Genomic DNA, 72,089 nt, shown 5'->3' on the forward strand with positions numbered 1-72,089 from the left:
CGCCTATCCTGCTTTTGCTAATAAAAATTTAACTCCAACTTGCTCTGTGTTTCATGTACTGCTAGCTTGCTCCTGTCGATTTATTTGTAGCATTTTGAACAGCCATTTTAAAAGCCTAACTAAGATTGCTTACTCATAACAAGGAATGACTACTTTGTTGGTCTTCAGGCTTAATGGCTGTGTGGTCAGGCGACGTGCCTTCTTTCTGTGTTGTTGTCTATTCATTTGCTCCAAAGCTAAATAATACTTTGCATAGCTTCCATGACTCAGTGGTTTTCAAATGCTTCACCTCTCCACCCTGCCTTGGAAAAGACTGTACTCCATTGCACCACCATGACAAATATTCTGGGCCCCTGAATGTCCCTGGATTCTATAACACTTAGACATAAAGCAACAACTAGTGTGCAGTAGCCTGACTGCTAGCAATGGAGAGCATTATCCATCACGGTCACCTACAGATCATATTAAAATATTGCGCAACGATACTGACTGCAGTTAAAGAAAAGATAAATGTCGCTTTCATTTTTAAACTCACTATCATTTGTCCAGCAAAAATATCAGCCTCCCAAAGCAATAGTACAATACAAGAGCACAACACATTCATCTAATTTCATCAGATATCACCCTGATCATTCACAATACAGATTTATAAGGGGTAACTTGCAAGTAAGATTCTGCCCAGTTGTTTAATTACTCTTCACCAACTCCACCCCATTGCATCTTCCAGTTTCCTTGCATCAGGTTGGCAGACAGGCAATGTCTCGATGGCCCTTGTGGTCTCTTCCAACTCTATGATTCTACTTTTATTTATAATGTTATATCCAATAGCTATCCAGTATTAGTCATACCCAAAGTACAGCCAGTGAAATCAATGGACTTAAATCACTTGTTTTCATTGATTTCAATGGGTCTACTCTGAGTATGATTTAGGTATCACCCAACATGTATTATCTATTGATCATGGATGCGGAACACTCCTGGCACATTGCTGGAAATGAAAAGTGGGATACATATATTTGGAGATGGGGAAAGTAAATATATATCATAGATAATTCAAAGATTTTCTTTTATCTATTTAGACCCATTGACTCTCTTGGCAAGTTTTGTTCTCTCGTCTTGTTATCTGTTCCTCCATTTGGTATTGAGCAACAGCAAATCCTTAAAAGCCGGGGGGGGGGGGGGAATTCTCTAGCAATGCCTAACAATTGGCAGCAGCAACGAAACAAAGCCCTCTAGTCTTTCTAAATATTTATTTAAAAGCAGGCTGAAAGCAAACACTTCATTTTTCAAAGGCTAGCAGATTCTCCTGTATTGGAGTGGCAATAAGGGAACATTTGCTTTCAGACTTCCGAGTTAAAAGCCACACGCTCTGAGACCTCACGCATCTCTCCTCGGTCCCATGCCAGCCGCAATAGTTTAAACATCTCACTTAATCCATATGTATGTACTAAGACATCTTACACATCTCCCAACCACATGCAGATTTGCATAACTTGCATCCAGACATGCATTAATTTTCCAAAACATGAAATTAATAGCTGTCTTTGAGCAAAAAAAAAAAATTAAAAAAAAATGGCTGATTGAATGATTGACAAGGTGAGGGTCTTTTCCTTTTTCCATTTTTTTTTTTTTACCTTGACATATCTGTTAGTATATCAAGCAGAAGTGAATGCCATTCTGTACTCTGCATGGATATGGTTTTTCCTACTGTGAACCAAACTCTTCACATCTCTCTATTTTCCAGGCAAAGTCAAACAGAGGCTACAGGCTTCCAAACTTCCTTAAATATTAGCTATTAATAGTGCTGGTTTCAGTATATTGCAAACTTCTTGAGCCATTTCTTCAACGTTCAAATAGCATAAGCTTTTTTTAAAATAATAAAACCAAAAACTTTCAGCACATTAGGCCTAGGAACCAGATGGTGCAATTGTTGAGGAGGAGGCGGCACAATCGCAATGCTTGTTACCGTAGGTGGGTAAGATGGCGAGGCATCTGAATGAAGCATGAGTGCGAACAAGTTTGTATGTGAAAAGTATAAATTGGAAACAGCCGCAGAAGATTCTACAAACAACAAAATGCATCTATGTATTCTTGTTGGCCTCTCCTTGTATTTACATAAATGCAATAGCCATATATTTGATGCTTTCACAAAACCACAAATTATTGTATGGGAATACCAGACCGTGGTGACAGCAGACCACCCACGTCAGACAATGGAATATTTTGTTCCTGGAGAACATTTAGCCTGATGTCACTCCAATGTAATGTATTCTCAACTTCAAGGATAAATTAGTCATCTGAGTCACCTTTCCCTGCCCCGCTCCAATCTTTTTCAGGCAAAAAATTCTACTCAGGAGAACTGGTGCTCCTTAAGTGTTGGTCTAGTTTCTACCTGCTCAAGTGGTTTCCAGTGTTGACCACAAACTTGTCCTTGGAAGAGAAATACTTACCTTTCCCAAGCAATGCCTGGGTCTTCCTAGTTCTGCAATATACCATGAACAGGGAGTGTGTAAGGCCACCGTTTGGATGAGCTCTGAGCATGGCTGGCACATCACTGAGGTGACCTGAAGCAGCCTGCCTTAGGTAGCATGCTCTGCAGGGGGCAGGAGATTCCAGTTGAACCCGTGCTGCCACTTCCACTTATTTTCTTCCAGCTGCTGCCCCTCTATGGTCTTGGCAACAACAACTTCCAATTCAGATTCAGGTAAGCTGAAGATGCACCCAAAAGCCAAAGTCAGGAAGAGCAACAGCAATGCCTCGTGGAACACCTCCCCCTTTTCGCCAAGACTCTCAGACAAAAGGGGCATTCCCGCAGAGCAGCTGCATTGCCACCGGTCTTCCACCTATAGAGGATCAGGGAAATTAGCAGCAATGCATGACAGAATGCCTCCTTTTCAGCAAGTAGGAACATCTTAATAGATGGTCCTGGTTGCAGGCACGCCCTCAACCTGATCCCCCCACCACCACCCTCATGCCAGGGTGGCACAGATCACCCAGGGCTATTGCCCAATCAATTTGAATGGGTGATCGTGGGGGAATGTATAAAAGCGGCAGCACGACATGTGCCAAGCACCTGCTTCACGCTGCTGAACACCCGCCCACCCTCCCTTTAATTTAAGTGTCCTTTGGCCTTGCTTTGGACTTTGGTTGGTTGCCCGTCTTGGGTCAGGGACCAGGTAGGAATTTTTCCATTTGGCGAATTGGCATGGGCCACTTGGTTTTCGCCTACCTCTTAGCAATCGTCACAACTTTGTAAGGTTTGGTGGTTAGGCATTGGCTTATTGTTGAGTGGAGGAGGGGAGATCGGCCATTGCCTGCCCCTCTATTGTTCAAGGGTATTCCGTTAAAGGAAACCAGGGCCTGGGTCTGGTCTGAAGTCCACTTGAAGGGCTAGGGCCATGTCAAGCCTCTGGGAACAGCAGGGGAGATGCAGGCAGGCTCCCGCAAAGCAGTTTCCCTTTGGGTGGTTTACCCTTACAGACTTCCTGCGAGGGGGGCAGGAGTCAGATATAGTCTTTTGCCAATGCCTAAGCCAATACCGTTCTCATTTCCTGTAATCAATAAAGTTGTGGCCAAAAAAATTTGCCCAATAACCTTAAACAAAAATTCTGTGTCTGTATGAAATTCTTTATGCTAATGGGGGGTTGGCTTGAGGGTCTTGCCATGCAAGACAGCAATGCTGTTGTTCTCCTCTCACCCCAACAAGGTTTGGGCCTGGATTTGTGAGGGAGCATTGGCCGGGTATATTGACTCAGGAGCCATTATTATTACTGTATCATCATCATCATCATCATCATCATCATCATCATCAATAACAACAACATTTCTTTACCACCCTTCACCCAAAGATCACAGGATGTTTTACAATATAAAAACACAAACAAATACAGCATAATAACAAACAAAAACAATTCCCCCATAGGCCATAGATTGTTTAACTAGCCAAAGGCCTGGAAGAAAATGAATGTTTTTGTCTGGCGCCTAAAGATATGTAACAAAGGCGACAGGTGAGCCTCCCTGGAGAGAGCATTCCACAAGCAGGGAGCCACCACAGAAAAGCCCCGTTCTCATGTTGCCGCCCTCCGAACCTCTCTCGGAGGAGGCACATGGAGAAGGACCTCAAATGATGAACACAGAGTCTGGGGCAGTTTATAAGGAGAGAGGCAGCCCTTGAGGTATTGCAATCTTGAGCCATTTAAGGCTTTATAAGTCAAAACCAGCACTTTGAATTGGACCTGGAAACTAACTGGCAGCCAGTACAGTTGGGCCAGAATTGGCGTTATAATCCCAGTGAGCAGCCAGGCTGAATTCTGCACCAGCTGAAGTTCCTGAACCATCTTCAGAGGCAGCTTCTAGATGTCACCAAAGCATAGATTAACAGGTGCTGGACTACCCCAGTCCAGATATGGCAAAAGTGGGCCACCAGCCGGAGTGGGTGGAAGGTACTCCATCCCACTGAGGCCACCTGAGCCTCAAGTGACAGCAATGTAGCCTGACTGTATCATGTTCAAACTGTTGGGTTTCTATCAGAGCTGGGAGAGCTGTAACCTTCCACGCACTGTTGGACTCCATCTCCCATCTGCCCCAGCCACCATGGCCAAGGGGCAGGGATGCTGGGAGATGGAGTCCAACAATACCTGGAGGCCCACAGCTTCGTCACCCCTAGTTTAAACTTCAAAGGGACAATGCATTTGTGGTAAAATACATTTTTTACACTTTAAAAATGTGAAGTATGAATGTGACAAAGAAGTGTTTTTAAACACAGATAAACATACTGGTATACTTGGCCAGAGAGCTGAAACTTGGGTATCGGTCCCTGATCAGTGTGCGCTTGGTGAAAATCTGGGTGTTGCTATCGGAAATGCAGAAAATAGGCATTACTGCCTTCGTGCCTACACTGGTCGCACTATTACCTCTGCAGCAGGCTTTTGGTATTATTTAATAAACCAGAGTGAACAGTGGGACAAAAGGTGCCCTTATCATGCCACACCCAATACTCGTCATCTGTTCTACTTGAGATTGCAACTTCATTTCCAGAATGTTATCTCTAAACGGTTGAGACTTCTTAGTCCTTGCCAATATTATAATTATCCTGCCCCCAGCAGGATATTCTCTGGTAAATGGCAAAACACTTCTTTTAGCTCTCAAGAACAAAAGGTATAGTAATTAAAGCTTATTATACAGATTGGGTGGGTGGGTGCGCGCGCATGTGTAAAAATCTGGGTCAAATTCCAACTGGGCAACATACGATCTTAGCCAGAGGAGGAGTGTAAAAAGTTCCTAGCAATGCAGAGAAGCACTGCAGAATCTAGATCAGAAACATATGTGCTTCGAAAAGATCCCAACAACAGTAGAAAAAAAACCACTGGATGCACGTTACAAATATTCCCACTGCCAAAAGGTGGGGGAGGAAGAACGGAATAAACAGGACAGGGGATTTTTTTAAAAAAAAAAATTAAAAATCGAGAGAATAAATGTGTTCAATCCTTTTGCATTATATGAAGTGCTGCATCTATTTTCTCAGACGTTTCTATGTGGCCTGATCCTATAACTTCTTCCTTGTAAGTAAATCCCAGTGAGATCCACAGGAGTTATTCCCAAATAACCAGGAACAGGATTGCAGCCATTTAGCATGATCCTAAAGATCTTGGTGAATTACTGAAAAATCCATGAGATGTTGGGTGCATATACACTAACCTGTTTGTCACAATAAAATGCAGCTCTTCTCAATCCAGGATAGTTCATCCTCAGCTTGCTTCTTTGAGTCTAAATTGAAAGTGTTGTTCTTAAAATTATTAGGATCTTGCAAATAGTGATCCTACTGAAATTAGACTCTTTTTCGACCAGTGCAAGCTGCTGGGAAAGAAAGCAGTAACAGCTGGATAGAAATATCAGCTAGAGAGGATGAAAATTGGACTCTTTTATCTAGATGCTTTTATAGTATGCTTTGAAGCACTCTGTAAATAAAACGTGATATGTATGCTTTTTTGTTTTGTGTTTTGGCTGTACTGTTGTAGTACTTGTAACATTGTAGTCATCCCCATAGTAGACTTTTGCTCTTTTTTTGTTATTTAATTCATTCATTCGTTAACTTTTAGGATGTTTTACTGGGCGAAGTATACTTTTCAGTACAACATATCATGATTTACAATCCATCATATTTCAGCTTAATATAGTGGCCATTCCCATAATACAGGTGTGGGATTGAACATGAGTAGTCCACCCAGTGAGACTTAAGTAACATTTGAAGTGGCGACTTCATCACCACCTGGTGGGGTTTTGACTTGCTGTGACTTAGAACCTCTGCAGGGATGGGGGACCAATTAGGATGAACCACCCCAGGAGGTTGATGGATCCAGATGGTTTCCTGGTGCCTCTCAGGGACTTTGCTGTCACCTTGGCAGGTGATTCTGATGAAGCTCTGGTCAGTTTCCGGAATGGAGAAATGATTAGGACAGTTCACACAAATCCCAAGCATCCCCTCCCATGGAACAAAGCCAAAATGAGTTATCTGGTTTTCCAGGGAACTGTGACCAATAAAATGACTGGACTGAAGACTAGAGTGAAGCTGGTGGAAAACTCTGAGCAAACCCAACCAAACATGGGCTAGAGCTCAATTAAAGAATTATTTGGTGGTTTTTTGTTGCAAACCACCCTGTGATCTTCGAATAAAGGGTGGTATATAAATTTAATAATAATAATAATAATAATAATAATAATATCCCCACCTTTGGGGCTGGTCAATGGCGTACTGTGATCCACCTTATAAGAAGACAATTTGGACCACTTGATAGCCCTTTGTGAAGAATTTGCACAACTCTTTGCAGACAAAAAATCACTTGGGTTATTTCTGACTTGGATGCCTTTCTTGATATAGGTCCAGTGAATGTAACTTCATTCCCTGCTTGTTGAGTCGCAATGGAAACCTTTCAGCTTGTAGAACCCTAGGATGTAGACAGGATTGGAGAGGTGAGGCCTACATACCATACGTGTTCTTCACTATTGCCTGTCCAAACCATTTTGTAGAATTTATTGACTGGCTTAAAAGTTTTCCAAGCTGTGTTTCAGCATAGCCCTCCCAAGGAACTTCACAATTTTTAAAAATAAAATCACATAAGATCACCTCCCCCTACCACAATAAAATCCAACAATCCTCTGATTAATGGGCAGCTACAGATAAAATTCAAACGACAGCACTCCAACCAAATGTAGATTTATTGAATTTTTTATGAAGCCCTGAAGGTTCTTTCTAGAGCCACTCACACATATTTCCCTGGGAAAGGAATTTGTTAGGTGTGGGGCCACCACAGATAAGGCTCTGTGTCTGGTACCCACAAGATTAATAGGCTGTAATAGGCCATGGAACCATTGTGTCCAGTATTCTGAGATTCTAAATATGAGGTTTATTGACGATGTCGGCACAAGATAATGCAAGATTTGCCACCTTATGATGCAAGCCTATACTAAAAATAATAGTAATTCCCTTTAAACTCAATAGGGTTAGGTTCCCAGTTAAGTATGTTTACATTACAGTTTATGGCACAATATCATGTAAATTTACTTAGAAATAAGTCGCATTGTTTTCAGTTGAACTTACACTAGAAAATACACTTAGGATTGCCAACTTGGTCTAGAAACAAATATGTTTCTGTCTAGTTGAGACTAACACTATCATAATAAATATTACATTTTTTTGCACTGCCAGATTAGGATATGTGGATTGTCAGGTTGAGCTATGTGTAATCACTGTTAAATTATGCAAGTGATAGTAGTTACTCCATCACACCCTTCAAAGAATCTCATAGAAGCATTACACTTAGTTGATTGTACAAGGCATCATTGTATAACATTCCTGCAGCATATCCATTTATAACTACAACCACATAGCTACTTCTTAAGATAATGGAATTATATATAAAAATGTGTGTTAGGATTCTCATGCATAATTGTTTGTTTTTTTAAATGCAGCATCAACATACATGATGTTACAGAATAACATAATCACATCATTTTCCCAAATTCAAATTCTGTCTTCCCTGCTTTGTGGCATCCAGGGTTGTCATTGTTTGATGTAGTCCCCGAGGAATGTGGATTGGTTAACCTATTTGCCTATTGAACCATTTCTTTGACGACATCATGGAACCTCTGACACAAGCCAGTTTGGCAGCTTGTGCCACTCTCTTACGATCAGGGCTGGGGAATCTGTGACCGTCCAGATGTTGTTGGATTCTATCTCCCATTATCTATTGCCATTGGCCATGCTGCCAATGGGAGCAATTTCTGTGTGGCCACAGGTTCCCCACTTCTGGTTTATAGAGCTTTAGCTGTTTCATGGCAGGCAGGAAATCCAAAAGGAGCAATGGCTGGTAGTGTTCATAGAGATACGGTAAAGACATGGGAACAGTACAACTCTTCATGCCTTTCTTAAAATTTGGACATAAAGCCAGTTGAAATCAATAGGGCTTGATTCCAAGTCAATAGGTTTAGGATCAAGCCTTTAATGTGAAACATAACTTTGTTTCTGTTGGGGGAAGATAATAATATATGAGACAGAGCTCAGTCCATAGCAAATCTAATTTGCTTCTTGGTTGCCTTGGTTTTGGAGGTAGGTTGTTGTGCTTTTTTGTTTTGCCCTGGAGTTGCCTCTGTCTCACAGGGTGGCCAGAAGGAAGTATTTACTTTTTCTTGTTTATGTCATATAGTGTTGCTGTTTTTTATATATGTATAAAACTTCCATTCCATAATTGCTTGCTGTGCTGTTGTTCCTTCATGGGTATAATGCAAGTCATGAGACCTGAAATGACTGTATACATACAAAATATGCCCCTTTAGAGAAGCCAAAGAACATAAGAACCATCCCTTCCTTTGGTGGAGTTGTGAATAGGTTTTTCACCTGCTCTCTTAACTCCTCTTCCAGTTATTAAATAACTGGATAGCAGCCACCACATGGATCAGATGGAATTATTATGATTGAAGGCAACGTGTGTGTGTGTGTGTGTGTGTGTGTGTGTGTGTAAAACTAGGCCTTGGCTTCTTTGGCAAAGACTTTAACACAAGTATTAGGGATAAACAGCCCACCCATCTTTGATGGTGGTATCAGGGCAACATAAAATCATAATATTACATTCTACACACAACATCTCCAGGGGAAATTGTAGGGTTGATTTAACCACCCAACCACCCAACCAAAAAAGGAAGAATGGAAGAAATGGGGGGGGGGGGAAGAGAGACAAATAATACAGTTCCTTTCAAGACCATGTTCAATAGAAGGTATTTTCTCTTCCACGCAGTCAATAGCGTGGAAACCTGAAATTACAATCACTATTGTTTGTGTTGGGTTAAACTCTGCTGAAATCAAGCTTCATTTATAGAAAGTGAATAAGCAAGCTAAAGTTGCAATTTGCTGAAACTGTGGTGGGAAGAGGGGAGAATTAGATTTCACAAACTTCACACCAAATGAAGTTGGTTCAATACAAGCTGGAGACCACTGATTTGTCAAGTTCCCCCAGGGCCAACTTCTGGTTTTGCTGTTCTCTGCATGCACAAGCTTCCCACCTCCAATCACTAGCATCTCCAGGTAAAGCTGTCCCCTGCCTAAAATCCTAGACAGCTGCTGCCTGTAGAAAACCCTGAGCTAGCGAAGCAATGGTCTGGCACCTTCCTCTATTCCTAGCCAGTGATTTTTAGAGCAGCAGTCGAGGGTGCTGTGGCCATGTGGATGTCTTTGGACTCCAACCTCCATCAGCCCCTGCCAGCCAGGTCAGTGGGCAGGATCCGTGGGAGCTGCAGAATTCAACCACATCTGGAGGCCCAGTTTGCAAAGAACCTAAAAAGTCCATCTTTGGATTCTGCGCAAGGAAAAAAAAACTTTTAAAAGGAGATCCCAGGGCCTGGCTGCTTTTCTCTTGCCTGCCCCATATCCAGACGCAGGAAAGCCTCAGAGTTCCATCCCCCACCAAGAAGCTGAAGATGAGCAGTTTGGGGAAGCAGCGGCGGGGATTGCTTTGAATAGCGGCGCAGCCCAATTCCAAGCGGCTCCGGGAGAGCAGCTGAGCAAGAGTCCTTCGGCCTCCGTTGCCGATTTTTTTCTGGCTCCGGCTGCAGCCGGAGGGCGGAGGGGGGGGGAGCGCAGGGTGTCCTGCGGGAAGAGCCCCGCTGCCATGGAGGTTTTTGTGGGTGTGAGTGAAAAGATACAGCGTACCTCTCACGGCCTTTATCCGGGAGGAGAGATGGAGGCGTTCCAATTCTTTCTTCCCTGGAGGGCTGCCGGGGAGGCGAAGCAGGGAAGACGGAAGGAAGGATGGATGGACAGCCGGAACCGCACTCGGAGCCCTCTTGTCCAAGCAGGACGAAGCGAAGCGCGCACCAGACTGTGCAGGAGACCCGGCCAGGGCAAACCCCAAGAGATCGGTGAATCCTGTGAGCAGGAGGGGAAAAAGAGGAGGAAGAAAGCGAGAATTGTTTTTTTCCAGAGACCCCAGAGGATCCACTACAACTGACTGGTTCCCCAGCAACACACAGCTCTTTCAAGAGGCTGGTTTTCCGCCGCGTTTCCGAGCGTGCATTATCCTTAAATGTGGAGCTTCGCTTGTAAATCTGTGTGAGTGCGTGATCGTGATGGAGCAACCACTGTGGAAACCCAAACCCAAGGTTGCAGTCAGCTAAGTGTTGTTCAGAGCAGATCCATTTGACGTCAGTGGACAGCATCGTGCCCATCGATTTCAGTGTGGAACGCCTCTGAGTGGGATTGGATTGGGTTCAACTTTCAAGTTGCCATCCTATGCCTACTTACCTGGGAGCAGGGGCCACTGAGCACTGGGCGAACAACTCTTAGCATCGCCACGCTTTGCACAAGCCGAGGAAGAGTTCGGTGTAACAAGGGTGCCTTGCTTGTTGCAATTTTGATACTGGCTGCCCTTGGTTAAAGACATTTCTTCATTTCTAGCCTTGCCTTTTAGGTGTGCCGGACCTTTCATTCTGTAATTGTTTGACTCCCGCACGATCGAGATTTAGACTAGAATTCAATATACACGCTTACCTGGCAGGAAATGCCACTGAACTCAATTGGATTTAACAGATTGCGCTGTTCCACTGTAAACTCTTCGGGGCGGCGTTCTTTCTATTCAGTAGCTCATTTCACTTTCGAAAGGACCATGCGCACTGCTAATCTCTCTGGGTGCGCGCAGATATAGACATGGATAGAGCGATACTTTCTGACATTTAAATCCTAGTTCTGGAAGGGACCATTTCCCTCTCCGGCTGCTATATGTCTGTCAGGATGCTTTAGGCATGATATAATTTTAAACGGGGAGGGGGCAGATTGTCTCCACCTCTCTCTTTCCAACTCGGCATGGTGCGGTGCGCACCTTTGCTCAGGGCTCCATCCGGCAGGATGGCAGAAAGAGCGTCTCCCCGTCCCCCTCTGTATAGCCGTCTGCCCCTTGCAAAAGCAAGAATCGAAGACAAAACAGATACGAATCGTTTCCTTCAGTAGAATTAGCTTTGGAGTAAGCAGACGCAGGATCGCACCGCACCAAGGCCTGACAGGAGGCGCTTTTCACTGGCGTGGAAAGGAAGACATGGGGGAAGGGAGGTCTGGCTGGGTTTCTTTTTTAAAAAAGCATATCCTTCTTTATGCTACTATTCAAAGTTTATGCTAGGTTGTTGTTGTTTTTAAGGTGCCTGCAACATTGCCAGTAAGAAGCTGCATCCCTTGTTATTTGGATAGTTTTTTCACTGAGCAGGCGTGATGGCAGAATTTAATACACAGGAAAAGGGGGAAGAAAACAGAAAAATGGGGAGAAAAGAGAGAGAGATTAGGCTTTAAGAAAAGACGCATGCATTATCCCTCCACCCGGTCCGAAAGACCAATCTTAATACTTTGGAGAATTTTCTTTATGTCTGTCTGTCTTTCTACCGCACCCCCCCCACCCCCCCCAATGCTGGTTACTTGCGAATAAGCCCCACTGAACTCCGTGGAGCTTCTATTTCCTCCTAAACGTGGGTCGTTGGAGCGAGCCGAGCGCCCTGCTGGCTGCTTGGGTGGGAGATGAAGTAATTGCTTGGATCGCCCGGTGAGCCAGCACAAAAAAAAGGAAAGGAAAGGGAAAAGTGGGAGGGGGAAAAGGAGCCTACAGAAACGCAAACGCTTGTCTAAAGAAAGCGACTTTGCATTTTGAGAAGGCCCCAAAGCGTCATTCACAAGATCCGTGCTCCTTCGCCCCAAGGGGACTGGACCTCCCTCGGTCAGGCCAGCGAAAATCCAAACAAAAACCTGTCTTGTTTATTTATCTGATAAACGGCAGGGAATCGAATTGAAGCCACAGGCAAAATCTGCCTGAGTCCTCTGTTGTGGCCTGGCTAGGGGTCCTGCTTCACGCCCATTCCAGCCCTCACTTTCTCTATGGCTACCGTTACTTCACAGCTATATGTTTACCTGGAAATTAAACCGATTACTCTTGTCCATCCCGCTCCCTCTGAATAAAATTTTGACGGTCTTCTCTTTACCAACTTCTCTTTCCTCCAGTAAAACAAAATTCAGCAAACTAGCACGCATACTGCATTTCATTATCCAACGTCACTGCAAATAAATACTGGTTACGACACGTAATAACATAAGACAATAATATATTGTTAGTATGTCAAAAGGCACATTATACTGATAGGGTAATAAGGCATGCATGCAACAAATCCTTCCACCTTTCTTCTTTTGAAACTGAAAATTAAATAGGACTTCCCCTGTGCACATGTTCCCAAGTAAGACACATCAGTTGTGAAATGTTCTTTTCTGTAGAATGGAACAAGAATTTTGCTTTCTGCTTAGGAAATTGGCAGCCATCTTTACTTTGTAAAATGACGCCTCAGGAAGAAGCCAAAGACCCATCTAGTCCAGTGTTCTCCTATCACAGGGGCCAGCCAGATGTCTATGGGAAGCTCACAAGCAGAGCCTGAGTGCAATAGCCCCCTTCCTTCCTGCCGTTTCCAGCAACCAGAATTCATAAGCATACTGCCTCCAACAATGGAGATAAAACATAGCCATCATGGATAGAATCTGCCAAGAACTATATCCTCCATGAATCTGTCTATAACAGGGTTTCCCAAACTTAGGTCTCCAGCTCCCATCATTCCTGACCACTGGTCCTGATAGCTAGGGGTGATGGGATTTGTAGTCCAAAAGCAGCTGAAGACCCAAGTTTGGGAAACCCTGGTCTATAAGAACATATGAACAAGGTTGACCCTATGGAGCTGTCAACCATATACCCTATCCCACACATAGGAGAGTAGAGAGTGTTCTGATTACAGTGGTACCTCAGGTTACATATGCTTCAGGTTACAGACGCTTCAGGTTACAGACTCTGCTAACCCAGAAATAGTACCTCGGGTTAAGAACTTTGCTTCAGGATGAGAACAGAATTCATGCTCCGGTGGCGCAGCGACAGCGGGAGGCCCCATTAGCTAAAGTGGTGCTTCAGGTTAAGAACAGTTTCAGGTTAAGACCGGACCTCCGGAATGAATTAAGTTCTTAACCCGAGGTACCATTGTACTTGAATATTTTTTGGGAGGAAGGCTCACTCTGCATGCTTAGATGCTTTTTAGTTCTTGCTAAATTTAATATTGAACATCCCCTAATAAGTGTGTTTAGAACTGGAGCCGTAAAAGAGCAAGTAGTATTATGCTGAAAGCAAGCTTAAAAAGAGAAAGTGGAGTGGAGGCCCCAAGATGATTAGATGGTACTAGTATGCCTCCAATTCTGGCAACCAAGCTTGTGCCAAATGTATTGCTCTGCTTTCCTTTGGACCACATCAGTGAGGCTGAGAGGGGAGTCTTGTTGTCTGGGCAGCCCAAGGCCTTCATGCACAATGCCCAGGCTTGTGCCTTGGGGACGTCACTTTGGTGCTGCTGACACAGTGGTTTGACTTCACTCTGCCCCCCCAGAGGCACACTCCATTGTGTCTTGAGACACAGATGAATACCAACATACAACATACATCTTAACACACTTCCTGATTAGGAAATCCTACTGAAGACAGCAAGGCTTGCTTCTGAGTAATTGTGCCCAGACTTGTGCTGTTAGTCTCTTCATCAGAATCTAGCATAACCAAGACATGGAACCAATTTAGAAAGCTGTTAACTGTCCAGACTAATGTGAACTTGAGAAAGTGGTACTGACTGTTATTTCAAACAAATGAGCAGGATGTTTTAAAGAGGAACTAACTAGCATTGTTGGAAATATCAGATCATGCAATTTGATGTGAGCTAATGAACATTTTAACAAGATGGTGGAACAAAGTTCCAAAAGGAAGTAAACAAACAATATCAGTATTATCTAGGCCTGGGAAGGCAAGTTGCAAAATGAAAGAGCCCAAAATGCACACAGATGCACAAAATTTCCCAACCTTTGAAATTATTCAGCTTCCCATGTGTGGTGAAGAGGGGTGTGTGGAAGTATCCCTGCACAGCTTTGCAGTGCTGGGGGAATCTCGGCTCTCCATTGCATTTCATACAGTAGAGTTTACTTCCTCTGCGTAAGTCAATATGAATCCTTTCTGTAGCAGCCATTGTCTTCCTTTCAGCTGGGTGGCAAATAGGTGATGAAAGGGGAGGAATGAAATCTCCACTGGGAGATTCCATTTTCCTTTTTTCTTCTTTGAGATGTGGCAGACACTAGAAAGTGCACAGAGGGACAACATACTGACATCCCAACTTGATAAACTTTTCCTGTGTCTCAAATCCTCTTATTCGCTTTACCTGATTGTGGCTCAGTTGCTCACACAGCCTGATGTAGGCATGGATAGTGGCTCCCATTAATGAAGTTCAGCATGGATATTTGAAACCTGTCCTCTGAGAATAGTTCCCTCCCCCAGTGAGGACAGAACAACAGCAACATTTTGTATGCTACATTTTGTATGCAACACTTTGTTGCATTTTTGTACTTTTTAGTAGTTAGTACTGATTAATTTATTGTGCATTTTTGTCATATTAGTGCTATTTTAGTTTTGTTGTGTGCTGCTTAGCTATGTTTTTAATATATTAAGGGTATAGAAATTGTCTTAACTAATTAAATAAATGATTTCATGGAGGGGGAAATCACCACAGAGGCCACATGGAACTCAGTGATGCCACTGTTATTGGGTTAGGCAACAAACGCTGTTCAAATTTTAAGTACCATTAGTGGCATAACTTCAGTGGTCAAGAAACTCCAAACTACTCTCTTCCTTTGCTGCTGCTGGGGCTATTGAGTTACCCACTGTCAAGTGCGGCTGGATCTGTCAGCATGGTGAATCACTGAGCTGCAGGTGGCAGCTTGTCAGTGACATACGTATCTTCAGGACTGAACTGACTCTGCCAACCCATGGGAGAGGAATAATTGGTGCTGTTCTGTGCTGGAATACAGGGTTCTGTTCCAGCTGTATTTTGCATGAAAATATGGACTACCTGATCTCATGCATGGTCTTTGCTGTATTATTATTTTGTAGAAAGACAGGATAAAAATTATTCACAGTGTGGCACAATGTGCAACATCACCTCTCTCATATGCAAGTATCCTTTGACCATGCTGTGTCCCTAGCCTCAATACTCTACACCAGCACAAGCAAACCTCCAAATTCCCATTCCTGATTATTAGCAGGGCCATCCACATCATTAGGTGGGGTGAGGATACTGGCGGTGGGGAACTGCCAACAAAACCTTGGAGGACATAAGTGCATTGTCGAACATTCTGCCCTACACCCCCTAAGCTTGCCTGCTGCCTCAAATGCAATGGAATTCAAATGCAATTCAAATGCAATTCAGTGCTGAAGTAAGATTCAACTGCCAGTTGCTTCTATATGTGGAATTTTGGAAAGTGGTGCCACCTTGGTTTTAGGCACCAAAACATATTGGACTGGTCCTGAGTGTCAGGCCTCTGTGGCTGAAGCAGCTTCAAGATTTGGTGTAGCTGTAATAGGCCTCAGCCAGTCTTGATTTTACTACATTTTACTACACTGGTTGCTGCAAGTCAGAGTGTACATTTCAAACTCAGAGTGCATGACAATGGTTAGAATAGGAACACCACCTCTGTGGAGTATAGGGCAGTCCAAAGTTAACCAACTCACTTCAGTTCCCCATCCACATTAACTATATTGATAGCAGCAGCAGCAGCAGCAGCAATATTCTCATCCTGCATTTCTTCCAAGGAGCTTAAGGTGGTGTACATTGTTCTCCTCTCCTGCATTTTACCCTCACAACAACCCTATGAGGTAAATTAGACTGAGAGACAGTGAATGGCCCAAGATCACCCAGTCAAGTTTATGACTGAGTGGGAATTTGACCCCTAGTTTCCCAGGTCCCAGGCCAGCATTCTAACCCTGGAATAGGCCCTCCAGATGTTTTAGACTACAACTCCCATCAGCACCAGCAAGCACAACCAAATGGTTAGGGACAATTTCCGTCACATCACATTTCTTACCTGAGCCAACCACTACATCACAGTGACTTTCTAACTACACAATGCTTCGAGCCAATTTGTAATGAATCAAAACAGTCTGAGATTATTAGTGTGGTGGCAGGGAAATAATACACACCTAGACTACTGCTAGTAAGACTCTGGTTGTGTACCATACATTTAAAGCACATTTAAGTTCCTGGGAACTGTAGTTTACAGAGCAACAATTCCCAGCATCCTTAACAAATGACATTTGCTGCCTCATAGGTAGCTGGTTTTTTGTCCGTTCTTAATGCCTGTCCATTATTACAACTCTTGCTTCCCAAGACTCATTTTATCCAACTCCAGTAGAGCAACCACGTTAAAAATAATTTAAATAAAGATGACAGGAATCTTCCACTTGAATAGTTGTCCAGAAGAAGGAATTCTTTCAAGAGACTCAACTCCCCACTACTACTAAAGATGCAAGAGACCTCTTTTCCTTTTCATCTATCCTAAATTGCAGGTTCAGGGCTGTATCCATCCCTCAATTGGCTAAAGCCCCAGAGGTCTCTTCATTCTCTGGTGTGGTGTTTTTCCACTGCCTGCTTCACTGAATCATTGTAAGCTAATCCCCACCCCACACATAGACATATACCTTTGCCAGGAGAAGTATCATTTGGGCCCATCCATCAAATATGGTTTAGTTTAGACAATGGCTACATTCCTGTCTTTTCATATGTTAACTTATTACACAACTTGGTTGGCAGGAGAAATTTATCTGGCATAGGGATGACAAATTTCATCTGCCTTGAAGAACTGGGGGTGAGTTCCTGGCATATTTGGGTTGAAGGAAATGGGAAATCTAGACACCCCATAGCGTGCTCACAAAAGGGGGCCAAACAAGTTGTCATTGCCATTATGCATATGTATACATACACACACACACAAACACACACACTGCAAACACATCTTCATCACTCACCACCCCCGCCCCCCGTACCACTGATTAACAAATATTTTTATATAAGCAATATGCCTTTCATGTTGTTAACATTTTGCTTTTTATATAATTCTTGTTGCTGGTGAAAAATAACTTTAAAAAGTTGTGACGTACTGTGAAAACTTTGAAAATCACTCTACAATTTGGGAATAATAAACACGGTTGCCCCAGTAAACAATCTGGTGAAAGTTCATCAGCCACAATTCTATTAACTCAATAGGATATATGATGGAGCCTTATGTACATGTACCTACCAGCTGAAATGAGTAGGACCGATTCTGAGTAAATACACGTAGGGCTGTGATTTAAGCACACTAATTTAATCTAGATTGGGTGCTTTATGCAGATATACTTCTCTCCTTCACCTGTTTACTTTCCATCATTTTTCTTGAGCTTGCAATTACACCAATTAGTACCAATTAGAAGGGTGGCTTGACTCTGTAAGGCAGGGAGGCTGTGGTTGCTCAGTGGTAAGTGAAAAGTTGCCTGCGTATCCTTAAAGAATCTATCTTATTATTTTATCTATTATGGGATAGAACCTATGACACTACAGACTGGTTTCAAATCTGAGCACCACCTGCTCCCTCCAGCAAATCTAGACTCAGGGCACTTCCACACAGCAGTTTATTATGGACTCTGTAGTTAAACCACAGAGCCTAGGACTTGCCAATCAGAAGGTTGGCAGTTTGAATCCCCGCAATGGGGTGAGCTCCCATTCCTCGGTCCCTGCTCCTGCCAACCTAGCAGTTTGAAAGCACATCAAAGTGCAAGTAGATAAATAGGTACAGCTCTGGCAGGAAGGTAAACGGCATTTCCGTGCGCTGCTCTGGTTCACCAGAAGTGGCTTAGTCATGCTGGCCACATGACCCAGAAGCTGTACGCCGGCTCCCTCGCAGTGGCGTAGCGTGGGGGGTGCAGGGGGGCCCAGCCGCACCTGACGCAACATCTGGGGGTTAGAGTTAGGGGGCGCAAATCCACGGGTTAGGGGGTGCAAATCCATGGGTTAGGGGGCGCAAATTACTTGCCTTGCCCCGGGTGCTGACAACCCACGCTACGCCACTGCTCCCTCGGCCAATAAAGCAAGATAAGCGTCGCAACCCCAGAGTCGGTCATGACTGGACCTGGTCAGGGGTCCCTTTACCTTTACTTAGTGCTCGTGCATGCAAGCATTTCCACCGCCACCACCCCAGAATCCACATGAAGTCATCCTCATCCAACTGCCACTCCATATTTTCTTCCCCGCTACACATTGCCACTACCCTTTCATCCAGAATTTCTGTTAGGGGGGTGGGTAGTTAACCTTATCAGTAGTTAACCCCACCCCCAGAAAAGGTAAATCTAAAATAAATGGGGAGGAATATATAAGGTGGTATTTTAATGAGGGCAACATCATGTGGCTTCTGCACAAAACCTGCATGCATGATCAGCCCTGAGTCCTCAATAAACTGCCATGTGGAAGAATAATCCTGGTTTCCCACAAGTTCAGCTAAATGGCAATGCATGTTTATTTGTTGTTTAGTTGTTTAGTCGTGTCCGACTCTTCGCGAACCCATGGACCAGAGAACGCCAGCCACCTCTGTCCTCCACTGCCTCCTGCAGTTTAGTCAAACTCATGCTGGTAGCTTCGAGAACACTGTCCAACCATCTCGTCCTCTGTTGCCCCCTTCTCCTTGTGCCCTCCATCTTTCCCAACATCCGGGTCTTTTCCAGGCAGTCTTCTCTTCTCATGAGGTGGCCAAAGTACTGGAGGCTCAGCTTCACAATCTGTCCTTCCAGTGAGCACTCAGGGCTGATTTCCTTCAGAATGGAGAGGTTTGATCTTCTTGCAGTCCATGGGACTCTCAAGAGTCTCCTCCAGCACCATAATTCAAAAGCATCAATTCTTCGGTGACCATCCTTCTATGCATGTTTATACCTTGCTCTAAATCTAGGCCCCAATCCTACCTGTCATTTGCTTTTACGTGACATTTATACGACATTACTTTTATAAGACTCTTGTGCACATCTCAGCACCAACACAGCATCATTTGCACACAATTTGTTCTCCTAGCAGATATTATTATGATGCTCCAGCAAAGAGAAAGTGGTACCAACAGCTAAGATGGGAGAATCCCACATCTTTTGCTTTCATCCTATGGTACAGATTTGAGGACATTCACAGTTGCAATCGTATGTATGTTTACTTAGTCCTAAGCTACAATCATAAACACATTTAATAGGGAGTAAATTCTACTTCAGAATAAATATGCATTGCTTTGCACGGTTACTACTTTTGCAACAGAATTGTGGGTTTCATGTTGAACACAACAGGGAAATACTGCAGTCTAATTACACAGGCAATGGGGTTTAGGGAGTTTATTTCAGAAATCCCTAATTTGTTCAGTTAGGCATTTTGAAAGAGACCGTTTTATTTTGTCTTTGTTATCACTTATTTGCATCACAGGCAGCCCAATTGTCGGCACGTAACAGCTAAGCTGCAACCTTATACACAATTACCTGGGAGTAAGTTTCTTCACTGAATTGACTTTTGAGTTGATACATACAGGATTGTGCCATTAGTATGTATAGATTGGAATTCAGTGGAAATCCCAGTGAATTCAGTGGAATTCCCTGCTGAATATAAACTTGCAAATGATGGGATTGTATATTTTACATTGGGCTATAAGACAGAAGTGAATTCCACTGCAATTAACGGAGTGCCAACCAAAGCTTATATTTAGGAAAGGAGTGGTTTTTATTGATCAGAAAGTGGTCATGCTGAGTTAAGCACTACTCTATTATAGTGCAAATGTTGTGAACCAATCTTCCTAGAAACTAATCTGAATAAAGGTAAAACAAAAACCTATCCTTTCCTTCAGTCTCTGGAGACTTTCCTTCAGTCTCTAGAGAAGCACAAAGAGAGAATGTAAACAAATATTTTAAAACCTCCAAACACTGGATATTGCACGAGGATCCGGTGGAAAGCGAAAGTACTGTTACTTTCTGCCTATCAATATCCAACCCATCATTTGACTATTTAGAATAAAGTCCCCCAATTAAACGACTCCTGCACACGATTCGAAGGAATACCATTAGCTCCTGTTCATTTTAATGCCAGATTTTTCATGGGGGGGGGGGACAATTCCATGGAATTTACTTCGGAAAAGACATGCACTACTACTACAGTCCTATGTAATCCGCCTCGAAAGCACGCCCCGCTGGACTCAGGAGGCCTTTCCTCCCAAAACAACAACAAATATCCAAGTGCAAGATTCACTGAGGCACGAAGTTTCACCGACTAAGAAAATTTACGCCTGTAGGTAACGGGATGCAGAGAACGCAGTCTATGGGAGCTGGGCTAGGAAACACACAACGAAAAGCCCAACCTGCGTTTACAAGAGCTTCAAAACACGAACATTAGTAGCAGTTGCCGCGCTGTGATTTCAGTGGCACCTCTAACGCTGCTTAGGATCGGGCTGCGCAGGGCAGCTAAAGACTTGGTTCTTAGTCCTTAGTTAAAAGATGTTAGGGAGTCGTACTGGTTGACAATTTCAGCGGTGTTTGCAACTGACTCGACCGAAGACGTTATACACAAAAAAAAGGTATACTTTTGGCCTTTATTGTAAAAGGGAGGGAAAAGCTGCAGTCAGACCAAAATGTAATGGGGTGGAATATTGCATCCCGCCCCAACACCCGTTCCCATAAGTATTGGCTGCTGCATTTTGGAAGATTTGAGCTAGCCACCAAAACAACATGCAAAAATATTCCACCCAAATTATTCAGTATTCTTTCCTCTTTCTTCAGCATTCAGAATTATTGCTGAAAGCCATTAGAAAGACCCACGTTATATGAAAATGCGCGCAAAACCCACGCACTTCCGCACTTCCCAACAATAGGGAAATTCTCCTTTCCCCCCCCTTCCTTTATCTTCTTCCCTCGTCTTTTGTTGTTATTGTTGTTGTTGTTTACATTTGATATAGAATTTCAAAAATGGTGGCGGGAGGTGTAAAAAGATGGCATCTTAAATTGTCCAATTCAGAATTAGGACAACGGAGATGTATTTCAGTCGACTTTCAAAATAAACTAACCCCAACTCAAAAGCACAAACCATAAGAGTCTTCAAGTTCCCTACATAATTTCTTAGGACTATCAACAATGTGTTCGCGCGCGCGCACAGCAACAATGTGCAGTTAGCATTCCTCGAGTGAGCAGCGTTTTCCTTGTCAACCAACTGTAACTGATAAGCTTTCATCAGATTTCTCTCTCCCACTCCAGTTTTTACAGCATCTGTGACTGGGGACAGCGGCAAACGCCTGGAATTGAGCTACGGTTTGAAGCTCGCTCGCTCGGGCGTACAATTGCTCTGAATTATTTTTATTTTCAAGTAAATGTTTACCAGTGGCCATCAGATTCACTATTAGCCACATGATTTCTAGATGCATTGGGTTCTGAATATCGCTTTGGGGAGAGAGCAGAAGATTTCGCTACATTTTGGCATTATTTTCCCTTCCTCGAAATGTATTTAACAAAAGTATGGAATAATTTTGGGCACTAGCCAGTGCTCCATCTCTCCTTTGGACTTGATATACTTTGACCACTGTAATCGGAATCTATTTGCGCAAGCTTATTTTTATTATTTATTATTAACGAATACGTTCAAGACTTTTTGTGTGTTTGTTTTAATGTTGGTTTTATTTCTGTAGGGAGGCGGGCCCTGGTACGCCATTGCTTTTCCAAATTCTCCCCACATTGCCGAACGATTTTAGGAGGGCGTTGGGGAATAAGAAATACCCACAAGAATACATCTTGCGCCGTGTGAAAAACGAAGCACAGTGAAAAGAAGAAGAAAACAAAACTTTTGTTTGGAAATCTCGGGGCAGGCTTTCCAACGCCGCTTTCCAGATCCCATCGGGTTTTCAACACGTTCGGCAATGTGGTTTTCGACCTTAGAAGGTCGTCCTGTCATCTTCCTGCAGGCTTTCCCTCCGCATTTAGGTAGGAACCAGGATAGAAATGCACTTTAAAGCCCTCCATCTTTTTTTCTTTCTTGCCTTACCACTTCTTTGGGAACAAACTCCACTGCACATAATGAGATCTACATCAGAGTAAACCGGTAAAGGATGAGAAGGCAAAAGGACACAGCAGCAATGCCATGCGGGCATGCTTTAAGTGTTCTAGGTTGTTGCTTTGAACGCTGTTTTCCAAATTCTTGCACAAAATCCACAGCAATCATCCTAATGAATGGGAAGAATTCAGGAAAGGTTTGCCGCAGTCAGAAATGTCTTGCAGATTCCAATATCTTCTCACACTACTTGAATCTTGTCACTGATTTCCCTAGCACTTAAGGTTGCAACTTTTGGCTGAAAGATCTTCCGCTTATTTTAGATTGTGCAACTTTCCCCACAATCCTGCTGGGACACCCCCCCCCCCCTTGTAACCAGATTTTGTCGTTGTGGTGTTGTATAAATCGTGGACTGATCGGATGCTAAAAGCAGGTTTCGCAACCTTTTGCAGACGTTCCTTATCATTTGCAGATAAGAAAGGGCAATCCGAGGACAGAGAGGAAGAGAAACTCCGAGGAAGAAATGAACCGAGTTGTTTTAACCTCTCTCGGCAGCACCCCTCAAAATCTCCTTAAACCTTTACTGCTTGCTAATATGTCTTCAACGACTCAAGAAATTAAGGAGATCTTGTTGGGAATGGTTGGCCGTCTCTGAAATGATTGAAGCGAGTCTTGGGGAGAGTCAGATAAAGCAGAATTGTTTGCAGTGACGTTCCACGGACGGACTTACGTCCACGTAGGTATTTTGGGGATCGATGCTTTGCATATATACTTACAAGTAATCACCACAGAATCGGAGTCAGTGGGCAGAGCGGACTGCAAGGTAGTCATAGCAGGTGGCGAGCATAAGGATTGCTACAGATAAAAGACACACATTTCTGTATCTGGTGGCAGCACCAAAGCTCTTCCCAACACAAGGAAACCAGACGACAACTCTAGGCACCTACAGGGTTAACGGTGCCCCCAGAAATGCCCGCGGTGGGTGGGAGGGGAGAGAAAGCAGCCCAAAGCGGAGTCCTAAAATTAAAGCACGATACTTCTCTAAGCAGCTTAAATGCAGGCTTCCTGGTGTCCAAATTATTTTCCCTTGATTCTATCTCATTTCCGATCTCGCCGTCCCGCACCAATCATTAGTCCTTTCTCGACAGATTAAAGAAGTCTGAGACCTCCCAGGGAAACGGGGAGGCTCCTGCCCGGGCTGTAATTGCTTGCACCTTTCAGGTGAAGGCCCCAAACACGTGTTTCTACTCTGCTGGGCGATGGGCAAAAGAAGATCCAGGCGATAGAATCGTAGAGTTGGAAGGTAACCCGAGGATCATCTAATCCAACCCCCTGAGTGAGTTAGTTAGTTAAAGTGCCTTAACAAACAAACAAACAAACAAACAAATCAATCCCTATTCTTTTGCTGAGTTTCAAGGCCAATGTTTTGGCAATACACTGCGAGTATGGTACACTAGGATGCCAAAGTAACAGGAAGGTTATTGGGTTATTGAAAATCAGCCTCCAAACTAAGTATGGAGTTATCTCAATCCGATCCCAAGACACACTCAAAAAGTTTGTGGCTTACAGTGGAGGAGGGCAACGGCAACATCACCAACATTGCTCAGTTGTGTGTGTGAGGATTTTGCATCCCCTTGTTTAAGGGTAACCGTCTCATATAGACACATTTCTCATTCAGACACAAAGGAGAAGACCTATTAGCCTGCTTTTCGTGGTGTTAAATGCCACCCCCCCCAGCCCTCCTCCGGAAGTGCGACTTCCGCGATGGGTGGAGAGGGCTGCATGGCCAATACTGCTGGGAAGGAGCCATCGAGCGGGTGAATCAGAGCTTTGGCGGTCCTCCCATTGCTTCGCGTTCGAGCCATGGCAGGAGGCTAATAATAGCCTCAAAAACAAGAGCAGACCCACAAACAGGGTGATTTAATGGAAGAAATATGGAAACGATGGAAGATGATGAACCGGCAGCGAGTCTTGGGAGTGAAAAGTGATACAGCAGATAAATAAAAGTCCGACTGAATGCAAACTGCGCATTTTGTAATAAAGAGCAAGCTATCTTCCAGCATATTTTCTTTCATTTTCCTAAATGGAAAGCAGGGACGTCGCATAAAAGATGGTGATGATCCACTGAGACACTGAATCACCTGCAATAACCTCTTCCCTGTCCAGGTTACTGGGGCATTTTTAACTCCCCCACCCTCGTCCTGCAATATGTCGGGAAAGATCGTGGAATCTGGGTTTTGGGGGGGCTTGACCAAGCGAGGCTGGCAAATGACAGCCCACATTTGGGGCAGATGTTTTCTATAGGATGCCGAGCTAATTACAACAGCAAGCTGAGCCATTTTTAAATTTTGGATGAAGATTCTGTTTCTCAAACCTGATTGAAGGTGAACGTGGCCGGGTGGGGGGCATATATATATATATGATGGAAAGAAACCCTGGGGAAAGGGAGGTGAGAAGAGGGGGTAGCTAGTTTGGCCGGCAGCCCTGGAAACTTAACTTCGATCCGGAGCCCACGTCTGCTTCTCTCTTCCCGCAGCAGGCTCAATCAGTTGCGCCTAGGCCAGCGCGCCGGTTTGCCCCGTCCTGAGATCATCCCTCCAAAAGCGTCTAGGCTACTGCCGCCTGGAATGTTGAGAGCCGCGGTTCGCTGCGCTCCGCGGATTTTCCCGCCGGCGCGCGACTTGCTCGGATCAGCCGCTCTAGCTAGCGCCAGTGGCTGTAGCCTCGGGATTCCAGAAAAGCACGCTCACCTTCCTAGGGAGACTTGTCTCCAAATTTAACGTCTCATTAACTTCTGAGAGGCATCCAAGCCCGGGGGAAGAGGGGTGGTCCTCGTCCAAAGTAGGGTCTCTCTGCATTTGCTCTCTATTTCGCGGCTATGGGGTTGCGATCCTAGGCACGCTTGCTGTGGAATAAAAGCTCCAATGGACTCCGTGGCAGTAAACTCGCGAGCAGCACTGTCTGCACCTATGCGGCCTTCCCGGGTACCGTAACTATTTTATGAGCCCGGTTAGAAGAAAGACACGCGGCAGGCGGCAAAAAGAGAAGAAAATAAATCTACAAACAACCACCAGCTCCATCCATGAGGTCATAGCGAGGAGAGATTTTCAGATGGGGAAGAGGAGGAGAGAGGCGATTTAGGATTGCACAGAATCTGCGGTTGTTTGTGGTCTGGAAAGGAATGATGCTCTGGCTAAAGTTGCGGCCACGGGAGGGAGGGAGCCCTTCTAGACTTGACTGGTGAACAAGCGGGCACAGGATCAAGGTGTAGCTCGCCGATCCTACAAAAGCGTTTGCTTGGGACAAGCAGCCCAACCTGCTGTCAAGTTAAGATGTTCAGGAATTAAACCAGAGGCTGTAACTACAGAATCGGCCCCACTGTATCCGCTGAGACTTACTTTTGAAATAAGGATGAGATGTGATAGAATTCTCTGCACGCGTAACTAGAAGTAAATTTGACTAAAAGTTATAAGGACTTCTCCCTACTCAAGATGAAGCTCGTAAAGACCTGTCATATTTATTATGCTCTCCAAGCCTTTGTGGACTTAAATCCACTTTATCAGATCATGCATGTTTGGGTGCTCATTTCATTTCCCTCTGACCTCTCGAATAGGAGTGGCTAATCTGAAGTAAAACTTGCTGAAAGAATACCCAGACGTTCAGACACTACGATGGAAAAATCAGAATCCCGGTCTCCGGAATATAAACGTGGTAACTCACCTCAGCGACGGAGAAATCTGGTTTTAGCTTTCGATCCCCGAATCGCTGGCCGTTCCCCTTGCGGCTAGGGAGAAAAGAGAAGAGAGGTGTTGTTGTTGTTTTTAAAAAAGATGAATGACACATGGGGGGGGGGACTTGCCTTCGACGCTTTCCGAGAAACAGTCAACGCGAAGCCACCGGATTGTCGCCCCCTGCTTTGACAGAAACGGGCTCGCTTGGCGTAAGGTGCAGCCCTTGTTGGGATCTGCTTCGCCCTGTCAAGAAAACGTCGCGCCTCTAGCTAAGAGATAAACCGAATTTAGCAAGCAGGGAGTGTCCGGGGCAGTCTCCCACTCCACGACCGCCGACCTCCCACCCCGCCAGCGCAAGACTTTATAAGTTAGTTAGCTTTCCCAGCGATCTGATTCTTTTCTCTCTTCCCCAATCGGAGTTTGGGGTTCCTCAGATGTTCTACCGCTTTCCCTTAATGGCAGAGATGGTACTAAAGAACCGTCTGAGGCCAACGCAGTTCCTCTCTCTCTACTCCAGGTTTATGCAATCTCTGCTGCTGCGATTAAGGATGGTGAAAGCCACGCGATTGCCTGTTGCGCCCTCCACCTTGGCTTGGGTTCCCCGGACATAGAAAGCGCAAGGTTTGGCAAGGAGGAGGGGAGAAAGCGGGGTGGGTGGGTAGGTGGGTGGGTGAGAGGGTGAGAGAGAGAGAGAGAGAGAGAGAGAGAGGTGAAGTGACTAATCCAAAGTTAGCATACTCCTGTGCTTCTCTCCCCCACCCGACACACACACACGTCTCCTTTTATATATATATATATTAAAAAACCCGCTCCCTGGAGCGCGCTTGCTTGTAGCGATAAAGATCTGAACATGTACAGAAGGCGGGTTTTACACGAGGAGGTGAGGCTCCAGCAGCCAGCCAAGAGGCTTTTGCGGGAAGAGGTTCCACCCACTTGAAAACAAAACTTTCCCCCCCTCCAGGGTCTGACATCAGTAGAGTCGGGTAGGGAGCTCGGGAAGAGGGAAGCGGAGAAGACGAGGGGGAGGCCATTCGGAGCAAGGACTAGAGGCCGACGAGGAGGGCCGGGCGTTGGCTATCTTTTCCTTGATACTTTTCAAAACTCGCCCAAGTCGCTTTTTCCCCCTTTTTCTTTTTCTCCTGCGCGGAAAAGGAGGGAGTGGGGGCTCCGTCCTTTCTGGAGTTGGTATGTGAGGAGCGCTCGCAGCCCAGTGCCATGTATTGGAAGAGCAACCAGATGTTTGTGTGTAAACTGGACGACAAAGACGTGCCTGCGCTTCGCCTCGCGACGGAAAAGGTGAGCCCGCTGCCTCTTCTTCCCCCTGCGAAGACGAGAGACCCTTTTCCTTAAGCCGATTGCCTCCCTCGCAGTCTGTGTAAAAGTGGAGTGGATCCGAATTTGCCCCCAGAGATACCAGCTGCTATGCCCTTTGCTCCGGAGTAGTTTCATTTCATTGCAACGGGGGGCGAATATTTCGCGTTAAGCGGTTTGCTCATCGCAGCTTAAGACCCGTCCAGGAATTCCGCCCGCCTAAATGTAATTTAAATTACATTTCGTAATTTTATAAAGTATCCCCACCCCCACCCCTCCTCTTCCTTTGAAATGCGCTTTTTCGTGTGGTGGAAGCGATTTCCCCTTCCACTCCTGAAGGCAAATTGGCACGGTTCCACCTAACGTCTGTAAGCGCTTGACACCCTTTACTTGGTGTGTCTGTGTGTGGAAAGCTTCGGGTTTTGTTTTTTTTTTTTTGTTTTTTAACTGTAGATCTAAAATATAAACAAATACCTGAATTTCCAGCTGAAAAGGAAAAAAAAGAAATACAGAAAAGCGCGCGCGAGCACACGAAAACAAGTTTAGTAGGAAACGTCCGCAGGGGAAAGAGAGAAATCGAATATTTGGTGCACGGAGGACTGACACCACTTCCACTTCTTACGAAGGACGCCGCTTCGACTTCATACAACGGAGTAGTCCCTTAAGGCATCGCTGGCTTTTGAGGATTTTTTTTTACCGTGCCCCGATTTCGCTTCGAACTGTCCCTAAAGCAAGCGGGTGACAGACGTCAGGCTTGCATGACCTACTTTTTCTTTTGGTGCCAAAGCCAAACCGTTTAGAATTAAAGAATCTGCATTGAGTTTATCAGAACTGATGAGAACTCGCGGTCGGTCCACCCACCAAGGCATCCATACATCCCTCCGTGTCGGCAGCATAATTTAGAGGGGGTGAACAAATCTTTTCGTTGCTGCTGCTCAGCAGTTGGTAGCCAGGAGTCCTTTGCAAACCAAAAACCTGCCAGCAGACCCGTATCTGCCTCCTGTTCACCCCTCTTTTAAAAGGCAGTTAATTCCAGCGGTTTTGGGTCCCCCCCGTACATCTGTGGCGATCGGCGCGGTCAGAATCCTCCAAACTAGCTCGGCTGCCTTCGATGGGGCTACTCCGGGGTAAGTGATCGCAAGCAGCCTTAAACCAGACTGTGAGCCAAACCCTCAAGGGCCGCCGCATTTCCTAGTCTCTGTTCAAGGAACTCTAAAAATGAATGCAATATACGTATTCACTGGAATCATAAAACCGTAGGGCTGGAAGGGACCCCTGGCCCGGGGGTCATCTAGGCTAACCCCCTCGCAATGCAGGAATCTCAGCTAAAGCACCCATGACAGATGGAAATAGAAGCCTTGCTTGAGCCAAAACGAAAAGACATTTAAACCAGAGCAAATTGTTCACAAGAGGTCGAGTAGAGCCTGTTGGGTTGGGGTTGGGGTTGGCTTTTTAAGGGTTCTGGGGGATAGTGCCCCCCCCTTTTTGCTGTAACCTTCCTGCCTCTTTCCATTGTGCTTTATACTGCTTACCTGCGCATGGGAAATGTCAAATCGTGCGCTGCATCTATAGACGCCGGTGGGGAGCAAGTCCCATGGAAACATGCAGGGTTGGCTTCTGTGTAGGCCCGGGACGGTGGGTGGCGCGCAGCCTCTTCCGTCGCAAAGATCTCGGCAAAGCAAGGAGCCGGTGGACTAGCTGCAACACGGATAAAATTATTACGCGGGGTCAGGAATGTATCCCCGAAACTAGCTCTGCCTCCTTCCACGAGGCTACTCTGGGCAGACCCATTTATACTTCGGATCGGGGCGCTCTAGATCGGGTCGGGCTCCGTTTCGCCCCGGCCCCGGCGCCCAATGGGCAGGGATGATGTAGGAGGGCGCAGTGCCCGCTGCCTCCGCTCCAGATGATCTCTCTCACATTTCCTCTTGGCGATTCAGGTGGATCGGACATGCATCGCCCACATTCACTGGCATCTTAACCGCTGGGATTGCGGGGTAATTAATCCGCATCGAGGTGGCATCCCTTGCCAGGGAGCAAAGCTCCATTGGAAACAGTAATCGGGTTCAGGATTGCATTGCGACTTTGGATGGAGTCGGCTGCTTAGCTAAAGGGGGCTTTGGGCGCGGGCTTGACGGGCCGAGGGTCGCCCTCCGCCGGCTTTGTTCCGCGCGCGAATGGAGGCGAGCGCAGCGCCCTGGCGGAGTTGGCGCGAGCGCCTTTGTCCCTCGCCTCGCCGCGCTCGGCCTCGGCCGCGCCAAACGGCTTCATCAAGCGCGCGCCCTCCCTCCAAATTGGCCAAGGGGGCCATTGTGTTTAATGACCCCCCGAATTAAATTCAGCTGGCTGGTTTCTATTCTCCTCCTTTCTCTTCTGGTGACGTTCCCTTCTTCCTCTTCCCCCCTTTTTTTGTGCCCTCAGCTTAACGAAATAAATAAATCCTCGAGTCTAAGCAGCAGCCCCTCGGCCTGTTGACTTCGGCTCGAGTGCTTAAGTGGCAATTTACACCTCGGAGGCCCCAAGCTGGAAGTGGCAAGGCGGGCTCTAATTGCGGAGGGTATTTGGAGGCCGCGCAAGCTGAGGCATTTTCATTTAAATCGTGCCCGGCACGAGCGCCGGGCGGGCGAGGTCTTGGGCTGCTGCTGGAGGAGCGGCAATTAGTGCTCAAGGGCCCCATTGAAGCGCTTATGCCTCGGGGCCGACTTCGCCCCCTAATTGCCGCCGTTTAGTTTTGGCTGGAGGGGAGGGAAGGATGGTCGGCAGCCCCTCTTTCCTTCTCCTATGACGAGCCTCAGTTTTCGGCGGCCTTCGGCGAGCTTAGCCGTCTGGTCTTTCTTCGCAGTTCCCGAGGCTCATGGCTGAGGAGTGTGGGCGAGTAGCAGTAGCAGCGGCGGCGGCGGCGACCGCGACTGGGAGAAGACGGAAAAGCGCGGGAGAGACGGGGCTGGTAAGTCAGCGAGACGCGGGTGGGATGGAGCGACGAGAAACGGACTTTCCTCCTAGTCCGTGAAGGGAGCTGAAGGAGAGACGGCGTGTGTGAGGCGACAGGGGACTCTTTGTGTGGGGGCAGCGCGAGAAAGGCGGGAACGGGGCATTAGCGGGCGGCCAGGCGGGCGCGTGGCTTCGCAGTCTCTCCCACCTGCCCCGACCCAGTCAGGGCACTCACTGGGTGGCCTTCGGGTCGGACTGGGTTTTCTTCTGAGGGAGATTTGTGAGGGCGAAGGGGCACAAACACGAAGAAGGGAAGGGCGCCAGGGAGAGAATATTCAACCGTAGTAGGAACCGAGGGGGAGTTCCCCTCACTATTATCGGTTATTTTATCAATAGTATTGGCGGGGAACCTGGGCTGAGGCGGCTGGTTTGAGGGAGCAGCTGGATCTAATGATTGGGCGGCGGGGAGAGGACGCTAGTTACCTCGGAGAGGCTCCTGAGGGAAACAGGCCCGTGGGGAGGGGTTGCAGGCCCGTGTGTATTAATCGGCTGGTGTCCGTGTGGCAGGTGAGCCCCGAGGTTGCCGGAGACGAGGATTCGTGCTCGCCGTCCACCCCGCTCTCGCCTTCTTCGTCGTCTCCGCGCTCGCTGAACTCGGGCCCGGGCGGATGCGCGCCCAGCAAGTGCATCTGCAGCAGCTGCGGCCAGGAGATAGTCGACAAGTACCTTCTCAAGGTGAGTTGGAGGGCCTTGCAAGCTTGGGCCTTGGAGCGGGAAATGAATGGGCTTGGAGCTCACAGTGGGGCTTCAAGGAAGGCCATCTGTCCGCCAGGATCCCAGATTTTTTGCTCTCCTGAAAGGATCACTCTGGACCAGGAGAGATTGTGCTTTCCAGCAGGTGATCAATGAAAAGTTACTTAAAAGCACGCTTCTTGGGTCAATAGTACCTTTTGAACGAGTTTGTTTTTTTAAGCTCTTTTGCAGGAAATCACCTCCAAAAAGTACTGCTAGAAAATGCTATGGGCCTTTGCAGAGGTTTCCCACCCTGCTCCTAGAAACAGTAACTTATTTCACTTTACTTGGATATTTGAGAAATCTGAAAGCTAAAATCACTACAGATTTAGGGAGATTTGCTCACTGAATTTGCAACACTATTTCTTTGCAGTCAAAATTGGTTTCCTTGACTACTGGGCTAGTCTTAACCTTTGGTGTTATATTTAGGATCATTTGTTTAGTGCACATATTTGCTACAAAACAGGGCCACTGTTTTGACAAATTCAAACTCAGAATTATGTTGCAGGTTTTAAAAGCTGCCTTACTCAAGTGAAGTTTCCTCTTCGGATTATAAATGTCATATGTGCACTAGATCATGGGTTAGTAGGCACTAATCAAAACTGAAGTCTGGTTTTGTTGTAAAAAGCCAGATAATTTGGATTTCACAATCATCAGACTGTCTTGAGTTTGTCAGTAGATTCCTATAAGAGGCTCCAAATCTGTGCCATGCTGAAACTAGGAAACAGCTTAATTTTTTCCTGCTCACTCCTGAAGTGTCTTAAATACCACTTTACAAACACAATATAATAAATATCTACCTAGGAGCTTACTTCATTGGCTGCAATAGGACTTACTCTCAGGTTAATGTGTGTAGAATTGCAGCATTCAATAGCATCCATACTTTTAAAATCTGAAGTGGAAAGTTGAATATAAACAAATCTGGAAGCATAATGCAGAGTCATTTGTTGTAGAATGCATATATTTTATTCTGATTGGTTCATGAAATGGTGCCTTAGTAAAAGGTCTTCTCCTGGCTGAATATAAAATTTTAATTATTCATCTGCCCTGGCCAGATAACCTAAGGAGGTTATGTGTTCAAAATAGATTGCACTTGCATTATTAGAAATAAATGTGTTCCATTGCTTTAAGCTTGCTGGAGACATAAAAGTAAATTACCAGTTTTCAAAATTTGGATGAAGAAACAAAATTTCTGAAATCCCCAGTGATCATAACCACCAGCTCAGAAAACGAATCTCAATTGGATATGTATTTTCTTGTGGTGTTTTTTTTTTTTTTTTGAGGTGCCAGATATTAAAAGCCAACCTGAAATTACATTTGATATTCTTAATATTTGATTATAATTGGAATATTATATGGATGGGCTTATGGAGGTGCAACTGCTGGCTTCTGTATTTGAAAGGGGATTATTCTGCATCTTTTTCTTTCTTCCTTTTTTGTTTGCCAGAAGTTCTGTGATTGCCTGGCAGCTAATGTAGGGTGAATTTAGGAAGCAGGCATGAAACAAGATTTTAAAAATAATTTTTGGGTTTATCTTGCCAACATGGTACATTTGGGGAATTATTGTGTGTGAGCATTACAGTATATCTGCACACAGAATATGGGAGTGGATATTTGTCATCTGAAGTTTGGTATAACAAAGGCATAGGGAAACTCGGCCTTCCAGATGTTTTGGGACTACAACTCCCATTATCCCTGACCACTATTCCTGTTAGCTAGTTAGCTATAATAATAATTTATTTATACCCCACCCATCTGGCTGGGCTTCCCCAGCCACTCTGGGCAGCTTCCAACAAAATATTAAAATACAGTAATGCATCAAACATTAAAAGCTTCCCTAAACAGATGTCTTCTAAAAGTCTGGTAGTTGTTGTTCTCTTTGACATCTGGTGGGAGGGCGTTCCACAGGGTGGGTGCCACTACCGAGAAGGCCCTCTGCCTGGTTCCCTGTAACTTGGCTTCTCGCAGTGAGGGAATCACCAGAAGGCCCTCAGCTCTGGAGCTCAGTGTCCGGGCAGAACGATGGGGGTAGAGACGCTCCTTCAGATATACTGGACCGAAGTGACAATGACTACTGCTACTACTCTACTACTACATTTGGACCCCACCTTTTCTCCAAGGAGCTCAAGCTCATGTATATATTCTCTCCCCCCCCCCCCTTCGTTCTTTCTCTCACGACAATCCTGTGAGGTAGGTTAGGCTGAGAGTTTGTGATTGGCACAGGGCCACCTAGTGAGCTTCATGACCAAGTGGGGATTCAGATCCTAGTCAAACACTTGAATGAAGAGTGAACCTTTAGCATAAAACAGCTTGAGGTCCCCAAAAATGTTTCCAACTGCTGATTTAAAAGTAACATGATGCAGACTTCAAGGATAAAGTGGTAATACTACATAGGACTATTAATTGTTTATGCTGCAGATCAAACTTGTGATGATTAGGCTGCATCTGGAGTTCTGTGTCCAGTTGTGGGTGCCGCACATCAAGAGGTCCAAGCTGGAGGGTGCTCAGAGGAGAGCAATCCAGATATCAAAGTGGGTCTAGATACCGAATCCTATGAGGAATGGTTGAAAGAGCTGGTTGTGTTTAGCTGCCCTAGAAGAGAGACTGTTAATGGGAGACGTGAGGCTGTTGTGCAAGACGGAGTGAAATTGCAATTGTTCAGCATTAGAAGAAACCTCTCGAGCTGTTCAGCGCTGTAGCATGGTTCCTTGGGAGCTGATGGACTCTCCTTCATTGAAGGCATGGATCCTGCATTGGGAGGTTGGAGCAGATGATTTCGGGGACCCTTGAAGCTCTGTGCTTCTTTGACTTCAGTTGTTATGAACATGTTCCATAGCCCTCCGTACTGCTGCTCCTAGCACTGGTGGTGAAGTCAGAGAGAGAGACTAATGCTTGTTTGTGAATTAGGTAGTTAATCTTTTTCACTGATGTGACTTTGTTTCCAATTCGGGGAAAACAATGTGGCAAATACTCTTGCCCTCTTCCCATTATTGAAGAAACAAACACAGGAGTGTTGCATTGTAGCTTACTGGTAAATTCTTCTAGCGTGGGGAATATGTTTATACAGTTACAGCAAATGCCAACGAAAATCGACAATGGTAAACTCTGCAAGCAGGGTTCAATCACAGTTGGTAGGATTGTTTATGCTGTTTCAAGGCTTAGGCAATGTTGTTTATGTATCTTTTGTGTACATCGTGCTCATTTCAGAAGGTCATGGTAAGTCAGTTACGTGACTGTTATGTGATCAAAGGTAGTTCGAAACTGTATTCAAAACTCCAAACTTTCAGTTACAACACTGCACCTTAAAGAACAGAGAACTTTAAAAATTCATTTTTTAAATCAATACAGTGATGAATTACCATCAAGGACTATTAGTTTTCCTTCAGCATCTGACTTCACTGATTTGATCATCCCTCTAACTTTATCAAACGTTAAATTCTTGCTTCATAGGGTTTTTTTTTAGTAAGGCTGTTGGCTTTTTGAAATGGCGTAGTGGACAACTAAAATATCTATTTAGTGTTCTGTATCTTGGGTTATTACCAAATTGCTAAGTGACAATCAATTGAGCTACAAATATTCTGAAAAACTTTATTCTTGCTATTAAAACTTAGTACAGTGGTTTACCAAGTGGATGGTATCTAAGAGGACGGGACTAAGAGGCGTGGGTTGAGGGTGGGTGCTGGCGGTATGCCACTCCAAAGCCTTTGATTGCTTCTTTACAAAGGCCTGGCTAGAGCACTAGAGCAAAAAACCACCACCTTGGTATTTCATGTTTTATTGCTCTTATCACTTTCAAAGCCAATTCCTTTGGTCACATTTGTTTTTATTTATGATTCTGAATTGTTACAAGGTACCCAATCATTGGTAATAGGTAACTGATTCCCTTACAAATAATTTGCTGTATATCTGTGGTAGGTGAAAGTTTGTGTTTGTTTGGTAAGTAGCTACATATAAATATTTTAGGCTATAGATTTCCTTCACCCTTTTGTTTTTATTAATGATGCAATTAAAAAAAGTTCATGCAATATTGTTTGCTATATATTCTTTAAGTTACAAGATTAGAGTTTATGAATTCATTTTTTATATTTTCAGAATAAATATAAAATTACTACTTTTTTGAGTTTTACTGTGTTATCATCTTTGGTGGGTTGTGCAAACCATTGTTTTGAATAATGCTTTTTATAAGATAGGATATAGAGGGCACTGGGGGTGAGTTGAAGAAGCCAATGGGGCAGTGGTCCCCCAAAAGTATGGGAGCCACTGATCTAGCAGAGGATTAAAACATGTCTGTTCACACAATTCACTCTGGTTGTGTCTATTACCTTGTCAGCACAAGTAATAAATGCAGCTAGGATATAATTTGCTATGTGATCAACTACAACAATTGCACATCGGCTGTTTGGTTTGAGAGCATGGATCATTCATCAGCTCCATCACTTAATGTAGCCAAGCAAGCTAACCTCCACTACGGTTGTGAATGATCCATGGTAAGTTTCATATAAACAAGCAGCTGAATAAGTGTTTCACTTTCTCATGCTTTAAATGGTAAGCTCTGCAGGGCAACTTCACCCCTTAAGTGCAGTTCAAGGTGATATGGTGTCAGCTAAAACTGCCTTTCTGGATTAAACAGCTCCATAGTCATCCGTGCTATGTTGCCCTCTTCCCATAATGTTCTGTTAAAGCTTACACAAACACTTATTCTAAAGGCTAGAATAACTTGAATAACTTGAATATAAACTTGTGTCCAAAGTCTTGACTAGCTTTTGACTTGGGGCATGTTTGTGCTAGCTCATTTTCATGTAATATGTCGTTGAAAATTGCTCAAGTAAAGGCTACACCTTTATATTTTTATTCTGTCACCCTTGTTATAGCCTGACCAGCAGGGGTGGTGTTGGAGGAGGCCTATGGGAGCTTCACCCTCCAGAATACTTGCCCCTTCTCTACCTTTTAGAAGCTTGTTTTATTACTTTGCAGTATATCTGTTTGCCATGTAAGCAAAGGTAAATTACCAGTGAGACTCCAGCCACTTGCAGTCTTAATTCTCCCAGAGGCAAATTAAACCCTGAGAGCAGGAGCGAGAGTTTGTGTGTTTCCTTCTGAAAGGTGCCTTAAAATCACATCTTTACATTTAAATCAAAATTTGTATGTTTGGCCTCTGCCTCAAGTCTTTTATGCCCATGCTGACTTATGAATACTTATTGCTCATTTGCATGAAAATAAATAACCCATTGCTGCTAACTTATTTATTCAGGTGAATTGTGTGAGCAGGACTGGAAAATCAACAGAACCACCCCCTTGAATAAAATTGGGGAATACCAGGAACAAAACAATTCTCCCTTAAGATGCTTTTGTGCTGTTCTGTCCGGTCACTGTAGATGCACAGTCCCTCTGGGGAGAGAAGCTGTTTCTGGATTTCCACAAGTGGCTTTTCTTCCTTGCATTAAACAGAGCTCTGACATGACTCATTTGTGTCAGTAGGGCTTGTAGTGGAGAACTTCTCGATGAATTGTGCCCCTCTTGGGTGTAAAATTATTATTATTATTACTACTACTAGTAGTATTATAAATTCCATTTGTGATTGCTTTTTAGATCTGTGGATTCTCACACTTGAGAGTCCTAAGTATTACTGTGAACATTATTTCTTCAAGCCCTGTTTATATAGTTTGCTTAAATCACTGCTACCGAATGTAAAATTTCTTTCTCCTTTCATAGGTAAATGACTTGTGCTGGCATGTGCGGTGTCTCTCTTGCAGTGTATGTAGGACTTCTTTGGGAAGACACACCAGCTGCTATATCAAAGACAAAGACGTTTTCTGCAAACTAGACTATTTCAGGTATACTATGCTTTATTTACGTATGTGTTTATTGCATGTATGCATCAACTTTCTGTCAAAGCATTCTAGGTGGTTTATAATATGAAACTATGAAATGTAAAACTGTCCCTATTGGAGGGAGTCAGTCAACTGGAGCAGACCTGATGTTGTTTGCCTCCCTCCATCGTTCTTCTTGCCTCTTATAGGGCAGGTGGTATCTTGTAATTACAAAATACTAAGATTATGACAGTAGACCCATGAATTTTTGTGTTTTATGTGCATGGACACATCCTAGTACAAAGAGGGCTTATTTGCACAGCAGTGCTCATAACTGAAACACACTATTGGCTGAGCTGGCAAGAACTGTTGGAAGTTGAGCCCAACGATACCCAAAAAGGACACAGGTTCCCCATCCCTGCTTTAGTGTCATTTGGTAGCCATTATTAGGCTACTTTCTGGGTAGCTGCTCTTGAACCATTCCCTCTCCATCTTGTCATCCTCTTAATTTTTTTTTATTGAAAATGTTTATTTTTAGTTATTTAAAAAATCAGAAAAAATATGGCCCTTCACAAAACAAGCAAAACCTGCATCATTCATGCCAGAAATTGGGAAACCAAATGAATCTTTTTAGGAACAGTTCCCCTACTTAATTTAAGGATTGCATAACTCAAAGTAGGTATACAACAAGCAGACCACAGGCTGGACCATACTCAAAGCTGAGTATTTTCCAGTCCATCTAACAGCAGAATCTTATGCATATCCTATGTATTTTAAATGGAACTCACTTTTAAATGGAACTCAATTAAAGGATTGTAGCCTATTTCTCCCATTGAGCTAACAAAGTGCTTAATGTCACTTGCATATATTCTGACTGAAAGAATTGCTGCAGAATATCTGGTATATATATATATATATATATATATATATGCACGCACCAACGAACAGTGTCATGGGGTGGTCTGGGATAGAGCATGGCTGGAAGAGTGTAGTTATCTGGAATTACTTGCAATCTGATGAAATCAATCTCAATATTATAACTTCAAAAAATGTTTTCGATTAAGCCCTACTGCCATCTTCCTGTTTCCATCTACTCTCGCAAACTGCAATTGTTTCCTCCAGAAGGAAAGTATTTCTGTTGCATGCCAACACTTTGGGGAGTAAACTACTCCCGTTTCTTCTTTGCAGACCAAGATAAAACATGGAAATACTTTGCTGCTAGAGTAAGCTACTGCCATTGAAGGTGTAAGGAGAAACTCACCCTTTGTTATCTAAAGTGCTTGGGGTTTCTGACTGTAATAAAAGTACCTGGCCTTTCATCCTGAATAACACCTAATATGTCTGTTGAAAAGTCAAGAGAAAGAACTTGGAAACAGTTTTTAAAACTGACTATCAGATCCATGAAGTCTACAGATGTGAAACTGAGGTGCTCTTCAGAAATACACCAAGTGCTCACTTGCATTGATTTTTTGACATTGTTTTGTACACTGGTGAGAGTAATAGAATTAATTCTCAACATCTTCCCATTCTCAGCTCATTTGTCCTTCTGTTTCATTGCCAACGATGGAGGGGAATAGTGTCTAAACAGCAGGAAAATATTGTAGTAAAATGGCTCTAGTCAGACTCTTGCCATTATAATGCTTTAGCAACAATTCATTTGGATTACTGCAATGCACTCTACTTGGGGATTCATTTGGTGCAGAATTCTGCTGTCTGCTTTCACAACATTCACCTAACTGTTACCGTATTTTTCACCCTATAGGGCGCACCTAGTTTTTTTTTTGGGGGGGGGACAAAAAAAATTATTTCCCCCCAGGTGCGGGGCTGGGACGGATAGAACAGGCTGCTATCCGCAAGCCTAGTGAGCCCGGCGGGAACTCCCGCGGGCTCCCAAGGCTTGCGGATAGCTTCCTGAAGCCTGGAGAGTGAGAGGGGTCGGTGCACACCGACCCCTCTTGCTCTCTAGGCTTCAGCAAAAGCCTGCATTCGCCCCATAGGACACACACACATTTCCCCTTCATTTTTGGAGGGGAAAAAGTGTGTCCTGTAGGGCGAAAAATACAGTAATTTCCAAATTTCATTTGAGGGCCTTCTCAGTGGTGGTGCCCACCCTGTGGAACGCCTTCCCATCAGATGTCAAGGAAATAAACAACTATCTGACTTTTATCTGAAAGCAGCTCTGTTTAGGGAAGCTTTTAATGTTTGATATTTTATTCTGTTATTAATCTCTTGGGAGCCGCCCAGAGTGGCTGGGGAAATGCAGCAGGATGGGCAGGGTATAAATAATTTATTATTACAGTATTATTATTATTATTTTTATTATTATTTTTATTATTATTACTATTTATTTAGCTTTCACACAACTGGAACTATAGTGGAGTATTGTGTCCTCATTTCCATGTTTTTTTTTATAAACAGATCGTCCCCCTGCCCCCAAAAGCCAATAACGCAGAAATGAGCACAAAGCTTGCACTATTTTCCACCATAGTTCCATAAGTGGCTTATGTGTGAAAATGCAAATATAATATGGAACTTAATAGTCATTAAAATGGAATGAACCCCCATGTGAATGCAGCCTGTATTGCAAACGTCCCGTCCCCCCACTTTTTACCTCTTTAATGCCCTAAATGGCCTAGGCCAGGGGTCGGTTTACCTTGCCTGGGCTGGATCAGTCCTGCAGAGAACCCTCCATGGGCTGGGTTCTCGCCTGCGATTTCTGGCATCTGCGTGTGCGCAGACATGATTTCCAGTGCTGCAGAAGTGAGTCCCCACACCGCGCTGCGCTGGTTTAGCGCAGTGCTCCAGGACTCGCCAAGTGGGCAGCTCAGTTCTGGGGTGGCTCGTGGGCCAGTTAAACAGCCAGTGTGGGCCGCACATTGCCGACCTCTGGCCTAGGCTCTTTGTACCTGAAAGAGCAGCTGTTCTCTGCATATTTCCCTCCATTGCCTGAGCTAAAGAGGGGAAACGCTACTATGGCTTCCCTCTGTTTTTTTCATAGTTGAGTTTGATGGAGCAAAGTAGGTCTTGATGGTTCCACTGACTCTTAGAACTTAGCCCAGAGGCTAAGAATATCACAAGAATATCACATTCTTTTGGTTACTTGTCTAAGCCGACTGCTGAAAAAACTTTCCATGGTGTTGCCCAGCTATATGGACTGTTCCTGCTGAGTTACGATGCACTTATTTTGTAGTTTCATTGCTGCTTTTGTGCTGGGCTTTTTATTGCACAAAGTTGCCCTCCTATTTTTCTTAATGGTAATAAATTATCTCCTGGACACAGAGTGGTAATATATGTATGGAGTAAGGAGGAATATCCTATACCTTTTTTTAAAAAAGCTATAGAATAAAAAGGTGTAGGGTACTGCCTGACTCAACACCTTTCTGTCTTGGATAGCAAGTATTAAACACATTTTTTAAAAAAAGATATCCCTGCTGCATCAAGATATAATCTCGCATAACACCATGTGTATGACATAACAGGGCTCCTGGGCTGACTTGCCTCAAAGCGGTATGACTTGTCCTTATGAGATCTCTTAGGATTCCCACAAGAATACATAAGGGAACGTCATCTCAAAAGTTCAAACATTAATTGCAAAGTCAGGCAATCCTCCTTTTTTTTCTGAAGCAGTTGAGTAGAACTTAAGCAAATCCCAGCTTTCAATGAGACTAGTAGCATTTATGATGAACTTCATAATACCCGTAATGTAGCTTCATAATCTAACTTGAGTGGCAGTTGTATGATGAATGGCTGCTATTTTCTCTTCCCTTCTTTTGTTACAGACGGTATGGAACTCGTTGTTCTCGCTGCGGCAGGCATATCCATTCCACTGACTGGGTCCGAAGAGCTAAGGGAAATGTGTATCACCTGGCATGCTTTGCCTGCTTCTCCTGCAAAAGGCAGCTTTCCACAGGGGAGGAGTTTGCTTTGGTGGAAGAGAAAGTCCTCTGTAGGGTACATTATGACTGCATGTTGGATAATCTGAAACGAGAAGTTGAAAATGGTAACTCCTTCTTGATGTTAGGTCCCTAGGCTGTATTCCTTTTTTTGTTTGTTTGTTTCATGTGGAGGGAAAAACACACACACACACCCCAGTAGGTTCTGGAAACCAGATTAACTTGATCATTTTCTCTGTAACTAATGTATAAATGTAGCATGCATGCAATTGCATGAGGAGTTGGTCACCTGTAGTTTTCAGCCTTGTTCTAAGGAGCATTTTACCTCTCCTCTGCTTTCCTCCAGTGTTTTTAATCTGTGGAATTGGCAAAGTAAAATTCTCCATGCCACACAGGCCACTTCAGATTGCCATAATTGCTTGTAGGTGGATGCTAGTGGTGCTATGTTTGCACTTCATTAAAAAAAGGGGGCGCACCACTGTTGCTCCTGAAGTTTGCAGATTTTTCAAAGCATGGTATCCCAAGTCCATTACAGTGGTACCTCGGGTTACATACGCTTCAGGTTAAATATGCTTCAGGTTACAGACTCCACTAACCCAAAAATATTACCTCGGGTTAAGAACTTTGCTTCAGGATGAGAACAGAAATTGTTCAGTGGCAGCGCGGCAGCAGCAGGAGGCCCCATTAGCTAAAGTGGTGCTTCAGGTTAAGAACAGTTTCAGGTTAAGAACGGACCTCCGGAACGAATTAAGTACGTAACCAGAGGTACCACTGTACATGTTTGTCCTTCCCAAGCAATGTAGTTCCATTTGATCCACAGTTGCGAAGAAGTGGTGTAGTAAACATTTCTCAGTGGGCGGATAGAGTTACACTGTAATTCAAACCCCCTTTGTGACCAGTTTTGGGGGTGGGAGTTGGATTGTCTATATTTTCCCCATACTCTCCTCAGAACCATCCCTCCCACTCAATGTGCTAGTTGGAGGAAGGGGCCAGCAGCAAGATCTCTGTTGGTGGCAGACTGTGGAGAGCTCCATAATGGAGTGTTATGGGGTTGGGGAAGGGCTGGGTTCACCCTGGATCTGCTGGACCCTGAGCCAACTCCACTACCATCACATGATGGCTCAATTGATGCACCAGCTCTGCCATAGCAACTTTCATGCTCCCTCTTCCCATTCCACACCAGCCAGTGTGAATGGCAAGGCTTTGCTGGTGACTCTGCTTCTCCTTTTAAGCTCTACTGCTCCCAACTTGGGATTTGGATTGTAGTCCTTGACAATAACTATAAGGAGCTTGATTTTTTTTTATGTCCATAGCATTTAGCATTCTTTCTCTCTACTCGATTCAGAATAAAACTGGTTTATAATCAAGGCTATGTCATATTCCTGTTTGGTGGTTCATGGATTCTCTTCCTACACCTCCCCCCCCCCCAAATAAAAGTGAAGGCCTGCGCTTGCAGCCAGGACCCTGATCTGAAACATGCTTAAAAAATGGAATACCAAATTTGGTACAAACTCAAGATAATTATGTAGAGTTGCAAAATAATGAAAAATGGATAATTCCATATTCAAGTATATCCTTGATACAGGAAGTCTATTCTAGTGTAATGTCTGTAACTAATGACTGGTGTTGGTACTGTCAAAACTTCGACTTTGTCTTCTTTTTAATTTCAGGTAATGGTATCAGTATGGAAGGTGCCTTGCTAACAGAACAAGACATTAATCACCCAAAACCAGCAAAAAGGGCGCGGACCAGTTTCACAGCAGATCAGCTTCAGGTAGAGCCCTGGCAGGGTACAATGCCTCTAATGAAAGACAGCTGTGGGTTGTTGGTGTGGGGTGGGAGGGGGGAGGATAATGACTTTATGCTCTGCATCACTTAATAATTATATTAAATATAGCTGGTTATGAAGAAATTCTCTCCACTGCAGATATTTCTCCTGGTGTCAAGGGCACAGCATGTTTCTGGAATATTCTTGCAAGTGTTAGATGTTGTTCCATGTGAAATAGTTACTCTTCAGTGTTTCTGTTTCCCAGAAGGCAGCTAGTAATTCTGTAAAGTGGAAATGTAAATGCTGATCTGTTTTGACTACTTGATGAAATTCATTAAACCAGACATTTCCATCACTACACATAATTATAATAGGAGACTAAATAGTTTCAGTTCTGTGTAACATGAAGAGAAGTCCTAGAAAATGTGTAGAATATAACTTTACAGGAAACAGATATTTTCAGTGTCTTGCATTTCACCATAGCTGCCAAACCCAAGTGGCAATCAAAACCATGGCTCTTCAGCACAGGCATCACTGTCATGTTCAGATAAGCAGAGGCTGAAGCTTAGCAATGGTGGGGTCAGTATGAACTTTGCAAAACTGATGTCTTTGTGCTCGGGGGGGGGGGGGATTGCACTGCAACAATGTCAATAGAAAAGGAACCTGTTCACATTCTCCTATGCTACCCCTGAGTTCCGTTAACTACTTTTGTTCTGTGGTAGATAAACTTGCAGTTCCTTATCACAACCACTCTAGCACCTGCCTATTTCCACTTTCTGCTTTATAATTCATTCTTGTTCAGTAGCTTAGTACCTTTGCTGCCATATAAGCATAAATAAATCCTATGCACATTGAATCTTAAGTTGCCCCTTTTAAGGCAAAATGCCAACTTCCACATTGCTTTACAATCTCTTAAAATTAAAAGCAGTCTAATAAAACAGGATTAGGTACATTTCTATTGATAAAAAACAATTAGAAAGCAAAAATTGAACAGAAAAAGGGGGAAATTAATCTAAAGTTTGCTGACATAAAAGTTTTCAGTTCCTATTCAAAATATTTATTTCTGGTGTACTGGTATTTCTGGTATTACTTACATATGTGGGAAATAACCTAGTTTTGGATCCTAACATCCACATTATTATGTGTATATAAAAGTGGCTGTTTAAGTTTTTAGGTGAGAAGCAATGGCCTGTCTGTTCAGAATGTTAAAATTGCCTTCCATATAGTCCTAGACATGTCCACTTAGATGTAAGCCCACTGAGTTCTGTGAGGCTTACTGACATGTAAACAGGCATAAGACTGCAGCCTTAATGTTGCAACAGGTAGTGCAATGGATACACAGGAAGCTCCATATGTACAGCAGAGCTTTTAGCCCTCAAAACAGCTTTTCCTCACCTCTACCAGCATCTGTTAAATAATACCACAGGAGCTTCAGACGCAGTATTTGAAGTTTTGCTCAGGCGATACGACATAGGTTCGCTTCAGCAGATTCAGGAAAGCACTTGCGTGTGCATAAACAGGTGTTTTGATCTGAGCCATAGGACTATTTATGCACTGAGTCTAGTTCAGGGGTCAGCAAACTTTTTCAGCAGGGGGCCGGTCCACTGTTCCTCAGACCTTGTGGGGGGCTGGACTATATTGGGGGGGGGGAGAGAGAATGAATTCCTATGCCCCACAAATAACCCAGAGATGCATTTTAAATAAAAGGACACATTCTACTCATGTAAAAACATGCTGATTCCAGGACCGTCCACGGGCCGGATCTGGCCCCCTGGCCTTAGTTTGCCTACCCATGGTTTAGGTCTTCTACTTTTAAAGTTGTAAACAGCACCTCTTTTTTTCCACATCTAAAAATACCAAATAATATTTAGGTAGCAAACATTTAATTGCCTTAAACACATGTAATACTTTTTAATTTCGAGTTATTATTTGGCAATTTTCTCAAAGGACTGCAGTGGTTAATGGAATTGACAAGAATCTCATTTCCTTGCCCTTTATAGGAGTAGGAATATTTTATGCATGAAAATTCACTCATGTAGCTCTGGGTTCAGCCCATTTTGTTGCATCTAGTGATGTTCATCCCATTGTGCAACAGATTTCTGTTCCTATAACAGGCTTCCCTTTTTTCACTCACCCTGTAGCTCTCTGCACCACCTCAAATATTTGTAGTGTCCCCCAACTCTCTGGAGCAGATTTTGGGACACAGGGAAGGAAAGGAAGGGGAAGTCCAGTTACAATATTGACCATTTGAGTTTATATAAGTCGTAACTTTGGGGTACTGATATCAACAACTGAATATTCAGTTGACTTGTCTACCCAACCATCAGTAACTCCAGTAGTTTACAGCTAGGTGTAGAAGTATCTTGACTCAATTAAACTTCAATTCTTCCACACCAAAATGGCCATGAGGTTTTCATTCAAAAAATGTAAAGTAATGGCCCTTTATCTCTTTTATAATGTTCATCAGAAAAGGCTTATGGCATACTATAGTTTGTCTGTGCGTTCCTGAACTATCAGTGCAGAACTAGAGATCAAATTAACAATAATATACAGTAATCAAAAATCCACTTTCAACTTGAATAAGCTCCTGAAAGAAGTAGGGAAGAGTAAAAGCTAATTTTCAAAAATCATTTCACAGTAGGATTCACACAGTACACTTTTGGGCATGGTAACTTCACCAGGAGGTTACGTTTAACCATGCCCTGTGGTGTATATGTGCTATGAATGTGCCTTAATGCGCCTTGCCTTTGCAAAAATTAGTATTGCAAAAATTAGTATAGCCATTTCTAATTTCTTCCGTGTTCTGTTTCATACTAACATTGTTCATATTTGCAAACATTTTGTAAAGGAGGCCCTGATAGGGCAACAACTAGTTCTTGCCACATGAATTTGCATTTTTGTAATACAAGTGTCACATAAAATCGATATGATCTGATTGAATAATGATGTCGTCGTCACATGAAACCAGCTCTCAGTAACAAATAAGCTGGAATCTTGCTTTGATTTTTTTCTTTCTTTCACGTAATGTTGTATTCTAGTGCTGGAGCTAATCTGGTCATTGGGTTAGCTTAGCCTGCCTTGATGTGGTTTAGAAGTCTTTTATGTGGACAATGCACTCCTCAAAACTGCTGTTGGAGGTTGGAGCTATATGACTGCATCTTGTTACTTATGCAGTCTGGCTAGTACATTAAAAAAAATTACAGTTTAAAAATAAAAAAATACTTCTTGCATTTTCCAGGTAATGCAAGCACAGTTTGCTCAGGACAACAATCCAGATGCACAAACACTCCAAAAACTGGCAGAAAGAACAGGCTTGAGCAGGCGTGTGATACAGGTAACTGTACTGCAGTTACTTCACAAGTACTGTGAGCAGAGCTTCTCAGCAGCATAAAGCTCCAAAGAACAGTTTTTCTATTGATCAGTATTCCTTAGCTAGAGTAGACCTTGTGTGATGTCTTTTACAGTAGTCCTGAAACATTGATTTTGTTTTTTTGTTTTGTTGTTTCTTTAGGAAGAAAATGCACATCTAATGTCTTCCATCACATACTTTCACATTGCTGAAGGAACATAATTTAGGGTTGTCTTGCATGTGCCAGCAGCAATGTGAGTGATTAGTGACCCGTGGTGAACACTGACACCAGGAGCCCATGTTAGAAGCTCCCCCAACTTGTTGGTTGTACTAAAGTTTGATGTATCTTATTTTTAATTTGGGTCTACCTGGCCTCAGTAAAGAGCACACACAGGGAAAAAGTTGCACTGGCATTTATATGGAAGAGGCCCTCAATGGTTTTAAATACTTTGTTTCTTTGATGTAGTTAAATGCCAGATAACGAATACGATGTGCATCTTTTTGTGTCTTTCCATTTTGTGCTTAGGTGTGGTTTCAAAACTGCAGAGCACGCCACAAGAAACACGTTAGCCCCAATCACTCTTCGTCTACTCCTATTACAACAGTCCAGCCTTCCAGGCTTTCTCCACCAATGTTAGAAGAAATGGGCTACTCGGCCTATGTACCCCAGGATGCGACAATGCTAAATGCTCTGCATAATTTCATGGATGGTAGGTACAGTAGCATGCGATAATTACTTCATAGACTTGAGAGAAGAAAATGTGAAATGCACCCTTTCGCTCAGGGTTGGGCACCATGCAACCCACAGGCAGCCAAAAAAAAGACACTCATTCTTGTGTCTGGTATTCTTGGGAAATTCTTGTACTGTTTTTCTGTGTTTGATTGGAATATTTTGTATATTTTATCGTTTATATTGTTTGCCACCTTGTGAGACTTTTTCTAAAAGGCAGGATAGAAATTTGTTAGATGACAAATACATTCTAGCTTTTCAGGTTGTTGTCCCTAGTACTCTGCTGCAGAGAGAGGTTGATAAAAAATATTTTGCTCGGAAAGCAAGCAAAAACTCTCCATATATTCTCTGTGCTCATGATAGCATATAGCCCATAAGTCGGGATGTCAAAGCTGTTGGTTTTGCTTCTGTGTGTGCAGACGTACACCATACCTTTTTTGTTTTGTTTGGCAAGTTCTGGTCCCTAGTTTGGGGAAATAAGTGATAGCCTTGCATAAGCTTAGGCCTTTTGTGTGTTACGGCTTTTTTTTTTTTTTTTTTTTACCATGCCTTTGAAACTGACAATATCTCGGGCTCTTTATTGTAGCAGAGGATCTCTGAATAATGACCCACAGATCTTTCCTCCCCAAATTACATTTTCATGCTCACCTTTTTACATTTAAAAATGTTCACAATTCTTTCTTTTTTAAAAATGCATGTTCTTATGGACTTCTGTACGGGAATGCTGTATTCAAAACTTTATGGGGGAAAAATACTCGTTATATAGCACTTAAAGTTCACCACAATTCTGTTATCCTGCATACACAAAAGGTTTATGTCAAGCTAGAAACTTTTCCTTAAATCGAAAGGAAGAAGGCCTAATTAGACAGAGTTTAAATAGCTTTCATCTTTCAAATAAGGCTTTATTGTAAAGGGCTTCATATTATAATAAAGCAAGCCTCATGACATCTTAAATGCTATGAAATCTTTAGCAAGCCATAAGCTTTAGGGAGCTGCAGATGCATCTGAAAAGTATTGTAGTTCACAATAGCTTGTGCCGTAATGAAATTTGTGGCTCTTTAAGATACCACACAATTTTGTTGTCGTTTTGCTGCAATGGGCCCATTTTATGCATAGTTTTGAACTGTATTCAGTGGGATTAGGCATTTTTGTAATAAGATACCTTCCTCACAAACTGCAAAGTTGTATGTATAAAAGAGTTCATCTGGTAACAGGCACTGCCCAGGGTATAAAGACATGGGGGGGGGCACTGTCATTCTAGAAATGAGCGCTAGTACCAGCTGGTGAAATGGGTGCTGCTTGCTGGTATCCCAGCCATATCAGTGCAGTTGGGTTTGTACTCACAAGTAATATTTTTTTATACTTCTAGTTAGGCTGACCAGCAAATCTTTCTATTTTTGTAGCTCATTCACCTTCTGCTCTTGGACTCCAGCCTTTGCTACCCCATTCAATGACACAACTGCCGATAAGTCACAGTTAACTCATTTATTTCAGGGACATGAGACTAAAGAGGTACCCCTGAGATACCCACTGTACTTGTATTCAGTTTAAACTTTAAATGACATCCAAAGCATTTTGAAGACGATTTTGTTGCCCAGGTATGTAAGTATAGTTGGCCTGCAAGACACTTTTATGGCTTTCTCCATAAATATGTTTACAAGACTTATTAAAGAGAAACACCTTTTTTTGTATTGTCTGGAAGTAGTCCATTCTAGCTATGTGTTTGTTTAATTTATTTCTCATCAAAAGAGCACTTTGCTAAAAGACAGGACTGACAGTTGTGCAAAATGTTTACAATTCTTTGTGAAATTGTAGTTCATCATTAGTTTGTATCTGTAAGTTATTGCTATTAAAGTATTACTTGTATTTGAGTTACATGCAGCCTATACTTTGAAGATTATGTCCATGAGCTGGCAAAAGTTCAGTTGCCAGAATTCTCTAAATGACCTAAATAAAACCTTCTGTTGTAGCATGACTAGCAAACATATTATTGCGTTAATGGTATAATCTTGAGTATTTTACAATGGACAGCCTGATTCTATTAGTTGAACTTGTAAGGAAAGACACAGTAAGTGCTCTAAGTACATAAATATTTAATGAACTGGCAGCCTTCTCTGAACTGGTAGATGTGACATCCGACATGAAGTTACTTAACTATAAATGGTATTGAAATGTCAATGATACCCTTTATAACCTAGAGAACAGCTAACTGTGGCTACTTTAATATGTTTTGTTCATTTCACCCTGTTGGTTTGGATTCTTACAAAATATATTTCATGCTACACAATTTCCACAATGTCTTGTGTACTATGTTAAAAAGGCCAGGGCAGTCTTTAAACAGCCCGAGTGCAAAAGCTTGAACTTTGTTACAGTTTCATGCATATAGGTACATGTACGTACATCCATGTCTTCTTACTGTGAAAGATTAGAGGCTTACATATTTAAATACAACCACCCTGATCTAGTCAAGGGGGAGATATATACACTTGTTTATGTGAACAATGTGACTGAAACTAGTAGCCTCCAATCACTCTTGTCTTGGTGCTGTGTATATTTGCTGTGGCAAATTGTACATTTTTGGTTTTCCAAAACCTAAAGATGACAGGTGGAAGTGTCAGTGCCTGTGGTACATTGAGCCATGTTTGCCAATAGACAAGCTAGATACTACCTAGGGCTTCATTCTTTTAGGACCCTTGGCATCACTGAAGAGGAAAAGCCTCGCTTAAGATGTCTCCTCCTAACCATGCATGAACCATCTAAAACCACTTGTGCTTCTTGCTTCACAATTATGAGGATATCAGTACATTGACAGCTAAGTCTTCCATAAATGAATCATGGAGGAATTCTCTCCCCCCCCCCCCAGCAATTCCTCCTGCCTAAGCACCATATATCTGCTTCAGAAGGTTGAGAACCCTCCATAGCAGATTTACATTTTCAGTGTAAATTTCTATGCATTGCAGTGTTCTATTACTGAACTGTATTTGGACATGGGTCTTTTCCACCATGATTACGAGCATTTGAAATCTGCAGATTTCAAAGTTTGAATTTTGGAGCACTTTTGAAACTGTTCTTACCTTTGTTTTAGTATGTGAAAGTGGGAGAGCACAGCCATATATGTGCTCGTGTCAGTTCTTCAATGACTAGAAGCTGCTGCTGGAAATTGCAGCAAGCCAAAGTGGCTTGCTTTCTTCCCTGCCTCTTGGTGAGGATTCAGCTTCTTGTGCTGGATCAGTGGTAGTGCTAAGGGAAGAATTGCTTCAGCTTCTACAGCAGGAGCTATACTCCATACTACTACAACCTCCTGGAGCACTTTCAAAGCAACCTTCACTGGTGGTAAGTTCTAATATTTAGGACACTCTTTGTGTGCAAATGTTTCAAAGCAAAGGTAGGCCTTGGCTCGAGCAGCTTGCAACATCTGAGCAGTTGGAGCCAACTTCAAGTCATGCAGTAGATGCTTCATTCCTCAGATCGTAACTGTATAATGGCACCCTACATAAAACAGCTGTGCTAAAATTACTTCCAAGGAGAGTAAGTTTCAGTATAAATTTTGTAAGTGTTGCAACTGTGAAGCTTGGACACACACTATTTTTGAGACTTCCTTTGTGTGTATTGGTTGTACTTGTTGAATTTTCACAAATGTTGAATGGCATCCAGTGGTTGTCTGAGCCAAGGGCACCTTGGGCAGACAACCTTCCTCTTTCTGTTCTCTCTCTGAATCTTATGCATCACCAAAAAGCTTATTCAGGATCCTCCCAGCCCTCTGGACAATGTGGGTTGTGTCATACAAGGCTGCAATGGAAGAAGAAAGTCACCTGAAATCTGGCAGAGCAATGGCTTGCCACTTCCCTCTGATGCAACTAGTTGTTGGCCTAAAACCCATCCATGTAAGGTAGCCATCTTGGATTTGACTTCTTCCGGCTTAGTGGTTCTTTAAAACGAAACAAAACTGAGGACATCATGGAGATTGTACTTCTAGGTACTTTGATTCTCCCAGTCCTCAAACACCTTTTTTTAAAAAATGAAAACATATGCAACAATTTTATAAAACGTCTGTACAATTTTTAAGCAATAAAACATGAAAAAAACTTTAAAAACAGTGCAAAGGGTAAATACTGTGATACGTAAATATCTGCATGTATTCTGAAATACATAAGTTTGATGTCTTTCAGCATGATTTCTTTTTTAAGTTTGAGCCCTGTCTAACTGATACTCATGATCCCATAATTGAGTGGAATAAGCAGCCTTTGCATGTAGTTGTCAGAGTACTATCTGACTTTTGAGAGTACAGCTTCAACAGGGCTCATGTGCAGGAACAAAAATGCTGGAAAATGCCTAAATTTATTCCTTAAAAAAAAGAGGAAATGATTAGTTGTTAGAAACATGCGTAACAGGTGTTTTTCAAACTATTAGATGCTATCACACTGCTTTAGCAAGTTTTGTAAGAAAGTATGTATGTAATGGTACCCAGAAACCACCCATTCCTAGAAAATGATTTGCAGTTTTAGTCCAATAGATCTGGTTCTAATAATTACAGATGCTATAATGGCTTGTAAGCAACCTTGCAAGCAAATATTGATTTAGAACCTGGTCTTAAGAGCACATTTCTCTCATTCCGTCCCATGTTTTAGAATTGTTCTGTTGTTGCTGCATACCATTATTTTACCCTGCCTTTCTCTATAGTCGTGCGATGAAGTGTGCATGGGTAACCAACTGAGACTTCAGATTTCACGTAGAGAAGTTAGATTTGGTCTGACTTTCATCATATATTTCCATTCAGAGTTCATTATTCTGGTTCCTGGCCAACCAGCATCAACTAATCCCTCTTGCTGTTACATGTATGTCACACTTGGTCATAATTTAGGCAAACTGAGTAGTCAGGGGAGAAAAAACACAACTTCCCATAGGGTAAATTAGCAATGCTCTCACGCTATGCACCTCCAGATTTGCAAAAGCCGCCAGAATGAAACAATGTGAGCGTGGGAAGTTGGGTTGAGGGAGCTTGTATACATGAACTTCTTGGCAGCTTAAATGACAGGCAGAGCCAAACTCCCTGGTAAAGATGTCTTGGGGGGCTTGAACCAGAGATTAGGAGGAGGGTGGTCCATAGGTTCATCACAACCCTTTTGGTGAAGGCTGACGTAAGGCCCTGAGAGCTGTTGCAGTAGGTTCTTTTACCCACCTCTCTTGCAATCTGTACTACTAATATCAAATTGAACACAGAGTTTGATCTAGCAAAGTTGTCACGTTAGCGCAAGGACTTGTGCCCCACAATCTGTTCTGGGTTCTCCCCTCCCTTACTCTGTAGCAGATCATTAGGGGGATAAACAAGGAAAGGAGTTGGAAGAAGTCCTGTTCAGATGGAAGTCCTTGTGCTAATGGGATGTCTTAGCTGGATACAACCATTTATCGGCCTGTAGGCCTAGCCCTTCCCAAATATCCCCTGCCTTGTATTTTTTTAAAAAATAAAATAATACACCAATAGTCATTCCATGCCTTACCAAAAAGCAAACATTCTTAAAAGTTGCAAAAGTACTTTAGAGCTTGTGGGGAAAGTATAGTTTGGCGCAAACCAAAAAGCATCCTTTTGCAGGCTTGCTTTCCTCCATGTGAAGCAGAGACATGCAAGAATCCTGCAAAGCTAGTGTTTCCAGCTAGCTTTAGAGCACAAGAAAGGTTTACAGAGTACAGTAGGTCTCAGTACCATCACACTGCCTTAGTCACTCTTTTGTTCCTGTCTTCACTTTTTGGTCATTTAACTGTATGCAAAGCGAAGGCCAGAGGCATACTTTCAGAAAAGGAGGAAGTGCCAGGTCTAGTCTTGCTTTTGAGCAACCTGCCATAGGTGACACCATAGGAGGGTAGATGAAGGGGAAAGATGGTGTAGCAGAACAGTGGAGTGCTAAGCAGCAAAATGTCTTTGGTGGTAGGAGTGTATAGTCCTAGAAAACTCTTCAGAGACTCATTCTGAGCTATATACATACATACTGACTTGAGTGGAACCCTACTGTGCAAGGGGTGGGGAACACCAGACGTAAGGGCCAAATGCAGAGCTCGCTCTGGCTGTCAGGACTCTCTCCAGCCATAGCTTCTATTAGTTCTGCTTCATATTTCTCTTCAGTGTTTTAACCTGGCTGGAATATGTCCTTGAACTTTGATAATACCTCTTGTTGCCTGGATAGAGGGGCGTGGGGGAATTCGTGTAGAAACCAGCCTATGTACTGGTAAAATGAATATTCCTTGCTCTGCTCACCTTTGGCACACGGCCCCTGGAAAGTTCCCCAGAAAGGAATGTGGCCCTCAGGAATGCTCAGAAATAAATGAGGCTCCTTTTTGTGGTTCCAGTGACTTAAACCTTGTCTGCACGCACTATAAAATGTTTAAGCATTATGCGAGTTGTTGGAATAAAATAATTACCATCATGTCCACATGGTGAACAGGAGACCCAATACAATAAGACTAATGCCAAGTTAAAACTACATAAAATCAGAATTAAATAGCCTGTTGGAATAAAGTCTTCAGTAAGAGTCAGGAGTTCAAGACTAAGAGAGTCTGTCTGACATCAACTGGAAGGGAATTCCACAATATTGGGCCAAGAATGCTGAACACAATTCCTAGTGGATCTGAGCCATACAGGACCACCATCGGTGATCCCTTGAAGACTTCAGTGATCAGGTGGCCCCTTGAAGTATCCTGGACTCAAGTTGTTAAGGACCTTGTAAATTATATGTTGGTGGAACTGTGGGGAATTTCTGCTTATAAGTGGTCTGGCCCATAGTTTCAAGTAAACTACTTACAGATTTTAAAATATATTTAAAGCGGTCGATAACTGTATTAAATGAGTGGTTGCCCATGCTGTTGTTTGGATTTTTCTTAAAATCCATGGCCAATGGGTCTATGGCAGCTGCTTATTTCTCCTGTTCAGTGGCTCCCAGCTCAAGTGAAATTGTGTGTACTCCCAAGCATTCAGGTGAAAGCATTTTGGGAATTACAATGTTATTTTGCAATGTATGATGGTAATCTACTTTAAAGATTTTGTTTAATAAATAAAAATCTCAGTGAAACAAAAGTAATAATTGCATTGTTTGTTTACCTTTGTACTAAAGCATGTACTGTATGTTAGCTAGTTGGCATGCTATATTTTGGAGGGCAATTTAGTGCAGAGGAGTGTTACATAACAGTGGCCAAGTGTGTGAATAACTTTTATGCCCCACAATCATAACTAGAAGACATTTAGCACTCTACATTTGAGTATTAACTTGCTTTGTTCTTTAGCCTGCCAAATATCCCACACATGTCATTCATGTTGTTGATAATCATTGCAATAATTGATTGGTAAAGGGCAGGTAAGGAATTCTGCCTTTGAAAGAAGGCTGAAGTCGTGGGTTTTTGGGTGTGTATGTGCAATGATACTCTTGTTAGAGCTTAGTTTTGTGTTTGGATTCTGACAATCTGCTTTACACTTGGAAGGGAGACAGGCAGATCTGTACAGCCAATTTGTTTTTCTACAACAAAATGATGCATATTTCCACTTGGTGAAAACTTGGTGGGTCATTCCACAGGCTTGAGGTTTCCCCATTCCTGTGATAGAGGTTCAGCAGCCACCCTGAAAATCATTTTGCAGCAGATGGTTAGATTAGAGACCAAAATCTAGAACCAACTGGCTTTCCTCCTCTCTCCTGCCTGCTTCGCTACCAAACCTCCCACCTAAGCTCATTAAATCCTTTCCCTTTCCAAAACAATACCCCACATAAAAACTGTTCAATCTCAAGGCAATCTGATTCCTCCCCAGCTTCTTTCCCTTGACCCTTCCCCGTGTTTCTCTAGCAGAGTTCCCCTCTGTTTAGTATATACATTACCATATGTCAGCACTAACTATTCTGTACACTGTGGTTTAAACACACACACAAAACCACCCCTAAAGTCCTCCCACAGTGTCTCAACAGGAACCGCCATCACAACCCCCACCCTGCCCCTTAACAATTCTGTCTTGCAACAGCTGCATTTGCAAACCACACCAACAATATTTCTCCCAATTGTCCCCGTGGGGGAAGAGATCCCTCCTGTTCCAGCCCCTCCTACAGATAAACTCTGTTACCAGATCAACTTTGAGCATGTTGCTTAAGGAGTGCATGTTAGCAAAGTTAAATATATATATTTCTGGTTTAAATTAAAGTGTTGCTCTGAAGGCACGAGCTCTTCTATCAAATCTGCACAGCCAACATTTGAAGCGTTTGTATTCAAGTCAGCAGGTCAGCCAAAAAAACCATTAACTTACAAAATATCATTGGAAACGTAATTCAAACTGCATGTGATGTACTTTTGCTAAAGGCAAAAGAAATAAGCAACTACACACACACACACACACACCATCCCTCCTGTTTTCAGTAGGTTCAAGTGAGAGATGTAGAAATGCAGCATTTGCTATGGAAATCTAAACAGTAAATGTACTGTGTTCAAAGAACAACTTGTAATATAGGGGAGGGGGAAAGGAAGCTGCCTTAGCCTGAGTCAGACCATAGCTCAGTATTGTCTACACGGACCGGCAGAGGCTTTCAGGCAGGGAATCTTTCCCAGCCATACCTAGAGATACCAGGGATTGAACCTGGGACATGCAAAGCAGATGTTCTACCACTGAGCTATGGCCCTTTCCCCAAAGCAACAGCCCTCATTTCACCTAACATATGTGATAAGCTTAAGTATCTAACTTGCTCTAAGAGATTCACCACACACTCTTAAGCAGAGAACGTAAGACGACTCCTGCTGCATAAAATCCAATATTCTGATTGCCACAATGGCCAAACTTGACTGTCTATTAATTTATATAATGCCAAAATGGTTTGTAAATACAGCATGGTCACATCTTGCATGTGGGTTTGAATCCAAGGGTTCAGTGTATATGCAAAAACAGGACAGCCAACCCCAGAAATCATGGGCTAGGGCGAGTCGTGTGAAGGGCTTGTAGCTCAGCAGCCAAGCATTTGCTTTGCATGCAGAAGGTCCCAGATTTAATGCCCAGAGACTCCCACCTGAAACTCTGGAGAGCTCCTGCCAGTCAGTGGAAACCATACTGAGCTAGATGGACCAATGGCCTGGCTCAGTATAAGGCAGCTTCCCCTCTCTCCTGCCTTGTTTCTTGGAGTGTAAGAATAGACCTGTGAAATCAGATCAAAGGCCCCATCTAGCCCAGCATGCCATGGTCTTTTATAATGTACAGAATCCCCACATTTTCTTTCTGAAATTCTGTTTTCATTCCCCAATCCCCTTTTAGGACTTATGCGAATATTAGAAGCTCAACAAAATATAGCCATGAAAGACTGTGACCTTGTCCATGCACTTCAGACACTGGAAAACTCAGCATATTGCATAATTAAGACACCTGAGAAATAAAACTTTAAGGGCTTAAGAGAGTCCTTTTTTATTACGATTATTTATTGGGCTCCAGTGTAGGTTTAAAAAACAAAACAACTAATACTAATAATACTAGTAATATTCAACTTTATATTTCCAGAAACGTTTGTTATGTCAGTGACCATCCCTGCTGACAATATATTGGACTAGTCCATCTGTTTCTCTTCGTTGTATCTTTGTTATTGAAAATGTACATCTATATTAAAAAAGTTCAAGATTATGACTTCAAGGACATATGAATTCCTGATTCCAATACTGCATACTGAACTTGTGCATTCTATGTTTGCAATTTTAAATTCTGTTCTCCATAGGACTTTTCAGTCTCTAAGCAGAGTCAATGTAATTTTATCGCCGCTGAATACAACTTTGTTATTAATATGCTCAGGGGTCTGTCCGTAGACTCCAGTGCTAGCATAAGCCCTGTTCCTTATTGTAAGGTTTGTCACAATGCTTACAATGTAGGGATTGGGTTACTTATATTATGTATCTTGAGAAAAATTGTGTTTCTGACTTCAGCACATCAAAATATTTTCCGAAATCAAGTTGCCAAGAAGCATTGCACTATTTTTCATCTGTTAAAAAGCTTAGGAGCTTGGCTAAAGAATTCCCGACTGTAAACTTGTCCTTGGTCTAGTGGATATTCCAATTATCATCATATCCTGCTGCTGCAGCTAACTTTTCATAGAAGTGGTGTATGTATACCTGTCTATCTGGAGCAGGGATGGGGAATCATTTTGCCACAACAGCTAAATCCTTATCAGGATCTGCCTTGTGGGCCAGAATTGACAGGTGGGCAGGGCCTGTACACTTGGAGTATCCCAACTGTTGAGCCTCTAAGCTATCAGTTCAAAAGGCTCCAGTTAAGGATAGCCCACTGGACCCTGAATCCTACCAAAATCTGGAGAAATACACGGTCACCTTGAAAGTGGCTGAAGACACAAACAGACTTTCCTCCAGATGAAGGAAATGCCCACTGCCCATATCTAAAATGCACTCTGGTGAATTTTAGAATCAAAGTAAATGAAATGGCACAGAGGATAGTTATGTTGTCTTCTCATAGCATTGTAGTTGTATAAGATCCCATGTGAAGTCCTTCATTGTTCTTGGAAAAAGCAGCACGGAACCTGAAAAATATTCCACTCCTTTAATGAAAAACCCACACATAATAGGTTGTAGGGTCATTTGGAAACTCTTGAGTTCCAGTTGAAATTAAAACCACTTGTAATGGTTAGGTAAACAGAGATTGCTGTGAATCAACCACAGATGCAGGTGAGTTGATACATAAGCAATCAGCTTTGGTAGAAAACCCTCTGGGGTGGAAGGGGCTTTTGTTCTTGGCAATTGCCCCCCAGAAAGCCATCTGAATTCTCGGCTCAGCTTCTGAAGTTGGGAAAAATTATTAGTATACATGTACATGAGATCCACAAAAGCTACAGATTTCTCTTGCCAGAAGAGCCTCCATTGTCGTCTTGATGCTTTCCATGTGTTTCAAGAAAACTAAGAAAGTAAAGTGAATGCTCTCTGGGGAGGTTCACAACCTAAATCTTCAGTTAAGAGAGATACCTGCTCAGTAGTTTGAGATCCAAGGAAAAACAAGTTTACCAACAAGTGTGGACAATGACTTTCCTGAATGGCTTGAAATCAGCCAGTTATCTGTGGCATAAGCTTCTCTAGTAAGGTAAGAATTTTTCAGACTTCTGTGGATGGGATATTGCCATCCCTGTAGCACCTGTGCTCCCTTGTGCTCCTTACATTTAAGCTGCTTTTTAAAAAGAGACTATTAGAAGGGTTTGAGGCTTACCCAGACGTTTAGAAAATCGTAATGAGTTCTGATTTGTTTTAGTAAATTCTATAGTGGTTTTGAATTTTTGTATGCTTTATGGTTGTAATTTTTTAGTGATAATTTTATTGTTTTAGCTTTTTTGCAAACTACTTTGAGGTTTTTTTTTCTACAATCAAGTAGTATATAAATTTTAGGAAATTAAAATTATATTTCTTTTCATTAGATAATAGAAAAAGAAGCATCCTCTTGTCATATATACTAAAAAAAATATTCAACATTTATTTACTGAATTGCTAAAATAAAGGCAAGGGAAAAAACACAGAATAAGTTTGCATCCATCATCAAGTGCAAGCCTCAGTTAAGTTACATAAACTGAATGGAGAACAAAGCCCTACTGATGTGCGTTTTCTAGGAGTTCCTTAGGTCATGAAGTGAAAACACAGATAAAATGAGGCACAACCAGTTAAGGCAGAAGCTTCATGAGATTTGAGAAGGGATAAACTAATCTTGTATCTACTGTGGTAGCTACAGAGCCATCCTTTAAAAGGAATACTTAAAACTCCTCAGATTCATGAGGTAATTTTATTTCTTGTAATAATTCTTAAAAAACTGTTGATGTTTAGAAGCACTAATTCAGGATCTCTGCTGATGCCTTTGGAAATGCTCCCTTATATAAATATCACTGGCTCAGCCCCTAAGAAAATCCTTTTAAAATCCTCATGAACTCCTGAGGTAACAACAGCAGCAGTAGCAGCAGCTGTGGTCTCCCCTGGACCTCTTCAGGGCTTTGGGGACAGAAGAAACTCCCTAATGAGGAACATTCTGATCCTGCTATCCTATTGGCTTCAGAAAAAAAGAGCGGGAAAATCCCCAGTGACAGAAGGATTCCTATGCCTCCCAGGCAGCTTACCTGTCTGTCTGATTCTGAAGGGAATATGTCTGAAGGACAGGGAAAGGGTGTGGGGGTGGGAATGAAAGAAAAATAAAATTGGGAAGCCCAACTTGGTCAAGGTTTAAGAGCCTGACCAAAGAATCTGCCTATCAGTTCACAGGCCGAGTCTGTCATGGAGGTTGGTGGGTGATACCTCCTTGGTTTCCAGTAAGAGGTGCCATCCCAAAGGTATTCCATGACCTCTGGGAGCCTCTAGTGAGCAAGAGAGCTTTCCTGATGCTGCCTTTCCATTCCAGTGGTTGTTCCCTCCTCCCTTTTCTTTCAATCATAACAATAATCACACAAAGAACAGAAAAGAGTTTCAGGCAGCAAAATGAGAATAGATCACTCTCCCATCCCAGCCAAACCAACAGAAACGAGACCTTCGGATAGGATGACATGAAAATTGAACTGAGGGAGGAAATTGATTTGGTCAGACGTGTAGCAAATGATGGCAACCAGAAACATTGTGGCCCAGGGAAGAAAACAATCCTTCCCTTTCCTCTCCTTACATCCCCTGAAAGCAACACATCTGTCAGCTCTGGGGGAAACATGCATTTACAGAGCCGTTTTATACAATAAACCAGCAATGAATGTACAAGTGGCACATGGTGGAGTTCATGGCAAGGCAAAAAGAGAATGTGCTGTATGTGTCTCTTTTAATAGTGATTTACTAGTGAAAAATTCCCGGGTGTGACAGGCTGCATTTCCTTTTGCCCAGCTATTGAACAAAAGACAAAAGGGTTGCACTCAGGGGAAACAAGCTGAGTTGGAGCCATAAGCAACTTGTACTGCGGGGAGGGGGGAGACTGGTCTTCCAGACATGGTTGCAATTCAACTCCCAACAGCCCCTGCTAGTGTGTCCAGTGGTCAGGGGTTTTGAGAATAGGAAGGCACTGTGCTATTTTTCTTGAAAAAGAGGTGCCGGAACTCACCATGAACACCTCCCTTGTTCTCTTATAATAGGAATTGCCAGACCCAGTTTTGTTTGTGTCAGTGTGCGCTGGTCTAATTTATTTCCATTTGATATGATACTACCTAATAGTGAAGGAACTGTTTCTGCCACTAACCTATCTCAAGACTGAGCAGAGTAGTCTGTTGGCTACTGCAGGGTGCTTCTTTCAAGCCTAATTTCGGTGGAGGGAGGGGCGAGGAAAGAACCCACAATGTACTGACATCCCCTGCTTAGATCTTCCCAGTATTATCAACTCTTCTAACTTGCTAAAAAATTATGACATCCCTCTGCTGTCCCAGACTCATCCTCTTCAAATATGCCCAATGTATTTTTCCTGTGTGCAGAAAAATTGCTACTAGTGCATGTATAGCCTCACAGATACTATTCCCATCTTCCTTCCATATCTTAGTTGTTGCCCTTTCCTCAAAGGATACAGACTTCTGCTTGGAGTAATATTCCTCACCCCCACCCCCTGTGGGGGAGAGTTAATAATTCAGCTTGACCTATGCTAAAAACAGGAGAACCAACTGCAGGAGGAACATGACACCAAGTTTGGAGACCATGACATCTATGACGCAGACACAGAATAAGAGAGAGAATGAGCCCTGGTTTTAAAATTCATCTGGAGATGGATTAAGATTTCTATGGCATCCAGCCAACTGTAGATTTAAATGTAATTTGAAAGTTAAGAAAACTATGAGCTACATAAAACACATCAATCACAGAGTGTCCGTTTATGAGCATGCCTTAAAGAGGAGAAAGAAAGCAGGTTTGCAATAAGTTATGTCTCGCAACTGAGCAGAGACACAATAATCAATAACTGCAGTCCATTCTCAGAGGTAGCATGTGACGCAAGAAAATGCTGGAGTAGTTTAAGAAATCCAGATTTAATTAAAAACAACTCTGTGCATACAGAGCGAACATGAAAGGTCTTGGACTTTCAGCAGCCCTTTTACTTTTAGATTACAAATGCATTCTTTGCCTTAGTCTGAGATGATGAATTTAGCGGTGATGGATTACATATTGTTGTTCAATTATATGTTAATAATTATTACAGTGTTCTGAAGTTTTCCAGGTGTGTTGTAGGATAAAGAAATGATTTCTCTACTTTCAAAAAAAGTACACCTAGTTAAGAATTTCCAAGCAAATAGCAATGCATGTGATATTTCTTTAATACTATTTCTTTTATCTGTTTCTGAGTAAAGATCATGGCATATGAAAGAATCTCAGCACCATCTACTTTCTTCCCACTTGAATATGAACAGGTCTTAACAACATCTAAATCTCTATTATACATTTCTGTTAAATTTTTTATTTTAAAAAATGTTTTCAAAACAGAAATATCCTGCAACTCTCCAGTGAAAACAAGGCCCATTACTTTCCTTAGGATGATCCTTGGATCACTTTCTAGTGATTTCAGTGTCTTTTTTCAGAACTATAATCAACACTGAATTATGCAGTGCTGAGGTCTGATGTTGCAATACAGAATGGGTTGGGGTTGAAGGAAAAGGTGGAAAGGGTTGATACATTTGAACAAGGTTTGTATCACTGCTGATTGAAATTTATTTTATTTATTAAATTTGTCAGTTGCTTTATCTTGGCCAGGGTAACCCAAAGCATCTTATAACCAAACAAATAGACATTAGATCCCACGTAGTTGTTTTGAAAGCATCCCACCCACTTCTAAAAAAGGCCGAAGACTTGATTATACTGCAAAGCTTTTGCCTGGCCCCTAAAGACATATAGATACATCCTTGTCACTAGATTCCCAAGGGTCCTCTGTGGCTAGGAGTGCATTTTATCAGTTCTATTGGGTTCACTGAGCACTGTAGCCCATGTGTTGGTAACCTCAAGGTACCTCAGTGTGGTCTATGTGAGGCTGCCATTACAGTTAGAAATAATTGTGCAGAAGTATCTAATTACACCTATAATCTCTCTGGCCACAGCCTAATGCAGAGCACATATTATCTAACAGATTGTGTTGCTCAATTGACAGTGAATCCAACACGCCTCAAGTTGTTTGCGTGACTAGAGGAAGATTTGAAGCTCAACTAAGTGTTAAAATAGTTTAGTTACTGTGTGCAAGTCACTACTTATGGGCCCCTTTCCTCTATAAAAGCAAATTTTGAGGGGAGGGGGAATATGAAAAATGGCAAGGAAACTTCAAGTTTGTTAAAATTGGCATAAGCCTGTTTTACTTTTAAATTATCCACAGCATAAGAAAAACCCTGCCTATCCTACCCTTTTCGCAGGTGCTGCTTACCTGGCTGACACTTTCACTGAGCTATCCCCTATCACCGCAAGGTTTTGTTCCTGGTTATTCACTGCTAGTCTGGACCACATTAATGTATATGTGAAATTAGGAATGTTTTGCCCTAATACTTGCTTATACTTTTGAGTACATGAATATCAAAAACTATCCTTCTGTGCTTCAGTGAAGTGATGAGAATGGGGTTATACACAACAGTAACACAATGAGAACCCTTTCAAAATTATGGTACATAGAAACAGAGGAAGCTGCCTTATACAGAGTCAGGTCATTGGTCTATGTAGTTCAGGATCATCTATGTTGACTGGCAGCAGCTTTCTACACTTTTTGAATCAGGGTTCTCTCCCAGGTCTACCTAAAGATGTCAGGGATTGAACCCGCCAATCTACTACTTTTGCCTGCTCTACTACTAAGCTATGACTCTTCGCCACCTAAGAAGGAACAAAAACAGAAAGGTGTTTTTTCTTTATCTAAATCTTTATTAGAACCTCAAGAGCTGTAAAACAATAAGGAACAACAAATTGTGTTAAATATTAAACATTTTAGTTCTGAAAAGATATTTTCAACAATATGTCCCTAATATTTCTGCACAGCAGAAGCAAAAAGATTTTAGAGCTCAGGTGGCCGTGTGCTCATGTTAATTTGGTTCGGGCACAAAAAACAAAAAAGGGAGAAAAACAGACAGTCTCTAAAATCACATTTAAAGTAGAAATGTGATTACAGGGGAAACTGACAACACGGTCTTTCATTTGCCACCATGCAATTTATGAATACATATTTCTGATGCTGATAGGCCCTTTTTTTTTTACAAACAAACCGACTGCATGAATGATCAATATTAGTACCATTAGCCATACATTTCAAAAACTGAAGAAGCCATTATGTTCTTAAGTTTTAATACTGTGAAGTGCAAATTACCAACATTTTACAAGGGAAGCAATAATTCAGTATCAAAAGTTATAAAATTAAGAGTCGTTTTATAAAATAACATCTTAGCAAGAGTCTAAAAACAAAGCATCCATTTCACACTAGTCAACAAAGCAATAAACACTTTACACAAGTGTAGTATGCATCATTTCATTCCCATTTCTTCTAATTTAAATAGGGGTGTAGTTCTTTAAAGAATTGACACAGGTGTGTGGTACAGCCCTGACTAGCTAACCACCTTCTATGAAGGTGCGAGTCCCTGTAAGAAAAGCTCTAAAAATTAAACCCTGGTCCCATTTCTTTTACTTTGATAAAGCCAATTTTATATCTGGTCCAGTATTTAAACTCTTACTTACTTGAAATCAGTGGAACTTGGAGACAAGCAAATGCATTTAAGACTGGGGTGTTGTGAAGCTGCAGTCCTGAAAGCTTTCTCCCCTCCTTTAGTGTTGAGGGTGTTACGGAAGTGACTAATTTGGAAAAAGAATTTCAATATTTACAGCCTAAGTTGTCTGCTCTCTCCCCTTGGGCCTAAGATACACAAGCACTTTTTGCACCATAGCTATGGTTGTCATGCCACTGTTATCTCCTGTTAGGAGGACTTATATGCTACAGTTGTCATTAACTGTAGCTATTATTGTGAGGGGGGGCGGGAGGCATTTCCATGCCCAAAGGGACATACTACCACATCTGCTTAAGAAGCAGCTCTGTCAGGACTTACACCACTGACAGCATAATGTTAATTGTGAAAACTGCAGAGTGGTTATTTCACCACCACTAGAATCAGAAAAGAAATATTCTGCAAACACAAGGCCAGCAAGAAGAAGAAGAAGAAAAAATTAATTCCCGATTAACTCCAGGAATAGGTAAACCTACACCAGGTACTTAGGGTTGCTCTGCATCAGAGTTTGGCAGCTTTTCAGGTAATCTCTGGAGTTGTGTTTTTAACAGCAGCTCAATATGCAGGAATTAACAGCTGAAGCATTTAATAGTATGGAGAGAGAGAAATTATCATCTGATCATTCCAACAAGCCACAGCCAGGCCGCTGTTAAAAAGGCACAGGTACAAAGGACAGTTGGCAACCCTATTCTCAAACATCTTTAAACTGGGAGACTGGGAAGTTCTGGGGGAGGGGGTCCCACATTGTTCAAAATTTTGCATATGTTTCCTACATGGGGACCACATCACCTGTCGAAGCTGAAGGTTAGCACAGGCTGAGTATAAGGAATGGTTGCATGGAACCAGTGCACCAGGGTCCCATGCACCAAACATATACACAGATAGTTCCTCTAAAAAGAGAGTTCTGTAAGCTACGCCCTGCTTAAAGGTTTCTTGCAGCATACATTCGACACAGATAAAGCTAAGCATTGGAAACCCAAATGTCCCTAAGCAATTCTCTAAAAGATACCACTCTCTACTGTTTTATTTTTTTTTGGAGATGATAGTAGGAAAATGTAGATACCGCAAATATTTCACACAGGGGCAAAGGAACAGATTCGTATCAATACATTTCAAGTAAGCTGAAAGACAGTTTTGTTTATTTCGTCAAGCAGTTAGTAGCTCTGTGTTTCAAATGGCGCTTGTAAACTTCAAAACATAAGCTAGTTAATATTATTAGCCAGTAAGGCACTTTGTCATAGAGCACACAGCTGTACAGGCTAAGAGACTGGCAAGGCTCTAAATGCAATCAAGAGACATTGACGTATTCCATGACCACCTAAATGGAAAAGGACCTTTTCACTTTTTAAGAAATCTCTTCACTCGCTCAGAGCAAAATCCGCAACAGTAAAACATATTTTCACATATTTTCTTTAAAAAAAAAACAAAACAGAAAAAGCAGCCAGACATTTTAACAATCTTTCATTTCAAATACCCAAGCCACAAGAATTAAAGGCAAAATGGGGGGGGGAGAGAATAAAAATAATTTTAAAAATCTCAGTATAAAAAAATGCTCCCATGGTTTTTGTTGTTGGATTTAAAAACAAACAAACAAACCACACACACACACACACACACACACACACACACACACACAATGCCGTTACAAACTTTTGATGGCTTCACATCTACAATAGCTTTGGTATAAAACATGCGCAAATGATAGCTGACAATCAATACCGTATCGAAGAAACAATGCATCAAACGAAACATGATTGCGTGGTTTAGGACACTGGGCATTTCCTATTGTCTCTTGGTTTGCATGTTCTGCTTGTTCAGAATCTTCAGCAGAGATTTACTCATGTAATAAGGTCTTTCAGCAGAGCCATCATGACTTTCTAAATCTTCCACTAGGAGGAAGAATGCCAAAGAGCAAACAATCAAACCAATGTAATACAAAAGCAATTCTGCCACCTGCTGACCTTTTTCATGCACAACAGCAAAATCCTCAGTGTATTTTCTATACTGGATGGTTTGGCGTTTACTATACTGTAAACGCTGGTGCAATAACGTAATCAGCCCTTTTTCATTGCGTTGGCCAGATGCTGCACCAGTTCAGTCAATGAGACATTTGCCTTCCTTTGACATGAATGGGTGCAGGATCAAAGCCTTATTTAAAATTTAATCATCTCACCTCGAAATGATTTGCCCAATACTCAAAAGCGAGGAAGTGCATTTTAATCAAGCTTTAGCTTTTATGTTAAAGCACGTTATGCATAAAACCGACATTATAATAAACAGCAGGATTTGGCCCAAGGATTAAGAAACACATCAATCAAGTTCAAAAGTATTTATCTTTCAAAAAATAAATTATTCCCTAGTTTGCACATTCATTTCCGAGAAAGATATTCAGGAATTTTGTATACCAAGTTTTCTCTTTGCAACAATTTAGCAGATATTTCAGATGAATGCATGAATGCCAAATTTCAGTGCTATTGCTTTGCATTTTCACAGTTTTCTTAGTTGCTTAATTGATAAAATGGCTCTAGGATGTTCCCCTCAAAAACATTTGACACTTCGGACATGTATTCTAAACATTTGTGGAGGTGCAGTTTACAAAGCTTCCAGATTAAAGCTGTAACTTGGGTTGCATCTTAAGATCTTGGACACAACTTTAGGCATACTGAAACTGAAATATATCCTGGTATGTCAAACCTGAAAATCAGGTTAGTGTCTTGCCTAATTGATTGAGATCAATTGGAATTAGTCTATTAATTTCGAAAGCAGTAAGACCAGAGTAAGTACACTATTGGCCTGATTTAGCACAATGGATGTTTTTTGCATAAGCAGCCTTCTGCCAATGCAGATTCATGCTCATCCCCAATTTGCACAGAGATGCTGATCTCAGGGCTTCCCAAGTGTCTCGATAAAACATCTTTTGATGGCAACACACATTTGCTTCCAGGACCTCCAGTTGCTAACAATAACCAATTGCTTATTAACTTATAGCAGTATTTGGGACATTATATTTTGGTCATCCAGTAATGGATGACATTGATAGTATGCAAATGATCAATAATTCAAGAATATACCTGTTTCACACTTCCTATTGCATCTGAGACTTAGGAACTACAGTACATATTATTAGTTGGACCAGCCTGCAGAGCGGGGGCTGGAAGAAGCTGACATTTCTGTCTCCTCCTCCTCCTCTTCCATCATTCCTAAAGGAAAACCCTGGTGAATGGGGTGGGCTGCAGCATGGATGAGATCTCTGAAAATCAAGTTGAGGCACCTCCCACAGGTGGACGCTTTGCTTGTGAAATGGCTTTCAAGGAGTCCCTGTTTCTCCTTATAGCCCACACCATTCAGCAGGGTCCACTGACACTCAAGAGGCTTTTAGGAGGATGGGTGGAGTTCCTGGGTTGAGGAGTGGGCGGGAAAGCCAGTTTCTACTACCATCACCCTTTATCTGATTTCCCCCTGGATCTAACCCCATGCCTACATTCATCTGGAATGAAAATAGATCACATGCCTTGGAAAGTGTGCACATAGTTGAGTGCATAGTAAATTACTGTATTTTTTTGCTCTATAAGACGCACCAGACCACAAGACACACCTAGTTTTGGAGGAAGAAAACAAGAAAAATAATATTCTGAATCCCAGAAGCCAGAACAGCAAGAGGGATCGCTGCGCAGTGAAAGCAGCGATCCCTCTTGCTGTTCTGGCTTCTGGGATAGCTGCACAGCCTGCATTCGCTCCATAAGATGCACACACATTTCCCCTTACTTTTTAGGAGGGAAAAAGTGAGTCTTATAGAGAAAAAAATACAGTAATCGAATGTATTTCAGTTGTCTAGTCATCTAGGATTTAAGCATCCTAATCCAAAATATATTCACCTTGAAACAAGTCTTTGCTTGCAGCTAAAATTACAGGGGGGTTAAAGAAAGGTCTTCAGGCCATATTAAACATTGATGGGTTCCTCTTTCATTAACAAGATTCACTGTAATAGGCCAAGGAGTGGTGGTTGACACCTGTCTGTCACTGAAATGAAATGGCTATGTGGAGTTCAAACTGTTCACCTGAGTGAATTTGGGAAAACTCCAGTTTTAAGATTGTCAGCTCAAGACATGCTCAATTACTTGCAGAAGAAACAGGCCACTGTTCCACAAATAACTAGTCATTTTGCGCATGAATTTCCATTGAATGCTCTCCATAAATATAGCCAGTCATTCCTGCCTTAATGATGGAGGGCTATTATGTGTCGAAGGGGGTTAGAGAGCTCAAAATAATATTGTATTAAAAAAAAACACCAACACAACATGCTACACTAATTTAAGAAGCCTCTCATGACCCTGAAACAAAACAAGCAGAAAAGCAGAAATTACATTATTGTAATTCAGCCGAATCCTGCAATTATTATATAGTTTAGGGGTGAATAAAGGAAGTTACCTTAAAGTAAGTCCTTAACCGAAGGCTATAAACATGATGAAGCCTCTCAATTTTCTGAGGTTTAGTTTCTTCACTCAGTTTCCACCAATAAGAACATATAACAACACAGATTAGACCTCCAAGAGTTCTGTGTTCCAATATCTGTTTCTCATCTTCGCACAGTTAGTACTTTCCCACTGTGTCTATGGAGCAATATGGTCACTTGCCTTCCATAGTTGATGGGAGCTATAATGTTTCTACACTTTCAATATTACAAAACTGTACTTTATTATGTGGAATACTGAGCTGATGTTCAATCACTGGTGTTTTCTCAAATGACACTCAGATGTAGTTCTTGCTTTAATCAGTGATTGGCCAGGATGCTCATTAGCATGACACATATGTCTTCCCTCATATGAAAAATAATTGGATGTTCACATAGAGGGGCTCAAAGCAACTTAAGCCACACTTATCTCATTCTATTTCTCTGTCCACTTAGCAGCAGTCGAGATGGCTGCAAAGCAAAAAACCGCCCCACAAAACCCAAAACCTTCAATTGGGGCTTTTAGCTAGTCCAGGAGGGCTTTCTCCACAGGGGAAAACACATTACCAAGTTGGATTTCATTCTCTGATTAAGGTAAGGCTGCAACTTACGCACATTTAACTTGTGTGCATTCAGCTTTACGCGAACGGTAAAAAGAAGTTTTTAAAAAACCTAAAAGGGGAAGAGCGGGTCGAGTTCCATGGCAAAAATACTTTGGCAATCCCACCCATCATTGAACTTAATGGGTTTTGACTATGTATAACACAACCCTCATGTAAGCTGTGGGCCTACTGTATTTCCGATAGAGCTAAATCTTTACAAAACACAGGACGAAACCATGGCACACTTAAGCAATGCCACTAATCATTTTTTTTAAAAAAATTACACCACAGATTTAATATTGCATCAGATGGAAAAGGCTATTGCTTGGCCTAGATTTTATCCCTAAAATGTTATCTCTGGCACAAGACCCTTTTAAAACAGTTTATCCTCAATAATATGACTCTCATTCTAGGCAATTCAAACAATCTTTCATTGCATTCTTGGAGATGACTCAGCATGATGCTAATCTATCTCTCTCTCGCCCCTCCTTGCATGTGACATCTGTAGTGGGGGAGACTGACATAGCAATTTGCTCTTCATCATAGGGAACCATCAATACAATTTAATCACAGTTTAAGTTGCTGTCAACCAGCATGTACAGTAAAAATACAGCCATAGCACCATAATTACAAATTTAGGACCACCTGCTGGTTACTAGTCTTGATCTGTTTATGGCTAATTAGGAATCACTGTAGTGCTTTCAAAAATTGCCTGAATATCCTTTACAAATATACACCTATAAAAATTTTATCAAAATGGCTGTCATTTCAAACAGCAAAATCTTGAGTTAGAAAAGTTATTAAACACTAAGAGCTAAATATTAAAAAAGCTTCACATTTACACTTTTCCATAGGCACTCTATAAAAACTATGATGTGGCCTTGTTTCACAGCTGTTAAATAATGGTTTTAAATGTTGCCCATTTGCTCATTTTTAGATAGTACAAAGCAAACACAAATCATTCATTAACCACAAGCATCATTTATACTTAAAAAAACAACAACCTTTAGCCTAAATAATATGGATCCTGCTTATTTTATCTTAAAACAGACACTGTTGCCATTTTCACATTAAAAAAAAAACCAAAACCAAAACATTATCCCATTAACTTCTTAGGACTCAGTTCCTTCTTCCCCAAAATTCGGTGTAGACTAGCTGACATGTAGTAGGGTTTTGCTGTAGATCCATCATTCCTTTCCAAGTCTTCACCTGAATGCGAAGTGATCAAAAGGAGCCAAAGCAGCAAGCAGCCATGCAGTCAAACACAAATGAAAACGAGAGAGAAAGAGACAGAGATTCAGAGGGAGGAAAAGAAACAACATTAGAAAACTTGTTACAAGAGAACTGAATTTTAGTGTTGCTGGTGTTGTCGCAGGGTGCCACGAAAATGCTTATACCCACCTTTTAATATAAACAGAAGGTAGACCACAACCAATGTTGAGCAACATTGCGTTTAACACTTCTGCACATGCAAAATATTAAAAGTGATTATTCTGTGCTTGGTAGTAAAGCTGAAGGCCCTGTTTTCTTATGAATATCATACTTTGGGGACTTGACCACCTTGTAATAACAGTACTTTGTACCTAAGAATATTGCATCCCATGTGAAAAATCTGTATTATTATTTCTTGCTCTTTCTTATTCTGCTTTTTATTTTTGCCACAAGAGGTCAGACTCTGCTGATATCTTTAGAGAGTTGCTCAGCAAAATAGAGGACACACATATATATTATAAGGGCAGCTTTCGCCAAGCTTGTGCCTGCAGTGTTAGCGGAGGCTGATGGGAGCTGTAGTCCAAAACACCTGAAGAGCACCAGGTTGGCATAGGCTGCATTAAAACCTCTTTCACAGGCCCCGTGGTCATCACTGCATTCCTTTACACATTATGACACCCACGTCATTCATTTCGGTAGGGCTTGCACAGAAAAGCTTCCTAGTGGCTTGTTCTCAGAAAGCACATTTGGAAAAGGATTGCACTAATCCAAGGGTTCGAAATTCACCCCACAATTGCATTTTTGGTGGTGATGGTGGGGAGGGCAGGGGGTGGAGTCCAAGAATAAATTGATTTAACTTGGAAGAACACCATTTTGAGTTTAAGAAGTGCAGTTTTCAGATGCATTGCTGTTAAATTGTATTGTAAGAATGTTTATAAACTGCCAAGTCATAAAAAAATACACGATGGTGCTATGCAATTATAGGGGTTTCACTTAACAACTGGGATGCCTATGGCCTGTGTTCTTCGAGAAATTTAATTCACCATAAAGTTTCACAAATTCAGCTGACAGCTTCAGAATCTGATCCTTTATTTCACTATGTGGGATACATTGGGTGGAGAGTTATCCTCTCCAAGCTCGCTTGTCAAAGCCTTATTTTTAAATTTGAATAATGGCAACAAACTTGTTTTTGAGGATGAACAACATCCTATCCACCCAACCATTCATAACAAATTAGTTGTTGGAAGTCAACAACTCAAGTTGACTTTTTCCTGTGCATTCCAACATAATAAATCAGTTTTATGAATGCACACCAAGATTGTAGATCACCATCTCCTGCTCCAACCAATTTTTGGAAGCAATTTTTGAGAGACAGTGAATCACAGTTTAGACAAGTGCTAGAACTTTCTCAAGAATACTCGCACACACTGAAATGGCAGAAAAAGCCAACGTGCATGCAAAATGGCGGTGGCAATCAGCTTCCAGTTATAGATTGCAGCCTCAAGATAGCTGGGTCCTTTGCTCAGAAGGTGGTCAGAAAGCGGAGCGGGGGGGTGGGTGGGAATCTCTATATTGGAGATCAGTATCACAGAGGAACAGAAAATCAGGAGTGCATAGAAAATAAAACGATAACTGGATAGAAGGCAAGTTTTCGCTTATTCAAATAATATTGTGAATTCCAGGTGTTTATGAGCTGATTATAAAGTGGTAATGATAAGCACTTTACATGTGTTCCAAGGTGCATATCTATCTATCTATCTATCTATCTATCTATCTATCTATCTATCTATCTTTCTTTCTATCTATCTATCTATCTATCTATCTATCTATCTATCTCTCTATCTCTATCTCTATCTCTATCTCTATCTCTATATCTATATCTATATCTATATCTATATCTATATCTATATCTATATCTATCTATCTATCAATCATCTATCTATCTATCTATCTATCTATCTATCTATCATGGCATTACAAGAGTATTGATACTGAAAATATGTTATGTGGCTAATACCTAGCTCCGATTAACATGTGAATAAGGGCTGATATATGTTTGTCATGTCAATATATATTAAACCTTCAGCCCCTGTAGGGGGAATACAGTTTTACATTATTTTAAATTAATACAACATTCTTGTGCCTACAAAAATTGCAAGGCTGTTATAAGCGGGGCGACACAGCATTCATCTAAGTGAAACACACTGGACATGATGAAACTACAGAGCACCCAGAAGCAACATGTTAGTACTTATTATGAAACAGTCTCTGAAGACTAGCTGGTCTAGTGAATAGTCACATTTTACCGACTGAACTAATGAAGCCACATCTGATATTGCTGTAATTCATAATCTCTTGTGTAGTGAAGATTGCAATGGATCAAACAGCACA

At 42.4% G+C, this 72,089-nt stretch overlaps 2 protein-coding genes and 1 long non-coding RNA gene across 7 annotated transcripts in view; 1 reads left to right on the top strand and 2 right to left on the bottom strand.

The window, feature by feature from the left end:
• Positions 1-7,197: 7,197 nt before the first annotated feature.
• Positions 7,198-26,942, bottom strand: LOC309344289. The gene is made up of 2 exons (XR_014157667.1): positions 26,167-26,942; positions 7,198-10,417 (listed from the first exon to the last, which is right to left on the bottom strand). It is a non-coding gene; the product is annotated as an uncharacterized lncRNA (long non-coding RNA).
• Positions 26,943-27,150: 208 nt separating this feature from the next.
• On the top strand, positions 27,151-49,048 carry LHX8 (LIM homeobox 8). 3 transcript variants are annotated; one of them, XM_081866555.1, is made up of 9 exons: positions 27,154-27,473; positions 30,331-30,435; positions 30,987-31,154; positions 36,924-37,045; positions 40,801-41,021; positions 42,585-42,688; positions 45,921-46,016; positions 46,558-46,741; positions 48,165-49,048. In XM_081866555.1, the coding sequence occupies exons 1-9, from the start codon at positions 27,393-27,395 to the stop codon at positions 48,239-48,241; spliced, it is 1,158 nt and encodes a 385-aa protein (XP_081722681.1). In that variant the 5' UTR covers positions 27,154-27,392; the 3' UTR covers positions 48,242-49,048. The 3 variants fall into 3 exon arrangements, with proteins under 3 accessions (XP_081722683.1, XP_081722681.1, XP_081722682.1); XM_081866556.1 differs by lacking the exon at positions 27,154-27,473 and adding an exon at positions 27,862-28,615; XM_081866557.1 differs by lacking the exon at positions 45,921-46,016 and having other exon boundaries at positions 27,151-27,473.
• A 13,517-nt stretch (positions 49,049-62,565) lies between these two features.
• SLC44A5 (solute carrier family 44 member 5) overlaps positions 62,566-72,089 on the bottom strand; it is a 157,355-nt gene continuing 147,831 nt past the window's right edge. For 2 of the 3 annotated variants that reach the window (XM_081866538.1, XM_081866539.1), the window contains exon 22: positions 69,027-69,695. In XM_081866538.1, coding sequence (XP_081722664.1) covers positions 69,583-69,695 — 113 coding nt within the window. In that variant the 3' untranslated portion in view covers positions 69,027-69,582. Of the gene's footprint in view, positions 65,324-69,026; positions 69,696-72,089 lie in introns of those variants that run through there. The other variant, XM_081866540.1, reaches the window with a different exon arrangement.

Source organism: Podarcis erhardii (genome assembly GCF_964252035.2).
Source record: "Podarcis erhardii genome assembly, chromosome: 6".
NCBI classification, from domain to species: domain Eukaryota; kingdom Metazoa; phylum Chordata; class Lepidosauria; order Squamata; family Lacertidae; genus Podarcis; species Podarcis erhardii.

Bases quoted from the DNA above. Each gene is read 5' to 3' on its own strand.
- LHX8 (XM_081866555.1), top strand. From the start codon at position 27,393: ATGTATTGGAAGAGCAACCAGATGTTTGTGTGTAAACTGGACGACAAA. The intron at 27,474-30,330 runs GTGAGCCCGCTG...CTTTCTTCGCAG, and splicing joins TTCGCCTCGCGACGGAAAAG to TTCCCGAGGCTCATGGCTGA. The intron at 31,155-36,923 runs GTGAGTTGGAGG...CTCCTTTCATAG, and splicing joins TCGACAAGTACCTTCTCAAG to GTAAATGACTTGTGCTGGCA.